Source organism: Astatotilapia calliptera, chromosome 17 (assembly GCF_900246225.1).
Source record: "Astatotilapia calliptera chromosome 17, fAstCal1.2, whole genome shotgun sequence".
Lineage (NCBI taxonomy): Eukaryota > Metazoa > Chordata > Actinopteri > Cichliformes > Cichlidae > Astatotilapia > Astatotilapia calliptera.
In genome coordinates, this window is record NC_039318.1 from 4,299,075 (window position 1) to 4,363,617 (window position 64,543).

The 64,543-nt window shown below is 39.4% G+C and overlaps 1 protein-coding gene and 1 pseudogene across 1 annotated transcript; one reads left to right on the forward strand and one right to left on the reverse strand.

The window, feature by feature from the left end:
* Positions 1-1,015: 1,015 nt before the first annotated feature.
* LOC113009425 (kinesin-associated protein 3-like) lies at positions 1,016-16,241 on the reverse strand (annotated as a pseudogene).
* Positions 16,242-22,701: 6,460 nt separating this feature from the next.
* ntmt2 (N-terminal Xaa-Pro-Lys N-methyltransferase) lies at positions 22,702-37,920 on the forward strand. The gene is made up of 4 exons (XM_026147883.1): positions 22,702-23,164; positions 32,310-32,482; positions 35,300-35,552; positions 36,654-37,920. Exons 1-4 carry the CDS (start codon positions 22,969-22,971, stop codon positions 36,908-36,910), a joined length of 879 nt encoding a protein of 292 aa, XP_026003668.1. The 5' UTR covers positions 22,702-22,968; the 3' UTR covers positions 36,911-37,920.
* The last annotated feature ends 26,623 nt before the right edge of the window (positions 37,921-64,543 follow it).

The following is a 64,543-nucleotide window of genomic DNA, read 5'->3' on the forward strand; positions in this document are numbered from 1 at the left end:
ATGTCCCAAAATAATTTTAAAAAGAAAGAGAGAAGAAGCGTCATTTCCTAAGCTACCCTCCTTCTGCTAACTAGTCTGTCTGTAAGTCTCTCCTGCACTGATTTAACATTAAACAGGAAAGGCTCTGAGCTGAGGGGTGGCAGTGGGCAGGGAGCAGATTCCTAACGCCTCACGGGGAAGTGAGGCGTTAGGAATCAGAGAGAGAGGGAGAGAAAGACTAGGGCGGGCCAGGGTTAGGTATCACATACCAGGGGCCCCAGACTCCAAATCAGCCCTGTCTAGACTCTCTGGCACCTGCATCTGCTTATTTACCACAGAGAGCCACCGGAGGCTTTGTCAGGGCCACAGCACCATGCCACAATCTGACCAACACAACTACCTCCATTCCCTCCTCCATCTCTGTAAGCACCTCTCCTTTACTTCTGGCTTCCCTGCTCTGTAAAGCTTGCATCGTACCAAATGGTGACCCCATTAAAACAGAAGACGGGGAAAAGGGCAGGTCAGTGAGCATGCTAAGAAAGTGATCAAATAGAGGGGTCTTATAAATCCAAGAAAGGTGAGAGGATAAAAAGGTGGAAAATAGGGCAAAACAGTTGGTCAGGGATCCATTTTTTACAAATGGAAGAACACGTATTCCCTGTATTGAATTGAAATTGTGTTTTGTGTGGGAAGATAAACAAGGAGGATTAAGTAGAAAGACAAAACTGGAAGTGAATCTTTGGGAATAATACAAGGACTCTAATGTTCTCAAGTCACTTTTGTTTTCATTGTGCTGATCAAAAAAGCTTCATAATAGTTTCACGAGCAGTATCCAGAAAGAACTTCACCAATTTAGAGATATCATCATTTTGCCACATATGCCAGTTTCCAGTTTGGAAACATAGGGCTAAAAATATTAAAATGCCAAAGTGCCCAAAACTGTAGTTCCCTAAGCCTCTAAAGCCTAACCTGTCGCTGGGATCAGACAGGTGCTTTTCAATGATATCAGGGTCATTACGGTAATCCAGGTACGGTGTCACAGCATGTCCACAAAGACGAAGGTTGGCTGACAGAAGGATAGCGAGTGAGTGTGATGCAAAAAAACAGACATTTTATTGTTCATAGATGTCTTGAACCAGCCAGTTATGGTAGTTTGATCTAAAACCACCTTTCATGTAAACCAAAGTAGCTCCTTGAAGTTTTCTGAAAGAATGCATCAAACAGCATTAAATCTTAAAATGTTCAAGCTTTTAGCCATGAAAATATTTTTACAGACTGGTTAAACAAAAACAAACGCTTTTGGTCTCTATGGATACTCTTCATGACATTTGTGGATTTTTATAACTCATACATTGGATGTGTTTTTTAGCCATCTCCTGAGCCTAATTTAATTCCCTGAACTCAACTCTCCACTGTGCCTGTGCCTTTGGAGAACTTTTGTTGAAATTTAAGGGCAAGGTTGAAGTTCACATCCTGGTCACACTGCAAACTGGTACTCCTTCTACCATGGGAGAACCCTGATGTTAACATTAGCTGCTAACACGGACATGATGGCAGTGATGAAAGGAATGACTGACCCGGTCAGCTCAATCTTAGCAAACCCAAATGATGTTAAAATAAAAGTTGAAAGAAATTTGTTTGAGGTTTCACCTTAATTTTCATCAGCAGCTGTATTTCGGTGTTTATGTCCCCTTTTAGTAATGGAACTTAAAAACGCTAATATGGAAAAAGATACAGAAAAATGTGAAATCGTGCCAGGTTGCTTTCAGGACTCACTGGAAAAAGAAATGAAGGAGGAAACAAAGCAATGTGCACACACTCTGACAGAAGAATGAGCAGCAATCCTCTGGTGGGTTTTGGTTCCAGATGTGGTGTGTCTCTCACTTTCGCTCTGTTTCTCATGCATTAATTCCTGTATGTCATTAGTTGCTGATGCTAATGTGTGTTTCTTGCTCTACTGGCAGTGTACATTAGCCAGTCTTACCTGCGGTATGCAGTCTGTGTCGGCAAACATGGACCTAAATTTGTGGTCCATGCTGATGTTATACAGAATGGACATGCTGAGCTGTCTCTGGCCCTCATCAGCTACAACATAAACACAAGAGAAGGAGGTAAGTCAATGGAGGAGGGGGAGGGAAGTTAATGGATGAATGACTGGTTGTGCTGTAATGTTCCACAGGATGCCAATGACCACATCTAGGAGGGCTGTGTGTTTTTCTAAAAATATTAATGGGATGAAAGGCCTCTTTAATTGAAGGTCAATTGACATTCAGTGCAGAATCAGCAACAGTCAACTGCAATTTCTCAGTTTGTTGCGTCTCTTAAGCAGTTAGTAGACAAAAACATCATGAAGGCAAGATTGTCATGCTCTAAAGGCACAGCTCACCAAACATCACCAAGGCTGTAGCTGTCACTCAGGAGGTAGAGCAGGTCATCTACTTACTGGAAGTTTGGTGCTCAGAGGCCTGGCTGCTGCAGTCTGCATGCCAAATATCCTTGGGCAAGATATTAACCCAAAGTTGTTCTCAGATGCATCTATCGGAAGGTGGGGAAAAAAATGGCCCCTTACCTGCGCAGACTCATTCGCAGAGAATTTACATTTTAAAGCATCAACTTTGCATGCGCCACCATGAGCACAGTTCAAAGAAGTATAACAGGAATGACTGCTCAGCCACTGGTCCCCTGCTGTCCCTGTCCACATCCACAGTGGGGTATAATCTAGGCTTAGGCTGTCGGTGAGCCCAGGAACTTTATGAGTTTGACCTGTGACCACAGCTGGGGGCCTGAAGGAGGAACCAGCTACAGAGAATTAATGAAGCTGAAACCAGAGTTTCACCTTGGGAGTTTTCATTAAGGGAAGTGTTAAGAGAGAGGCTTCTCACTGGAGGACAGCCACTGAGAGACACCCTGTAATGTCCACCAGCCTCCAAAGCCCCACCCTGTTCCAATTAAAACTGATCTCAGCTGTGTTCAGTCACTGGCTGTTTAGGAAGCCTTATCTCAGAAAAATTAGATCCAGATGTACTCAGTGAACCTCTGGAATCACAGAAGGGAGTGAATGCTAAGGAGAGGGAGCTTCTAGCTTTAATTGGGAAAACAGGAGGAAGCATCAATTTTACTGCCTTTAATAAGTTAAAGCCACGCTGCTCGCTGCTTTGGCCCTTCCCGTGTGCCCACCAATTGACCGGAACATGTGCTGCTCATTAGTGAGCCTTTACCTTAACCAGCACCTTGAAGTGCACAACTACCAACTGCACACACAGAGAGGCAATAAGCTTGTCCAGGCCAAGAAAATTCCCTACTTTTCTAGAATGAACATAGAGTCGAGGATTCTTTATGAGCGAAAAGAAAGACCCCATTAAATGTTCAAAACACAAGTAGGGTTAGGGCAGCAGAGAAGGAAAAAAAGGTAAAGGGGAGCTGTTAAGAATTAACTAGACTATGTTCAAGGGCAGTTAGTGGGAGAGCTAAACTTCAATTACACCCCAGGCTAATTTAAAACTGCCTAGCCTTTGTAAAATTACACCCACAAACATTAAGAAATGTCTGTGGGCTGCACCTCTCCATTGTTATTGAATTTTCTGGATAAATAAGCATGAAGGGTTGGGTATTTGAAGACATCACATACCACATAACGAGATGTTATAAAAATGCTTCACAAAGATCCCTGCCCCCACTTAAATCCTCTAATTTGTCTTGTAATGACAATCAACATGCTGCACTGTAGCTTATGATTTGAAGCGCTAGCAGTGGTAGAAATTTATTTATCAGTATTAAATACATTTCAGTAAGTGTGTTCGTGTACTTTTTCCCTCTGCCATTTCTCATTATTACACATACCTTAATTTATGCACAGTGGTTTGATTGCTTCGCATGTGCGGATTGGATTGGTTCTTACCGACATTTGGTGAGAATTTCATGTCAAAAGGGCCTTTAGGAAAATATTTACTTTAAAAATTAGTCACGTGTTCAATACTTATTTTACCTCCTATCATTTTCCAAATGACCTCATAAGATATATTTATAGATTTGACTTTTATTCCAAATCTCAGTATAATTTAGATTTGTGGAAAAGCTGTCTTCAACATATTTTCAATAAATTTTTGGTGAATGCAATTACTCTAACTGTGCTGTTTACAACATGTGAGTAAAGCTTTACAAACATTCTAACCACTTGCACTGTAGATCTTCACATTTTGGGTTGTGTGTTTGTGAAGAGCCCAAATTCTGACAATATCTAGCTCTTTTTCCAGTGGAGTCTGTATGCATTTATGATGAGTTATGTAACTAATTTAGGGGTGGGGGCATGCGTGCACAGTTAATAGTACGTAATAACATGTAGCAGTGAACAATCACGCCTGCTCATAGTACTAATGCACTAATGTAACTAATTTACAGTGGAGTCTGTATGGCTTTATGATGAGTCATGTAACTAATTTACTTACTTTCAGTTTCATGTGATAGAGTCATTTTAAATAAGCATTTTAAATAAAGTAGTTGAAAATATAACAATAACATGCTTTGTGACTTCTTGGAAATTAAGGCAATAACTTAAATTCAGTTTTATTTACTTACTATTTATTTATTTGTTTTGGTTTTGTCTTAAATTCAGAGAAAACTTATTTTTGGTTTATAAATTTGTTTTTGCCACAAGGTCCTGAGGTCCCAAGTCTTTTCTGCACTCCCGACCCCACTGATCCACTTTAATAGATGAAAAATGTAATTTACTGCACATTAAACTGTGAATTATTTTTTTTTACCAATGTTTATGCGTGAGCTGCAAAGCAGAGATGAAGAGAAATGATGTGTTCAAGCTTGATTGTCTGATGAAACAGGAAAGAGGTGATGATGTCAAGTAGAGTCTCCCTCTTCACTTTCATCTTATCAGTCAGGGTCAGGACCTCAGGTCTGGCCTGAACAGAGATCCAAAAGGCATGAAGGGAGAGGAGACCATTGCTGTGTTGTCTGTCCTTAGAGATAATTGCATTTAGTGTGTCAGCTGAAAACTGGACAGTTGGCAGAGGGAGCAGATGATTAATGGTCTCCTGGTTCACACACAGGGCACAGAACACACACACCTAGTGTCAAGACTATAAGCAGGCGTGATTGTTCACTGTTACATGTTATTACTTGTGCATGCATGCCCCCACCCCTCCACAAAGCTCTACCTAAATCTCCAAAGACATAAATATCCGTCTCTCAACCCTGATTGTATAAAACAAAATCATCTGACCAGAATCTGGCATGTTATTCGAACAAATACACTCTATTAATTATGTACTGTTACCTGAGCCTCTCCTGAGAGGTTTCAAAAGCCCCAACAGAGATGACGATGTCACACAACTCTGCAAAGACACATCCTGTGCAGCTTTGCAAAATGGTCCCAAGGGGAACTTCAAGGGATGGGCATAAAAGCTATATACATATGCCTTAATGATTGCAAATTAATAGCAGAGATCAATGCGTCTTTCTGATGTCCCGTGTCTTTCTGTTTTAGAAAACACCTTAAATGCTGGTTCCGACACATGAACCCACAATTAAACAAATCTACAGGAACAAACAAAGGGAAACATAAACACTTAATCTTTACTGGGACTGATTACCAAGCAGAGAGGAAAGTTTGGGAATGAATCCAGCCTGGTTGTGGAGAGAAGTGTCAAAAGACAGGCTGAACAGGAGGCGCAGGGTGGCGTCCAGGAGCTCCTTGTAGTCACTGGGAACTAAACGGGCCAGCTTCTCTACTGGTCACTTTGTATAGCACAGTATAAAGCACCTTGAAATGAGTTGTTGTGAACTGAAGTCAGATTGACACAGATATAGCACAGGGTTCAACTTCATCTACACTCTATGATTGTGACTATCAGCACAGCAGTGCCACTCAGTCTAGTTCTGCGTTCTAAAGTGTCTGTTTCCATCTCCTGTGATTTGCTGAAAGCCAGAAACCAGGGTGATACAATCTGCTACCAGTTAAAACACACTCATTGCTTCTGTGTGCAAAACTAGCTCCAGTCACTCCATCCCAAACCAGACACTGAGCTGCATTATCAACTGCAGCCTGTGTCACCTACCACTGACATTTCCACTGGTGACATAGGCAGAATAAAAATGTATTAGGCAGTACTGAACTCTTATCAGATTCAGTTTGCTGAGTAAATATAACCTGATGGGATCATCACTTTTTGATTCATTAAACACCCATGCCCTTAAATACTTCAATGAGTCAAAGTGTTGAAACCAACATTTCCATGCTGGACACAAGCTTGTGTGGGTATGAAAGTTTTTCTAATGTGAATTAAAGGTGTAATCAATGGTAAACAAGGAGATAAAGCAAGTTTCTGACAGGGTCTGGGCTTGATAAAGACCCACAAACTTGAACTAGACTGGAACCACATGGGACTGGATTAGGGACAGTTGAAAAGCCAGGGTTCTGTTTGAGCACTATGGCCCACCAAAGTGGACTCTGAATAATGTTTTTAAAATGAAAATCTAATCTAAGCATGGTTTTAACTGGCACTGCAGAAGGTTACAGACATTTGTGAAAATATTATCCTTTACATTTTTGTATACAGTAAAATAAATCCTCAGTCCTTTATGAGTAATTTATGTAATGTAACAAAACAATGCACTTAAACAAACCATTGATTAGACGAGGTGAAGATAAAGGTAGAAAATAGAATTTAAAAATCTAGTTTCAAACAGTTAGTCCAAGCTTTTCTAACAATGGTCATTTTGTTAAGATTTTACCTATTTTGGTAAGACTCTGTGCTCCACGGTGTCTGTAGGTTATACAGACTGTATGAAAAAGACAATATTATAATATTAATATTGTTTTACTTAATTAGAAGAATGTGAGCAAGAAGTCTGTATTAATTAGGCTGGTTTAACATTCAACATTTTTGCTGACTTGGGACACTGTCCCACAATCTTCCCTCAAATTATTAAACCCAGAGCAAACCAGATTCTGCAAGGCTAACTTCAGGTCCTTCCATAATATTTTTGTTGGATTAAGGTCATGACTTTGACTTGGCTACTAGAAAACATCTTTATTCTTCTTTAATCATCCTATAAATACTTGCGTTGTGCTGAAGGTAGCTGTTGTGCTGCATGAGATTCAGTATAGATGCCCTGATATTTTCCTTCTGAATTTTGAAATACTATACAAATATTCTGAATGCAGTTTTACAATGTTTAATAATACCTTCTCTTATAATCTAAGATCTTTTGTTTACCATTGTCAATCTTGCTCCCCAGGAAGATAGAGTGCTTCTTGAGGATGGTGATAACAACCAGCAGTAGCTCATTATCTTCACGGTCCACAATCTTCAAAAGCATATGAACAGTGTTTTTGTTCCTCATCTTCAGCTCTGTGTGTGTGTCTTCACCCAGGTTGAGCAGCAGAAACAGAGCAACTGCAGGGTCAAAGATAACAGTGCAGGTAACAGTTATTTTAGCTGTGGTTCTTGTACCTTGCTTTTAAAGACTTTTTAGAACTGCTGTTTAGAGATAAATAAACCTTTACTTAATTATAAAAAGACACAAATACAAAAACACACTAAACTAGCAAAAAAATATGACTTATATACAAGTGTACCTTAAAAACAGAATACTGTAAAAAAGTTAAATTCCCACCCGGATCCAGTAAGGGTCCTGCTAGACCCCCATGCTAAAACCAAGCCCTGGAATGGCACAGCTACGTCTGCAGCCTGTCCGTACTCTGTATGATTGTGTATGTGACAAATAAAGGTTAGTTGTTGTTGTTCTTTATTTGCAGCTGAATTTAAAAACGGTAAACTTTAATAAACTATTTTCATTACATGTGAATTGTTTTCAAGACCTTTTTGGTTAAATTTGATGATTAAAGCTTATAGCTCATATAATTCAGAAATCTAATATGAAAAAATAATAGAATATTACATCTCAAGTACGTAAATTAATATTTTAAAAGTATAATATGTGTCTTGGTCTGGTTCAGTACACTCAATCACAAACATGGGCAAAACTGATGACTTAATATTTGTCCAGATGATGATGATGATGATGGACAGCCTCCACAAGAAGGGTAATGAAGGTCACAACTGAAAAAACTTAATATCAAAGGATATGAATGGAAAAAAGTGATGGTAATTCTTTTTAGAGAACCGGCTCTTTTGGCTCGGCTCACTAAAAAGAGCCGACTCATTCGGCTCCCAACCAGCTCTTAGGGCGGTTTTGTTGCTTTAATTAATTTATTATCAACAACAATATAAAATTATGCAGAAAAGAAATTACTAATGTAAAAAAACCCTGTGTTTTATTATTTATATATGTTTATATATAAATATATACGGTGGCCCCTAGAGACAAAGCACGTATAAACTCCAAAACACGTTGCTAGCGTTAACTGAACTTCCAAAGCAGAGCTACTTAGATCACTTAAATTACACAATTGAAAGCATGTGTGTATTGTTTGTGTATTTATACACAAGCACTCATATATATTCAAATAATTTAAACAAATGTTCATTTACCTGTTACTACCATACACCAAATCCGGTCATTGGTACTTGCTGGCTTGTGTAGCCACTAGGTAACAAAAGCTCAACACTGTGCCTAGCATCCTGGAGCACTTCTGTTGTCTTTTGTATGTGTTTGGAGTTTTTACATGTTTTGGAGTTTGTACGTGCTTTGTCTCTAGGGGCCTCCGTAAATATACTTTTATTTATTCACTCCACATAAAATGTAATAATTAATTCATATAATACAAAAACCAACTATTCACATTTCAACTTTTAACTATTTAAATTTTCAGCTTTTTCCTTTTAAACAAATTTAAAGTGAAACCACAAAACACTGCAAACCACAACACAATAAAATATAAATTAAAATATGCAAAACAAAGAAGATGTACATTCTCTGTCATATAGGCCTGGGAGGATTTTTTGGGAGAGTGTTTTCCTACTTGGAATTGCATACATAGGATTCACTGCATGAATAATCTTTCTAAATCCTTTACCATCTGTAACTGAAAATAGTTGTGGATGATTACTATACCTTTCTAATGTGATGATGTTGTGTCTTGTTGTTGCCCCTGGCTCTCTTTCTCTCTCTCTCTCCCTCCAACTCTGTTCCTGTGCTACTGCAAGTGTAACTACTGCTCCTCCTCCCTCTGCTCAGTGCAAGCACAAGGCTCACGTGCGGAGTGAAGTGAAAAAAAGTGCGAGAGAGAGGGTGAGAGAAAGAAAAAAAACAAACAAACACGTCTTCTGTCGTTCACTTCAAAGAGCCCGCTCTAAGAGCCGTTTCATTCGCGACCAGCACATCACTAATGGAAAGTTGACAAGAAGGGAAACGTGTGATAGCAAAAGATTTATAAGCAATGGAGATGAAACCAGCCTTAAAGAATTATTAAATAAGAACTTGTGACAGCTGCTACAACTCTCACACAATCATAGCTGGAACACAGGTGGTGGTAGTTGATCCACTGTGCTTTCTCAAGTTCTTGATGGCAATACCAGGTAGTATGAGCTTGGTGGCATGATGATAGAGTGGGTAGCACTGTCCCCTCACAGCAAGAAGGTTCCTAGTTCAAAACCTGGCTGGAGGCTTGTGTGTGGAGTCTGTATGTTCTCCATGTGTCTCTCCAAGTACATCAGCTTCTTTCCACAATACGAAAACAGGATTAAGTGCATAGAATAAAACACTGTATGAATGGGTGGTTAAACTGTTGATTGTAGACTTAAGTTGTTTAAGCAGTCAGTAAGACTCACAATGTGCTATATAAATGCCAGTCCATTTTCATTTATAAAAGAACAGCAGAAAGTATTTATCTGTTACCTAGTTGACAGAAAGTGTAAAACCCCAAAATATACATGAGCTGAAGGCTGCTTTCAAAGCAATCTGGGCTTCAATAACAACTCAGCACTGGCACACGTGGATCACCTCCAAGTTATGCCACGCTGACAGAGTAATTCTTGGCAAAGGAGCATAAATGAGCATAAAAGATGATATTTTTCAGAATTTGGACATTTATATCTTATAAAATCTTTTTTTAAATTGAGCTCATGAAATATTCAAATAATACTACTTCCGCCAGTGGAAACCCAAACAAAACACGCATTTAGAGGCTCTAATACCTGCGTCTTAATCTCGCTGTCCATGTCACCTCTACTTGCGGCCTACATAATGACATGACTAAATATTTTTTAAAATTATTTTTCCAAAAATTAGTTAATATGAAGGCAATAGGCAGTGTTACAGGTTTAGCCCTAAAGAATGGTGACTCATGGGGAGTATAGCCCAGTTGTAAGTAAGCTATTGAGACTTGACTGTACACTGTGTTCGTGTTTTCCTCTGAAACAATAAGTTCCGTTGGAGCAGCCTTTCAACGCCTCTCTCTGTCTTTGACGAGCAAAGTTGACCCAGACAACAAAGTAAAGCTAGTTTTCAGCTACGAGCCCGACACGCAACCCGACGTATTAGCCAGAGGTCCCTTTGCTACGGTTCGGAGCCGCGGACCTGTACGAAATCGCTGCAAAAAGTGCAGCCTTACCTAATGTCCGCCCTACTGTTACTCATTTTATATTAAGATTTAAAAATCTAGTTGGTATTGGTATGGCGACTATCCTTCAGTAATAGTAATAAATCACACAGCAATAGTACATTCATGTAGTTGGAAAAAGCTTGATAGTATATTAAGTAATCCAAAGTATTCAGAATACGTTACTCTCATTGAGTAATGTAACGGAATACGTTACAAAATACATTTTAGGGCATTTATTCTGTAATCTGTAGTGGAATACATTTTAAAAGTAACCTTCCCAACACTGGTTACTGGCTCTAAGAATACTGCTGATATCTTTCTTTTGTTTTGTAGCAGTCCTCAAGCAGATTAACTGCATATGCTTCTTAAGTGTAACCAGTGATTAGGTTAATTATTGGTTAATCTTGCATTTAATTTCATGTAAAAACAGTGAAGACAAGCAACCCCAGGTATTTTTTTGTCTGATCAGCAGTATAGCACCCAAAGTATCCACCTCACTATCCATGACCAAGAAAAAGAGCACATCTTTCCTTGTGAAAAGCTGAACTTTTCATTTAGTTTCAAAAACATCATATAGAACTATGGATTCATTCATACAGATGATTCATATTAAAAGTAAAATCACAGACAAAAAATTAAGAAAGAAGGCAAAATAGACCCACAAAGGACATAAAATCCTGTTACTGAAACTAGTTTTACAGCACGGTAAGCATAATTAGGAACAACAAATAAAACCAAAGATCTATTGCATAGAGGAAAATTAAAGTGAAGAACACTCTACCTTGGAGAAACCTGGTTACAGCAGGATGATTATGTTAGTTTAAATCTACACCCAGACTCATACTAATTGCCAGAGTCCTCAAAGCACAGGCCGAGGAGGGAATCTTCCACTCCAGCTTATTAATCAACCAAAGACCGAAACAGAGTATTATTTAATTTGAAAGCCTGACGCTTAGCCTGAAAACCTCAGAAAACTGTTTTATTTTTTATTTGTTATCCATCATCTACCTGAGCCTTACTCAGAGTTTCTACCCTATTTCTATCGATCTGACTTTTTATCTGACTTCAGTGCTCAACTCAGATAAAATAATTATTCTGGCCACTTTTTAACTCACAAAAGTGCTGCAGTTATGGCCAAATGATGCAGTTTAAGTTATCATTTAATGTCTGTGAAATTAAATAAACTTAGCTGATTTAATTTTCTGGAGCAACAACGGGTCAAAGAACCAAAACAGCAGGAATCACACCTAATTTATCAACAATTATAGCTGCATACGGAGAACAAGCCACAGGACAGCTGAACTAATCACCCACTAAAATTAAGTCTACATAGACTTCTTGTGTTCTTCCTCTACTTTCTTTAGATTTTTGTCCTCAGAGAGTGCTTCATGTAGCAATAGTCAAGGAACTCAAATAAATACAAACCACAAAAAACACATAATCAAGTGTTTTTGACTCTTTATAAAGGGATATAAGCCTCCTTCTTCTGCAGCTCATCTTGCCAAAGGTCATACTTCTTCAGCTCATATTCAATGATATTCACACACAGGGACCCAATCTTGAAATGTGTGATCATTCCATGGAACTGAAGTAAAAGACTGCTATTTATCCAAAAGTGAATTTTCAAAACTATTTTTTTTTCTTTTAATCAAATTTGGGATTCCAGCTGTCATTGAAATTACCCAATCGGTCACCCCTGAAATATTTTACAAAGCAAACTGACAAAGTCAAAACACATCCAGTCAAACAGTATGTCCTTGTCTGACGCATAATCAGCCCAACCTGAGCCATTTCACAAGCCAATTAGTGTAACATGGACAGGGAGACAAGCCAAGAATGACGATCAGTTTTCAGACATACATCTTGAAGCCTAAATTCGCCCTGACAGAGGTTTATGTGTTGTTTTAGTGAGGGCTTATTTTATCGTTTCAAAACACACAGCTAAAGAGTAAAACTTTGCTGCCAAAGATGGGTGATTAATGTGAGAGAGACAGAGAGAGAGCAGATAAACATGAACATGACCCTGGAACAGGACAACTGAAATATAATAATATAAATAATCTAACAATATATTAACAAGATGCATATGGCTGGTATGTTCGGATGTCCAGATACCTTTGGCCTAACTATGGTGTTGAGGTGGGGTCTTGGGTCAGCTCCAAATGGGGGAGGTGGAGCTGGATGGCTCAGGGCCATCAACAGGTGAGGTGACTGGCACATCTCTTGTACATGAGCTAATCCCTCTGTTGCTTCCCATTTCAGCAGCATGCTGGAGCAGTATGCAGTTAAGGAGCAAACCACATCACTGTTCTCCCTGCCTCTATTGTAGATACACCAAGCTTATTCTAGAGTGACTTGAATGCCATCTCCGATTCTAAGCCCTGCTATGTTACTACTCTTGAAACAATATACTAGATTTTTTACCTGGAGAAACAGAAGAAGACAGAGATGATGGTTGTTGCCAAGTCTATACTCCACTTCCAGTCTTCTCTTAGGACTCTGGCCAAGGCTCTAAGGACAGTTTCTGGGAACACACGGGTAAACAAGAGTCATTATAGATATGTGTAATGCATATGCAGGAGACAAAATAAAGGAATGAGGAAGGAAAAGAAAGGAAAAGCAGAGTTTTTGAAAGTGCAACTGGAGGTTAATTTAAAAGAGTGTTGGGTAATGTGATCATGCTGACTGCTACTGGGGATTGTGACCTGTGGGTGCTTCACATCCAACATATGTCTCCGTGTTCATCTCTTCTTTCCACCCTGACCCCAGAGTCTCGGTTCACATAAATACTTGGCTCTTATCAGTACTGGACTGCCTGATGTGGCGTGGCAGATGGAGTGAGCAGACAATGCTTTATGACAGAAACAAATGAAGTTGTGCCATCTCACAAAGGATGGAGGCAATGATGGATACATGCTGTTACAGGGAAAAAAGGGCTTTTGGTCACGAAAGGGAGACGAGCAGGAGCTGAGCTCTGTTTTCTTCCCAAGTCAAAGAGTAGCAGAGTGAAGGAGCTATAACACTGAGATCTTAGTGAGTTCTAGCAATTTTGATCTAAATACAGTCATTAAGTAAAGGTTTGCAGTAATTCATGGTTCGTCTTCTAAAAGTCATGTGAGCTTAATTCCAATTTTGAGCATAAAGACTTTTTATAGATCTGAGTAAGGTCAAGTCAGAGAATGATCCAGGAAGAATATCTTTGAACAAACACTTAATAATCTGATCTCAGTATATGACCACCTCATTCAGACTGCGGCTTTTTAAATTATTATTATTATTTTTAAATTTTATTTATTTGAACAACTCTCCTATCTATGTACAAATACAGTTTCTTCAGAGAAATAGAATACAGAGTCACAGACTTAAGGCACAAATATAGGATCTATAGAGGGAAAAAAAGAAAAAACAATATGTAAAAAAATATAATAATAATTAGAAAAATAAATAGTAGTGCGTTACACCCAACACTGCACAAAACTATCTGTTTTTCCAAAAAAACACAAAAACTTTTCAGTAGTACTGCATAAAATCCTGTTTACTCTTTCCCTCCCAGGCTTCTAGACTTCTAATTGGCCAACATTTCTACACGGCTTGGATTTGGTTCTTCACAACGTTTGACTGTGTTTTGGCCGTTTACATGTGGACGGAGAGATTTTTCAAAACTGCACGTGTGGACAAGATTAAAAAAAAAAAAAAAAAATGGAAAATCTCTGTTTTCAAAAATACCTGTGTACGTGTGGACGTAGCCTATAACGTATCTACCTTCCTTACCCTTTATTTCTTTGCGAGATTCAAACTTAAGGGAATTAGTTATCAGAATTGCAACCCCTCTTTTCCTAGAATTTGTATGAGAGCTGTAGAAGGTTTTTTTGAACCTAAATTTCCTTAATTTTTTGTGTTCTATTTTTGATAAATGAGTTTCTTGTAAGAAAATTATCTGTGTCTTCTCCTTTTTGAGTTTAGTCATAATCTCGGCTCTTTTAACTGGGTTACCAGTGCCATCAACATTAAGGACATACACTTTATTTCTTCATGTGTAGTATGCATTATCCTTTTGTGATTTACTGGCTGTCTTTTGAGACCCCCACAGGCACCCCATTGAACCCTTGTTTAAATAAAACATTTTCATTAACAAACTGCAACTTAGTTTAACTATGTACAAATAAGAGGACTTCAATAAAGATGTACCAACCACCTTCCCCACCTGTTGTTCCTCTTTTTGTTTTTGGGGGTATGTCTCTCGTATTGAAAAGCCCCCCCTCCAGTAATGAGATATGACTCACGAAAGATTGTCACACTCATACTAGTGCTTGTTATTATGTACAGTCCATCCCTAGCCAACTTTGTGTTCCATATAGTCCTACCAGACACACCTTAGATCCATCTTGTTGTCATATGTCTCCATATTTGCCTCTCATTCATTGTTATCCCATATGGAAAAGATATATGTAAATCTTATAAAGTTTCTATCTGTCTTGTGTGAAACTTGTATGAAAAGCATACAAGAGTGAAAACAGATATAAGATCCCTTGAAAAATTATATAAATGAAACGTATGTTTTGGATACTTACTAAAACAATATATGAAAGTAATGAGACAGTGGCCACTTTCATGAGTAAATCATATAAGCCTTATATGATTAACTATATGAAGTAGGTCACATCTTATGCAAGTCTTTTATAAGTTTTCACTATTTCTTTTCCATATGGGATCCCTATGCTGAAATTCTTGAATTCTCTCTTGAGCTCACCTGCTAGCCAGGACTGGACCGGTTTCCATGTCGCTGCCTGGTTGACAGACGTCCCTCAGTGCTCTTTTTCTCTCCCTGCTGATATAATTAGTGTTTTCCTAAGGTCACTTGATATAATTAAAAGTAATCAGAAGAGCACAAAACAAGTTAAACAAGTCTTTTCCTCAATGTCCTCATAAAGCAGCTCACATATTCATCAATTCTGATGATGCCCGCTTTGTTATCCACCTGTAAGAAAATAAACACCAGTCGTCAAAGAGAATACAGTACCATATTGAAGAATAGTATATAAACATATATACTGTTTTACATATGATCCAACACTGCACTCCATTATTAACTAAAACAAGATTTTGATGGAGCCTTAAAATCAGTCCCTACTTCTAATCCAGCATAAGGAGGAAAGTCTTGAAGTGATATCTGTTTCTTCTCCTGGGTGTCTGTGAAAAGCAACATCCACAACAAAACTATTACGATAAACTAGTTCCATTATTCATAAAGAATGAGTCTTACAACAAATGCTCGCAGTCATATTAAAATAGTCCTAGAAAACTCATCTGTACCATTTGATTGCTTGCCGTTTTGCAGGTAGAAGAGCAACTGCTCCACTTCATGGAGTTTAGATGGGTGAATCAGTGGAGATTCCTCAACCACCTTCTGAGCAAGAGTGTGTGTCTGTGCTGGCATTCAGGCCTTTTAGGCAAATGCTAAAAGTGGCAAAAATGCAAAGGTAAACATTAAATTACAATGTTTTTTTTAATGTAAGGTACATAACAAAAAATCAGCTCATGTCAATAATTAGTCTCACATTTTCTGACAATCTTTTTGGACGACAACCTTGGGTTCCTCCAGCTCCCCAAGAACAGTTGCCTCCACCTTATACTGAACAACAAGAGCTGTGTCAGTCGGGTGGATATCCAGAGTACATCCCTTTAAATTCCTGTGGGTCAAGCAATTGTAAAATTTACACCAAAACCATGGTGTTGTAATCATCTGCAGAGAGCTAACTGCCAGATACTAACAGCTCTCCAGTGAGAATCACCTGTTTTGATTTCTTGGGTACATTTAAAACAATTCAGCTGTTGTTACTAAAAAAAAAAGATGCTACTGGAAATCTCAGTAAACACATCCACCATCTCATGACTACCTGACAGACTGGCTGTAGTACATGATACTGGGAAGTGATCTGTCTGGTATTGCGGGGCTGTGGTGTCTCCATTTCTAGTCACCTTGTACAACCTCAGACTTTCAATACAACTCTGGGTCATGCCACATACAGAAATACTGTCATTAGTCTCCGGTAGTTTAATTTACAGAGCATTGTGGACAATCTTTTGGAGTGGTCTGAAAGGAATCATCTGCTTTTGAATGTGAAGAAGACCAGAGAGATGGTGATCAATTTCAGAAAGGAACAGGACAGCTACACAACCCTTGTCTACCCTGAGACAGGATGTTGATGAGATGGGCATCCGCATCAACATCAGGCTGAACGGGAAGTCCAACACAGTTCAGTAAACAGGTGCAATTTCCCAAGGAAGCTGAGACCGTTTAAAGTGTGCAGCAAAATCATTTTCTAACAGTCAGCTGTGGTAAGTACAGTGTATTTTGCTGTGGTCTGCTGTTTAACAGCTGGTGACACCAACAGTGAAAATACTATACATCTGTGTGGCAGAGAGGCATCTCACATATGTAAGTACTGTAACAAAAAGATTTACCAAATAAAGGACGCATAAAGTATTTAACACCTCATCTCATTTTTTGTGTGATTTGTTTAGCTGGTTAGTGTTTTTTGTCTCACGGCTATGCAATCATATGCCTTTTTGGGAGAAATCAACTGAGCGACGAAATAATGACTGATCTATATTATGAGACGCCTCTGTGGTTAAATCAAATTCAAACTTACTTCCTCTGAGATACTTTCAAAAACGTCTAACTGCTGTTATCATGTAAACTGACAAAGCAAACCAAAATATAAAATAAAATTGAAACATTAAAGCCTTAAACTTAGGAGATGTTCAATGACTCAGCGGGGTATTTTTCCACTCCATTGAAATATTTTCACAGTTTCCAGGCGCTCCCAAAAACAAATGTCTCTGCATTACTTGAAACATTCCCAGTAAGATTTCGTTTAAATCATTGTACGTATTTTTCGGACCATAAGGCACACCAGATTAGAAGATGCACTGTCGATGAACGGGTGAACATTAACTTTTATTGAGTGGTTAGCGTTTATCCTCCAGATTCACCGTTTATATTATGCTAACATAGCTGTGTTGCTAGCAATCACGTAGCACATCATTATATACCAGCTAGCCCAACATCAGTAATCCCACAAACGTCGCTGCTGTTTAGTTTTCTGTCTTCATTTATGTTGGAAGTGATAGCAGAGCTGTACGATTTAATTTTTTCAGAAATCCCTGTCAGAACATGGTATATCATGTTTAGGTGGAAAATAGCGAGCTAACTTCCTGCTAACTTCTAATTCCGTTAAATTTAATAAATTCTGTTTTCATGGATGCCTGGATGTTAAACTTAATTGTTACACCTAGTAAAGCAGCAACACTGATCATTTTATTAAAGATGAAAGAATTTAGACAGTCTTAACTGTCAGTGATGCTGCCGTGTTCGTTTGACTTTAGGACCTGAAGCGGAGTTTGGACCCTGATTACTCCGCCGCCAGGCTTGGAACAGTAGCCGTAATGCTCTGACAATCCATCAAGTGGTGTGTTACTTTTACATTTAGTAAATGCTTACTAAAGAATTTTTGACAGATTTTTGAGTGCCATGTACCACATAAAATCGGTTCGAGGTCAGTAAGCACAACCAGAATGCATACATAAGGCACACTGTAGATTTTTGAGAAAATTAAAGGATTTTAAGTGCGCCTTATAGTGCGGAAAATATGTATATAGGGCTTTGGAATTGACGGTGCAACGTATTGTGGGAATTTGGTGCCATATTTGAAGGCCACGAATCAAAACAAACTGTGTTGGAAGGAAGATTGCTACGAACCATGCTTAAAAGCAGCTCAAAAGAAAAAAGGTTGTTATTGAGACAAATCGTGTCCGGATGCAAAGAGATGGTACTTGCAAAAAATAGCGTGCATTGGAAATGTGGACCTGTATGAAATACGGCAGTGGAGTAGAAACCTCAAAGACCAAACCGCTATTAACTTACCCTGATATATTTTCATACCTCGTCTCTGGAGTCAGTGCATACATGGCGAGCCAATTTCGCAATTATAAATCTCTGGAGCCACACAGCCAATTCACCAATGGTTAAGTACAAGATTTGCCTATTTTTAAGCCTCCACGTTGTGAGTAAGTCATCATTCAAAAAAAGGTAAGTCAACTTGAGTACTGCGAGTAAAATGCGTTTGATCCCCCGTGAACATTCAGATTGATTAGCGCAAGCATAAATTCAGTCATGAGGGCGAAATTACAGTGAGAACATATGGAGACTCTGTTAGATGGACAACATAGTGAGTTCAGTGCATTGATGTGATATTGTCCTGAAGGATTTAGTCATTCTCGATGGTTAAAGAAATTGCAATAATTTATTCATATTTACTATATATAATCCTAACTATATATCTTGCTTCCGTGTTTGTGTCCTGTGTCACTACAGTACATTTAGTTTTATACATTGATAATTGACCTGCAGAATCTCCTTATCATATTAGGTGTCCATAACTGTCACTTACAGACAAACTTTATGCTTTCTCCATCTTGAAAGTGATTACATTGATGTATTACATACTTTAGGTTTATTTTTTACAGGCAGGTTTCTAAAAAAGAACAGGCAGATTTAGAATATAACATGCAGCGTTCTATAGATGGATGCATAAAAAGATGAAAAATTACATGTATGTGCCAACTTTCTAAACACGTTCATTGTTACATTTATGATAAATGGATTAGAAAGTAGATAAAACACATTTGTGTCGGCTTTGGCTCATTAAAGATTTTGTCTTTAAATTAGTTTTGCCTTTGTATGTTTCAGGAAATCATTGTCTCTGAATTTTGTAACCACCGATAAGGGCCAGGGTTCGGTGGGAAACCGACCTCAAAGTTGAGCTTAGTGCAGAAGCATGGTCCAGAACTTTTAGATCTGCCAAGAAATTGTTTTCCTGTAACAGACTCCAGGAAAGCCATTACAGAATCTTATATAGACTGCAGCGTACCCCAGAGTTTTAAAATAAAGTTCATCCTCAGATTTCTCCTCATTGTGTAATGTGCGATATGGATGTGGGGACTTACTACCATTGCATACGGCAATGTCCTTTAATTACTAGATTTTGGAAGAATATTACTACAGGGAGTGCAGAATTATTAGGCCAATGAGTATTTTGTCCACATCATCCTCTTCATGCATGTTGTCTTACTCCAAGCTGTATTTGCTCGAAAGCCTACTACCAATTAAGCATATTAGGTGATGTGCATCTCTGTAATGAGAAGGGGTGTGGTCTAATGATATCAACACCCTATATCAGGTGTGCATAATTATTAGGCAACGTCCTTTCCTTTGGCAAAATGGGTCAAAAGAAGGACTTGACAGGCCCAGAAAAGTCAAAAATAGTGAGATATCTTGCAGAGAGATGCAGCAGTCTCAAAATTGCAAAGCTTCTGAAGCGTGATCATCGAACAATCAAGCGTTTCATTCAAAATAGTCAGCAGGGTCGCAAGAAGCGTGTGGAAAAACCAAGGCGCAAAATAACTGCCCATGAACTGAGAAAAGTCAAGCGTGCAGCTGCCAAGATGCCACTTGCCACCAGTTTGGCCATATTTCAGAGCTGCAACATCACTGGAGTGCCCAAAAGCACAAGGTGTGCAATACTCAGAGACATGGCCAAGGTAAGAAAGGCTGAAAGACGACCACCACTGAACAAGACACACAAGCTGAAACGTCAAGACTGGGCCAAGAAATATCTCAAGACTGATTTTTCTAAGGTTTTATGGACTGATGAAATGAGAGTGAGTCTTGATGGGCCAGATGGATGGGCCCATGGCTGGATTGGTAAAGGGCAGAGAGCTCCAGTCCGACTCAGACGCCAGCAAGGATGGAGGTGGAGTACTGGTTTGGGCTGGTATCATCAAAGATGAGCTTGTGGGGCCTTTTCCGGTTGACGATGGAGTCAAGCTCAACTCCCAGTCCTACTGCCAGTTTCTGGAAGACACCTTCTTCAAGCAGTGGTACAGGAAGAAGTCTGCATCCTTCAAGAAAAACATGATTTTCATGCAGGACAATGCTCCATCACACGTGTCCAAGTACTCCACAGCGTGGCTGGCAAGAAAGGGTATAAAAGAAGAAAAACTAATGACATGGCCACCTTGTTCACCTGATCTGAACCCCATTGAGAACCTGTGGTCCATCATCAAATGTGAGATTTACAAGGAGGGAAAACAGTACACCTCTCTGAACAGTGTCTGGGAGGCTGTGGTTGCTGCTGCACGCAGTGTTGATGGTGAACAGATCAAAACACTGACAGAATCCATGGATGGCAGGCTTTTGAGTGTCCTTTCAAAGAAAGGTGGCTATATTGGTCGCTGATTTGTTTTTGTTTTGTTTTTGAATGTCAGAAATGTATATTTGTGAATGTGGAGATGTTATATTGGTTTCACTGGTAAGAATAAATAATTGAAATGGGTATATATTTGTTTTTTGTTAAGTTGCCTAATAATTATGCACAGTAATCGTCACCTGCACACACAGATATCCCCCTAAAATAGCTAAAACTACAAACAAACTAAAAACTACTTCCAAAAACATTCAGCTTTGATATTAATGAGTTTTTTGGGTTCATTGAGAACATGGTTGTTGTTCAATAATAAAATTATTCCTCAAAAAAACAACTTGCCTAATAATTCTGCACTCCCTGTATAGAGCTTCGCTCAATCTTTCACCAGACAATCCCACTGAACCCTGTCCTGTTCGTTTTGGGTCTATCTATAGAAGAGCTTTCTCTGTCTTCTGTACAAATGCTTTTGTTATGTAAACTTTTACATTTAGTGAGGCGATGTGTACTGTTTCAATGGATTCAGAGACAGCACCCCACTGTTACACAATGGTACAGAGAAACGTTCAAGGTGCTGCCAATGGAGCGCCTTAGTGCCATCATAAAGGGCAATTGTGATGCATTCTGTAGGATATGGCAGCCTTAGCTTGATCACCTACCTCGTGACCTTGCTGTGCTATTGCATAAAGGGGGACCACATTTTGTTTTTAAACATAATAATTAATATCTGTATTCCCTCTTTTTTTCTTCTTTCTCTTGACTTTAAATGTGGAACACTGTACATATTTTGACCCAGACATGTACACTTGTAACTCATGTACCTGTATTTGTTTTTTTTTCTTCCTCTTCTTCTTGTTTGTATTTGGCTGTGCTGATTTGTTGCTGTTTGTATTGTTCCAAAAAAAATCAATGAATCATTGTGTAAAAAAAAGAAAAAAGATTGAGCTCTCTGGCATACCTGAAACCTCAGTGAAGCTGCTGAATATCAGCATTTCAGGTTTATTTTAAACGACACTTACTATTGTGTTTATTGTGTGAGTGTAGAAAACTCCTATGCACTCCTTGGTAATTTCACTTTCCAACTCATGGTGAAAAGAGAAATTACATTTTATTAATTCTGTTTATGATTGTTGACTATAAATAATACATTTTATGGTAGGAGCCAGGGACCATATAAAATCTGACCTAGGGCCATGATTGGCCCCCTGGCTGGACTATGGGCACGCCTGCCATAGAATCTCATGTTAAAATCCCCATCTTTACAATATCAGAAGAATGGAGCCACACTTTCAGTTTTGGGGTTTGGAACTGGAAATCCCACAGGACCTAAGCCCTGTTGTTTTCAACCACCTTTGGATGTGTTGGGGACTTGGGGACTTCTAATCTATATGCTGGACAAATTTTCCTGCACACTGCCCCAGCCACTCATTTGTGCCTCTTAGAGTATGATGTCCCAGCTTGCGTTTTACATCCTGTTACTCTGTATTGGACAGTCCCAGGGTTATTTTGCAACTTGGGTGCACAGATATACTAACACATATTTTGTTAACTTGTCTGAACTTAGATTATTCCCAATTTTTTTCAACAGTATTAAAAAAGTGGAAAACTTTATAAATTCAATTAATATTTATTCCAAGTTTTGAATAAATGACCTTGAATAAAAATGGCATTCAATTCATATTTCATAATAATGAATAATATTCCTGTCTGGTCATATTTACTCATAGAATCTTGGAGCTTTTAATAACTGCTGCCTGTTGTCTAAACTGTGGTATTTTAATTCTAGAGTATACAAACTTGATAAGACAACGCTGTTTTTAGGATCAAGTCATAAATATGGGTGTAAGGACTTGTTGGAATTTAAACCCTGCAGTTCAGTCACCTTCTGTGGGCTTATTGGTCACGAGTTCCTGTAGAAATAAGTCCTTTCATTTATGCCCTGCCCCCTTCTCACTTCTTTACAGTCAGTGTCTCTAGCAGGTGATCTGTAAATCTGGTGGCACCTCCTGTGTGCTTCCTGTGAAAAAGATCTCTGCTGGTTATTTGAAAACTGGCAGAGACTTGTTGAACACTCAGCTAGACAGATATAGCAGCAGCTGGAGAAACAGTATCCTAAACGGGCACCACAGTATTCAGTCTTTTAGACTTCTCTGCTGTACCATTGCTCTTCAAGATCTTTCTGGATAAAAAGACCAACAGGACAAAATGGAGATTACACTTGAAAATGACAAAAACAGCTCCTCAAACTTTGAGTACAAGGGTGCTCACCAGGCATTCAGGGACCGCTGGAAAGGGACAGATGACACCATGTGTCGCCACAGCATGTCCTTTCACCTACACCACACACTGAGGAGTGAGTTCTTTGCCAGCTACCTGTACCTGCTAGAGAAGGTTCCACTGGGTAAGATGGGTCATAGAAATGTACTAAAATTTTTTCTTGAATGTTGATTTCATGACAGGTGTGATGTGTTCTTCTCTTCTTTTCATACCCATGTTTTGCCAAAGTCAGGTTGCTGAAATAGCTAAAATAACAAAAGGTTGTTCTTACTGCACCTCAGGGCACATTATAGACTCCTTCGGATAATGCTGATCCTTATTCTTAGACGGTTACTCGTAAATATTGATTTGTATGATTTTAAATCCTGTATCACCACCACTGCACTTACCTAGAATGCCAGGATTTACCTCTAACTATGGCTTGTTCTCAGATTTAGTTAACTTATGTCTTTCCAATGGTTCAATGGTAACTTTATTGCCCCCAATGGGAAATTGATTTGCAGCATGTCCATACACAAAAACACACACACACACACACACACACACACACACACACACACACACACACACCAAAAAAGGATGTTGTAGTTGCTAAATGTAGCCAGCAAAACTACTTCTTAATTTTCGGAAAAACATTTAATGATTTGGACTGTGTACCCACTTCCTGTTTTATTTTGATATCACTCAGCTTAAGTTGACATCAAGTTTTTATTGAGTTGCTGCAATTTCCTGCCTTATCTGTGTCCATATATATATATATATATATATATATATATATATATATATATATATATATATATATATATATATATATATATAATTGATATGAAATTCTCACTTGATGTTGATAACAACACAATCAGTCCATGCATGCAAAGAACTCCAAAGAATGTCCATAAATCAAGTTATGTTTAATAATGTGAATGTGAATAATAGTGAACACTGAACACAAAGGACATGGAACGTCATGACACCAACTGAAATCTATCAGGAATTGGAAAGCAATCCTGTCACTTAGTGCAAATTAATATCAGCTGGTTTTGTCCCAATAGCTGGCCTATCAAATAATGTCTCATTACCAAGGTTTCGCACAAGAAACATCTCATGATGGGTAAAACTAATAAGCTCTCTCAAGACCTTTGCAACTTAAAAAACATACTGGCATTAATTAAAAAAGAATTTCTGAACTACCAAAGGTTCCAGTCAGCACTGCTGTGGCCATAACCCAGAAGTAGAAAAAACATAATTTCACCATAAACTGGGCATGACTAGGTGCTCCCCACGAGATTTCAGAGAGATGAATGAAAATAATTATTAGAATAGTTGTCACAGACCCAAGGACCTTACAAAAAGACCTGGAACCAGCAGGCACAATTGTTTAAAAAGAAAAACAATAAGTAATGAACTCTACCACCATGGCCTGTATGCACTAGTCTCCATTGCTGAAGAAAAAGCATGTTGAAGCGCATTTAAGGTTTTTTGACCAACATTTAAACAAGGCTGTGAAATACTGGGAGAATATATTCTAGTCAGATGGGACCAAAATTGAATTCTTTGGATACCATAATGGTTGGAAGTCAAACAGCACTGCATATTAGCCCAAAACACCATACTGAGATGTAGGGCTGGGCCATATTATACCGTTCACGGTAATACCGGTATAATGTTAGGCAACGATAGGAAAATGAAATATATAGAATATGAGTAAAGCGCGCATGCGCAGTGCCTTTGTTTTCATACGCACATGGCCGATTGTTGAGTGAAACAGATGAACCAGAATTGGTTTGTAAAAATGGTGCAACTTCAGTGATGTGGAACTGGTTTGGTGTTTGTCCGTCAGATACACGACAAAGCACATTTTTTTGCAGAACATGCAAGCGGCCGTCGTTATTGTCGTATTTGTCGGACTAAGATGCTCTTAAATCTGGGAGTAATCTGGGTCCTAAACGCCGTATGCTTCAGGTCAAACGAACACTGCAGCATCACCGAGAGTTAAAAACTGTCTAAATTCTTTCATCTTTAATAAAACGATCAGCATTGCTGCTTTACCAGGTGTAACTATGAAGTTTAACTTCCAGGCATCCATGAAAACAAAATGTATTACATTTAACGGAGTTAGAAGTTAGCAGGAAGCTAGCGGAAGTTAGCTCGCTAGTTTCGCTAGTTACCTAAGCATGATATAGCATGTTCTGACTGAGAGATTTCTGAAAAAAATCAAACGTACAGCTCTGCTATCACTTCCAACATAAATGAAGACAGGAAACGAAACAGCAGTGACGTTTGTAGGGTTACTGAAGTTGGGCTAGCTAGTATATAATTATATGCTACGTGCTCGCTAGCGACACAGCTATGTTAGCATAACATAAACAGTGAATCTGGAGGACGAACACTAACACTTTTCCACTTATAAAAGTTAACGTGAAGGTTCCTCATGGTTAGAGACAAATGCAATCGCATGGCAGGATGCTGTAAACGGACCAAACTTCAGTCAGGAGAACAACTGAGCTAATCCATCCACAATACGAGGTTAGTCATTAATATACTGCAACAACATGGGAATAGAGCAGCTGCCAGAGAATTCAACATTAATGAATCAATGGTACAGAAGTGGAGGAAGCAAGAAGAATGAGTTTAATAAAGTTTGATTTATCTGACTGCTTTGTTTCACTTAATGTGCCTTATAATCCTGTGCACCTTATGGTCTGAAAAATACGTACTGCACACTGCAGTTTAATGTTGCAAAGCACCTCTTTTTAACTTCAGTGGATATTATACATGGTTATGCTCAGGATATGTCAGCCCCATTTCTACTGAAAATGCCTTTTGGTTAAACTTTCAGCAAGGAATTTGCATTTGCACTGTTACATTTTTATAAAGCTTTAATGTACATAAAAACCAGCTTCTTGTTTAAGTGAAAATAAATGGAAGGTTGTCTTTTTGCGCTAGTAATGTTGTGGAGTTGTATTTTGTCTCGCATCAATTATATCGTCAGTTATATCGTTATCGCAAATTTTCAAATATATATCATGATAAATATTTTTGGCCATATCGCCCTGCTCTACTGAGATGAAAGTTTGGAGTTGGGAACATGGTGTGGGGCTGTTTTTCAGCATATGGCACTGGCATGCCTCATTTTACTGAATGAAAGATTAAAGGAAAAATGTACCGAGACATTATTGATAAAAATCTGCTGCCATCTAACAAGATGATGAAGATGAAATATGGGTAGATGTTTCAGCAAGATAATGATCTCAAACACAGAGGCATGTAAGCTCTCTATTAGCTTCAGAGAAAGAAAATAAAGCTGCTAGAATAGCGCAGCCTGCCCGGAGTACAGTTGAAAGTCTTGGAAAGAACTTGAACAGAGTTCACAGAAGGTGCCCACTGAACCTAAAGGCTTTGAAGACCGAGGAAAAATGGGCCACAATCACACCTGAGCAATACGTGCGAGTAGTTCCTCCATACGGGAGGTGTTTTGAAGTTGTCATCACCACAAAAGGCTTCTGTACAAGGTATTAAATAAATTAAAATAAGGGTGTTCAATATTTTTTTCCCTGTGCGATTTTTCATTGTTACACACAACTTGATTTATGGACATCTATGTTTTAATTTCTTTATTACTGCAGTCAAGTGTTCTAGCCATTCTCAAGATGTTTTTCTTGCTTTCTCAGATTATCTGAGATTATTGCTTTGGCATTCACCTTCATAGGCTTCTTCCTTATGTGTTTTGGACTAGTTCACCTTTTTGTTTTTGTTTCTGATAACTGTTTTGTTGACTTAGTAACTGAAAGCACGTGTCTGACTTCATAAATCTCTTATTTTGGACTGACTAACTGACTGTCTACATATGGGTCTTCTCCCTACTTAACCATTGCAGTACATCTTTTTGCAACTCTGACAATCACCTTTATGGTCAGAGATGCTTTATAGCAGGGGTCTCAAACTCACGGCACGGGGACCACTTGCTGCCCACCTCACCCCTACTTGTAGTGACGTGAAGAAATATAATGCAATTTGGCCCTTGAAGTTCCTTTTTTTTGATAGGGAGGATTTGTTTGTTGTTGAGTTCAATGTTAAAATAAATTCTTTAAAAAGCAAAAAATGATTTAATATGAAAGCAGTATGAGCAGAGAGTACAAACATGTTGAGGGATTGGCTGTGTCAGTTCATTAATGGAGATATTTGTAAAGAAAACAATTTTCACTAGCAGTCAAAAACTAATGTGTCTGATTTTTTATTTTGCTAAATACAAAAAAGGTTATAGCAGAAATGCTGCCATGTGTCTTACCAGAAAGAGAGTACCAGTTTGTTTATTTGGTAGTTCAATAAAGGGCTTCAGTTAAAGAGTGAGAAAAAAATAAATATATTTGCGCTCATGTTTGCAGTTTTGCCTTGTTATACAACATTAAAAAAAAAAAAAAGGCAAAACACTACATTTTCAGAAATATTTTCGTGTGTTTGTTTGTTTTTTGTATTACTTGAGCACTAACGTAGCCCTCCAATGAGATGACACTGCCAGCAGTGGCCCACAGCTCATTTAAGTTTGCTTTATAGGCTTCAGGCTTTATGGGAGAAACCCCTTAAAGATAAATTTCCCCTATGACTGATTAGTGCAGTTGTATAGTTTGCAGGACATGCAGTGTGCACTATAACAATAGCTCTTTTTCCTTTGTTATGTTTTTTATATAGTCTAAATAGATGTTTAGTGACTGTATAACCAGAATAGTCATTTATTTGCACTAAATTTAATTGCATTAATTGCATTACAATACAAAATGTTATATTTACTTATTTATTTAGGTCAGTGCATGTTAATGAACATAAATGTAAAAAAAAATTACATGAATGTAAACATACCAGATTATAGCCAAGGGCTAATTTCCATCTGTTGTCCTTAAGCATAAAAATAGACATAATAATTCATAAAAATTCATCATTCATTCATAATAAAAACTCCATCACCAAACTTACACATACACACCATTCTGTTCCCAAATAAAACATTAAAACTATACAACTCATACATGATCACACACTTGATTTGTCCATAACCAGTTTTTAACCTTTGCCTTAAACAAATTGAATTTCGAGCATTCTCTAATGGGTTGAGGAAGACTGTTCCACAGATGGCCTCCCTCTACAGAGAGGACGTTCTGCCCAAATGCTGTCCGTCTGTGGGGTATAAACAAGTCTCCTCGGATTGTAGCTCGAGTGGTCCTGTCTGAGCTACCAAATACTTAAACATTCTCACATGTGCATGTTCATGACATTGTGTCCCATTGTGTGAATGCAACTTAAACATGTAAAATTATATATATATATTATATAAAAGATTTTAAGTTCCCTTTATTCTATATAGATTAAGTAGCCCTTTTCCTACTTTTGCTACCTTATTTCCTAAAAGGTTGACACAGCAGATGGAATACATATGTAATTTGGCACTATTTAAATGTATTAACTTATTTATTTTATATCAGATGCCATTTGTAATGAAATAGACGAAGTTATCACAACATGTGTACATACATTGAATCCATCCTACCTTGTATCAGAAAGTTCAGTCTGGTGTGGTAATGATGTGATATGATATTTTGGGATATTTTCTTGGCACACTTTGGGCCCCTAGTATCAAGTGAGCATTGATTAAATTCTATACCTTAATATCCAAACCGGACCCATCTTCTAACAGCTGCTTTCAGCAGATTAATGCACCATGTCAAAAATCTCTGACAATCTCAGCCTGGTTTCTTGAACATAAAATTGAGTTAATTGTATTTAAATGACCTCTACAATTAACAGATTTCAATCCAAAAGGGCACCTTTGGCATGTGGCAGAATGGGAAATGCCTCATTGCTCCCTCGTGGCAGCTGACAAATGTGCAGCAACTCCGTGATGCTATCATGCCAAAATGGATCAAAAGCTCTGATATTTTCAACATCTTGTAAAATCTTCTAATTAAGGTAAAGGCATACGGGGGCAACCTAGTAAAAGCAAGGTGTGCCTAATAAAGTGGACAGAGTACAACTCTTTCCTTAGATAGAAAGGTGATGTGGATATTTTCATGTAATGGTCACACTAGAGTTGCTGCATACACCTCCAGTATATTGCACTTCGCCTTTCACTAAAAGATAAAAAGCATTTGAATCCCTTTTAAACAACAACAAACAACACCACTGTTCAATAAACTGTGGTGTTACCTGCACATTTCTGCTTCCAGCCTATCTGAAAGACTTATACTATTAGCAAACAGAAATTCCTGGTAATGTTACTTGAAATAAAAAAAAAAAATTACTCATTGACTACAAGAAAGGATCCGAGATCAACAGGGCCCTAAAAGTCTTCATCGGGAACTCAATAGGGATGTGGCAAACAACAGTGAGAACATAAAGAATTTTGATGGAGAATTTATATAAAATGCCTTCTTATCATTGTGTTAGTTTCCCAAGCAGCTACAGAAAATATATAGGCGACATTGCCTATATATGGCCAAATGTACTCCCCATCTGTCTTAGTATGCATATGAACCTGAGATCCCATTTTTAATCCACGGGATTGAATATGATGTTGGTCCAGCTACAACAGATTCAACTCTCCTAGGAAGGCTTTCCACAATGTTTAGAGGAGTGTGTTGGAAGTGTTGGAACAGGAAGGGACGGATCCACAAATGGGATCATATTATTGTCTGAATTATCTATGCTGAAGTATTAAGAGTTCCTTTCACTGCATCTAAGGAGCTTGTCTCCTGAAAAAGAACCCCACATCGTAATCCCCCCTCTACCAAACTTTAGGGTTGGCACAGTCCACCCAAGCAAGTACCGTTCTCCTAGCAACCACCAAACCCAGACTCAGCCATCAGACTGCTCTGCTCTTTTATACACCTGCGGCCATGGATGTGACTGAAAAACTTGACTTTAATGATTTGGATTGATGAGTGAATAGATATGGCAATATAGGTTGTTGCCATATCTATTGCTTAAGGGGGTTCTCCAAATTCAAATTCCAGAGGTCACTTGACTTTAAGCAGCAAATACAGCTGATATCAGTGTAACCAGACAGGAATTTTGTCCGTAATTGTGGCTTAGATGAAGACTTGATTGGATTTGATGAGCAATTGGTTGTAAGTCCTGGTAATTCCTAATGTTTTCAACAACTTAGCCTTTCTCCCAAGTGCTGAACCATATGTGTAATGAAATATTTATTAACAGAAACAAAGTAAAATTTCTTTTGTAGCTTTGTTTTTATACCATTAAACAGTTACAGGATAGCGATTTGTTAGTGTTAATGCTAGTGAGTGAATTGACATATATGAATCATTAATGGTTAGTACATTCATATAAAAAGTGTCATTGGAAGCACTGCAGTGCATTAACAGTTTAAATAATAGCTAATCATCTCCAGAGTGCACTCATGTCTATCATGAGATCATGGGCTGAACAGCAGCAACAGGAGATCTTGAGCTGTAGGTCATTCTAGCTCAAACGTGTCTTATTTTCTTACCGTCCATTTGATACAAGGACCATTAATGGAATGACATATCAAACACAAGAGCACTTACTCATGTCAGACAGTGCTATGCCGTCTGATCTACCATCAGGCGGCTGCAGTCAGGTCATTTACTAACAGCGTGACAGATTAATCCTCATACCTTGTATCATTTAAGCAAGTATTCTGTTACACAGAAAGTCCAAGATCAGCTTCTAATGAGCTGGTGCACTTTCAAGGTGTGAGGTAGATGTACAGTTTGATTGGCAGACAAGTGTGCTATCAAGCTGTCTTCAGGTCTTCTCCGTTCTTCTCGACATTTCTATACTTACACTTCCCCTGAAAGCTGTCCTGAGGGATAACATGACAAGTAAACACCAGTTGTAGGTGCTTTGATCAAAGCTGGTACTGTGAGAAAAATGTTAGGTCATAACCACATTTGTCTCCTTTTACATCTTATTTTAGTGAGCCTGGCCAGGTGCAGCATGATTAAGCCACCGTGTCATGAATCATGCTATTAGTTATCAAACTGACACATTGCCCTCAGCCTCCTCCCCGAAACAACTTGTTATGAAGTCAGTGACAAGAAATATGTTCATTTATTACAGAAATTATTTGCAGCTCAGTAGAGCTGAAGTAGTGGAAGTTTGGGATAGTTTAAAAAGCGAATTATAAAGTTTCTTGAAAGGCAATATCGAAATTTCAACACTGTATACATTTCTATTATCAGCCTCCCAGTAATAAAACTTATTCGTTTTAAACATTTGTAAATTCACAACAGTAACTTGAATCAACCACAGGGTTATCATGTACCATATAACAGCTGAGCTGAGTGTAGGAATACTACACCGCATCCCTATTTATAGTAGTGATCAAATTATCATTCTACATTTCCTATGGGACTGAAACCATCTTCATACAGAGCAGTCTGGTGTCATCTTTGTAATGCTTCGGAAAAACTCAAACCAGTCAAAAATAATCATATCAAACTAATTGATCATTATTTAAAACAGACATCATTCTTATAAATTCATATCTGGTAAACTTCTTAACACTTTCCCACTATAGCTCATTACATGCGTTGATGTAACGTGTTGTCACATTGTAATACATGGGTTATCGCTATAGCATAATTTTGCGAAATGGTGAAGTCTAAAAACTAACACAAGTTTGAAGTCTGAAGTGGTGGCAATGACATTCTCACTCACCCTCAACCAAGGGCACAAACACCTCAGAGGGTGCTTCCACAGTAACCACACGTTACATGAAAAGATTAGGTACTCTGAAAGAACTGAGTGGATATAATAGATTTTTGCAGAACACAATTTAATATTAGTGGATAAGCGTTACAATACAGAAACTAGGAATAAGCACTGGCAATGTTTATAATTTACTAGCATCAGCTCTTGTTGTGAGGTGTTGATGTTAACTATAGCGCCACTGAACTATATTTAGAGTGAAATACCATGCCTATTTTGTGCCTGATGCGGTTGTGACAGTTGCTGCTAAAAATGGGGAAAGCTGTGAGTGTAGTTCCAGAACTTTTTCTCTGTCCTGCAGCTCTGCCCTGCACCCTTATCCCAAATGTTTAAATGTTTAATCTCACATAATTCTGGTTCTCAATAATATTCGTATCTCATACAGAATACAAGACACATTAAAGGAGGAGTCTTGTGACTGTCATTGAATAGTAATAAACAGTCTGTGTAGTTGGTCAATTGTGTTCAAATGACGTTCTGGGTTTTATGATAGGTCACCCGGTATGTTTGTCCTTGTGTTCTAACAGTGAAGCTGTTCCCAGTCACCTGTGAGTACATCAAAGGAGAGAAACAGTTCTACTACAGAGCTCAGAAGTTCTACGAGGATGTTCCTGCCTCAGAGGAGGGCATGATGGGAGATTTCGTAGAAATATCCAATGTTGATCTGGAAGGTTCCCTTCAGTTTTTGAAGAGGTTCGTGGTAAGTCAAAAGTTAGTACCTCACATTCAATTAATAGAATCCAGGCAAAAACAAATCTGGGAAATTTTCACGCATGCTGGTCACTACAGTGGGCAGCTAGTCAAAGGCTGTATTCTTGTATTTGTGTGAGTGTTGTTGGTATACTTGAACATAAACCACCCCATTGGACTCTGATGTGTCACTCCATACCCTGCCACCCACTGATCGTTTAATGTTACTATGATGTGTTTCATTGTAATTATTGTTATTTAACCCTGTCATGCATGAATTATGACAACCTCTGTCAGGATTTTTTTTAAAGTATTTTTATTCATCTTTTCATACCTAAAGATGAATAAAAATAGCTTTTAAGCTTTAAAGTATATGCTTTGCATGCACTTTGTCATAGTTTCTGCATATTGTCCTGTAGTATATCAATTTGCAATGTAGCTCTTAGTGTACATGCCAGAATCTATTTTTGGTGAGAAATTTGTCATCCTTATTGTACAAAACAAATTATTGTTTCATGATGATGGCGCCTCAGTGCAAATTCTAATTATACTGGAGTCGTGATGGCAGCCTCATAAACACCCACACAGAGTGAGCTGAGCCAACAGCTGGTAATCACTTTGTACTATGGTATTTTTATTTATTTATTTTTTAAAAACAGCGCTAACTTCTGTACAGTGGACAAGGAAAGGATTTCTTTAATGTTCTGGGTTTGTCTGTGTGTGTGTTGCTGCTGTAGACAGGGGAGTCAGGCTACATGCCCTTTATTTACAAACTCCTAAGACTGCTTAAAAGGAACTACAAACAATTAGGAGGCATCCTTTCTCTAGCAGTAATATAACCATATAAAATTATAATGCTCAAAAAGCATAAAGAAAATGGGAAATTGGGATAGCAATTTAAACATTAATGTACACAGTGGACTGAAGATATTGAAAACACTGTGAATTTTCACATTCTATATCAATTTCAACTTGGCAGAGATAGGGTTAATGATTTATTCTATTTCAAACAGGCCAATGAAACTGGGAGCCAATTTTTTGGACTCCTGTTGAGCTAGTTAATAGGTATGCCCTCATTGTCATCTGTTGTGATTTTATTTTGAAAGGATGCTTCCTGTTATGCTGCGGAGTATATGCGAGAGTTCAATAAACAAAGTCACCTTTTGGTGTGAATGCTCCGGTAAAAGCCGATGCCCCACGTGTGATTATTCCTCCGTCTAGATAATAAGTATCTTCAATATTCATGCAGATTCTGCTAGAAGACCCGTCTCTGCTAACAACTCCATACAGAGCGCAATGTTCATAGGAGGGGACATCTGAGGGTACAGTGAGCTCACCTTCAGTGGCTGGGAATGAGGTGGCTCCTAGCCAAGCCATGCTTCAAAGGTTAATAGGCCCATAGCAGCAGAGGTCATGGTGTTGTGGGCGTATTCTACCCACACCAGCTTGGAGTGCCATATTGACAGGTTGGAGGAGACATTGCACTGAAGAGGGACCTCAGTCTAAAACTCCCATACACGAGAGCTGAACTGGAGCCACTAGTTAGAGATGATGTCAGAAGGAATGCTGTGGAGTCTGAATGCGTCCACCAGGCTATGGTGGACTCAGGTTTTATGCAGACCCTGCCCCACCAAACCCTGGTTTGGCCTGGGGCATTGCTGGAGGCAGAGTGGGTGGAGGTTAGATGTGTGCATGGGGACAGCCACAAATATCCCATAGTGCCGCTTCAGCCAATTCTCCTATTAGCAGCAAACTGTCGGAGTGGGAGACTAGGCACAGCACAGTATAGAAAGAGTGCCTGGTATTCCAGTGGGCAATCAACAATGCTCCTTCATTATTACCTCCTGGGCTGCCTTTTCACCCTGTGTTCGGATGGGTGATGGAACTGCAGTGTCTCCGTCGCATGAAGGATGCCAATGTCCGGATCACCTGGTGGCATATGGCTCTCCACCAGGTGGTCCATAGGCCAGGGATGGAGATGGTTGTCACTGATTTCCTCTCCTGCTCGGCTAGGCCTAGATGGCTCTCCATCGATGGGGGTATGGGTGGCTTGTGGCTTAGCTGCAGGGGGGTAGGGGGGGGATGAATGGCTTCAGGGTGTGGTGTTCGGGGAGGGCTCTCACACACATAACCTGCATCATCTGATTATGTCTCCCCATTGTGTGTGGCGTAAAGCAGGAGGATCATTATTCTCTTCCAAAGTCTCTTCCCTGGCTGTGAACAGCTTCTGTTTACACCTGACGTTTCCATTAAAAAAGAGTGTGGCAGGAAAAGATTTAGAACGCATCCAGATTAAAGAGAGCTACATAAGTGCACAGCAGTATGGCAGTAATTCACTGAAACCAAGAAGCTTCCTGTAACAGAGCTCCTGTGGGCCCCCATACTTTCCTACAATCATAAACTGGGGTCCCTGATGTGGAGGGGTTGTAGTGAGGTCAGAATACCAAATGAAGAGGAAGAAAACCAGCACAAGTCAAGTGAGGTGACTTTTTATTCCCTTGTGTTAAAGTTCATTGCTTTGTTACCCTAAGGAACTGGGGTTGATTTGTTTGGTACTTTTGAGCATGAAAGCTTGACACCTGGTAACATAAAACATAAAGTATAGAACTTTTTATGATTTAGACATGATAATAATGCACTACTAGAAGAACAAGAAAGATTTAAGCATCTTTTTGTTTTCTGTAAAATTGAAAATCTCATTTTATGACTACATTTGCTTTATAGACAGTCTGCATTTTCCTAACTTTAAACTCTAAGTATCCTTTAAAATTAATTTGATTAAAGTTATATGAGTCTATCCTTTCTTTTTCTTTCTTTTTAACAACAGGGGCCCGGTAGTGCGGGCACACAGTGTGCTCTGGATTGTGGCTGTGGGATCGGGCGGGTAGCCAAAGGTGTGCTCCTTCCCGTGTTTGAGAAACTGGAGATGGCAGACATGATGGAGCACTTCCTGCTCCATGCACATGAGGAGTACCTGGGTGACGATGCTGACCGTATTGAGACCTACTACTGCTACAATCTGCAAGAATTCACACCTCCACAAAACAAGTATGATGTCATATGGATGCAGTGGGTGGCATGTAAGTATGAAGGTTATCTATACACTCTGCTCATGAAAGATCAGGTGTATTGATATATTTGAATTTTCATCTATTGTACAATGATGCTTCAAATTGTATACTTATGAAGATACAGTATACTCTTAAGTACCTCATTATACTTATACTTTTAGACTTAGAGGTACAATGGCTTGTCACTTAACTGCTGTCCTCTAAGTTACTGCCCATGTACCCTTGACAGAAAGCACTTATACCCTCGGCACTTTATCTACCTTATCTTTGGCTGATACAAAATACAGATACAAAATGAAACTTTTCCAAATATTTTGCATGCTGTTGTAATTCTGCAAACTTGTTGATGCATTTTGCACTTTTTCAAACAGAAAATCCTAAAATTCTTTAAAAGAATGTTCCGAGGTTCTATTTTTATATTTGTGCTTATGAATTATTCTGATCTCATATTGTTTTCCTTATATATTATGTATCTCTAGTTTATTTTAGATAACTTTAGGTTTATTAGTTCCCTTTGGCATCCCCTTTCTGTCCTTTTAGTCTCATATCTGTATTTTGTAGTTTAGTGTCATTCATGTTAAGTTTGCCATGTCTCCATATTTTTTTACTTTTTGTCTGCATCAAGCTCACATTGTCCTAGTCTCTCAGTGTTTGTGCGTCCTGATTTACTTTGATAGTCCCCTGTCTCGTGTGCTTTATGTCCCCCCATCTCGTTATGTCTAATTTGTTACTGCTGTGTATCACAGTGTCTCTGCTCCCCTAATCACCCTCCTGTATGAATATATTGTGTCAGTCTCCCTTTGTCCTTGAGCGTCAGCTCATTTTGCCTAATGTGTCCGAGCTCCTCGTACCTCATAGTATGTTTCCCAGTTTATTTTGTGTAATTTGAAGTTTTCAGTTCCTTTTGTATTTCATGTCTAGCTTTTTGTTAATGAATTATCTTCTTAATAAACGACGTGACTTTTGTTAAGATTATTCTGACTCAAGGTTTTTGCATTTGGGTGAAATCACAGTCACTGGACTTCCATAGTTCTATTGGGGGACTTGATGATTTCTGCAGTGACTAATAAATCAGTTAGAAGTAACTATTTTTCCTGTCTTTCCCTTTAGGCCACCTAACAGACAAGGACCTGATGAACTTCTTGTTTCGCTGCAAAAAGAGTCTGCGTCCAAATGGTGTTATCATAATCAAGGATAATATGGCTAGGCAAGGCTGCAAGCTGGACCCCATCGATAGCAGCATTAGCCGCCACCTGGACATCATGAAGACCATCATTGCCAAGGCTGGACTGGAGGTCCTGGCTGTTGAGAGACAGGGAGGCTTCCCAGAGATCATTATGCCTGTCTGGATGATTGCTATGAAATAGAAGAGACAATTTTAGTGCAAACAGCTTAAGCTTGTGGTTTGCTTTGATAACACAAAGGAAAATTCAGCTCATAGCTGAGTTCACTTGATATTTCAGGATTTTTTTCTGCTGTTTTGCTGAAAAGCAGAACAACATAGCTAGAAATCTTAGCAGTGTAATCCATCTATAAATGTTGAAAAAGCAATGTGGACAGCATGATGGCAACCAAGGGGATTTTATGGAGACTGGGGCTTTTTTTTTCTTAAGGCCACAGTATACACACACAGTATAAGACAGCATCCTGTATGTCAGCAGATTCATACTTTTATCTCTTTATATCTTTATGACATCAATGATCTTGATCTTGTGGTTCAGACTAGTTTTGAACTAAATCAAACATCAACACCAAATATGAATCATGTAAGATTTAATAACAAAACGTTGCACAAATTTGTAATATATATCTGGATACATTGTCTCGAAAATGGCATATTATTTTTGTTAATAATATGTTATTTTTGTTGCATGCAGTGGATGGATACAGATACCATGCCATTTCAATTGGTTTTGCTAAGGTGTAAACTAACTTTTAAAAGCTTTGTTTAGAAAACTTGACAGCAAACAGCTGGGATGGTTCAGTATGTCATCATACTGTGTATTCTGGGAATGCTTAACAGTTAAGAAGTACGGTGGCCCCCTAGAGACAAAGCACGTACAAACTCCAAAACACGTACAAACTGCTCCATGATGCTAGGGGCAGTGTTTAGCTTGATTTGCAAAATAAATGGCAAGTTTGTTGCAAACACAGGGCGTTGGATACCGGCGGGAAACACCTGCAAGGATAGAACAACCACGCTTTATAAGAAAGGTAATATGCAAACTGTTGTTTGTTTAATTTGTTTTTAATTACTATGAACGCTTAGCTTAATGTGGAGTCAAATCTGACGTTAACTAACAGTCAGTGTGCTTTGCTCAGAGAGAAGCTCAACACTGCCCCTATTGTGCTGGAACTCTTCTGTTGTGTTTTGGAATTTGTACTTGCTTCTGAGTTTGTACTTGCTTTGTCTCTAGGGGCCACCATAAAGAAGCACTGGCAGAACTAGAAAATGCTGTAGAGGTCAGACACCTAGCTTGGGCAAGCCGATTCCTCAGAACAATTTTTTAACTTTTTAGCCAAGCTAACCTTATCATAGTTTCAGTCCAGTCAAAGCTAACTGTTTGCATAAAGTAATATTATAAATGTAGAGCAGTATGCCATTCAAAACAGCACCAAACTAGAATGTTTCCACAAAGTGGAAAATTACAAATGAATCACATCCCAACTGGGAGTATTTTAATTTCTCAGTTTAATTAGTCATTGTGATCTGTGTGTAAAACAGGGATGACAGATCTCTGTCTGAAATTACATAGACTCTTACAGCATATGTTGGCATGTTTATAGAGCTGATGTGGAGACAGTTTAGTCGTTTTTTGGGGAAAAATAATAATAGATATTAATTTTAAAAAAGCAAAAAAACAAGCACACCCAAAGATTGCAACTCCCCCCAAAGGGCAAGGGTAATACTAAAACTTGGATATTTCATGCTGATGTTAGCATTGGTCCCCAATAATGACATCTGTATTGGTTTCATACATCATTTGTGCTGATGTCAACATTGTTAACATGGAAATCTAGTGTAATATACTCATTTTTTCTGTTGTATTGTATTGTTGCAGACTTTCGAGAGTTCCCTCAAGTGATCCTATTTTATAGATGCTAGTTGTTTTTTCTGTATAGGAAGGGTTCATCTGTGTAGTTTCTTGACAAACAGTTTCAATGGAAGGAGGCAGAATCAGATAAGCTCTCCAAATCTCGATCATAGTTATTTATTTCTGAATATCACCACAGATCTTGTCTGGCTGGACTGACTGTAATCTGCTTGCAAACTGCAAGACATTTACAGTCCTTTTATTTTAGACCTCCTCTCTTTGTTAAAATCCTTATTAAAAATAATAAACTGAATTCATTTTTATAACCAAATCTGGGCAAACACACTAGAGTTCTCTAGGAAGTACAAAATTTATCAAACACAACCACTAAAACCATTTTTCTTCTGTTCAGTGTGCAGTCAGTTGTAAATACTTTTGCCTTTGTGTATTTTTAAAAAAATAAATTATCATGTAATATTGCAGATTAATAGATGTGTCATGTTTTCCATGCTTTTATCGAATCATACTGTATATTTGTTTTGATATGAAAACTAGTTTTAGCTGGACCATTTTTGTAAAAGAAAACATCAAATTGAAAGCTAACAGTAGCTTAGCCAACAGACTAACAGTAGAAGCAGCACATTGTTTTAAACTAATGATTTTCAGCTGGGCCCTTGAGGTGAATGTGGGGGTTATTTCCTGATTTTGACAGACAGTGCCTGTTTTCATATCTGCCCTGGCTTCATTTCAGGCCTGTCAGATGTTGTCTGCTTAAGACACATCCAGGAGTCACCACAAATATTTAATATTTGTGTGTGCAAGCGCTCAACAGGAGTGGTACAGAGCTGGGCCATCCAGAGATTTTTATGAAAGAATAGTTTGTCAGTGAGTAGGCTGGCACTGAGAAAGTACAAAATCATTAAAGCGTTCAAGGGGCAATGGCATGAGATGAACTCTGTAGCATGTTTCTCTCGTCAGAATGACTCTTTTAAGATGTGAATAGACCAAACACATTTTCCACATCCTGTATGAATTAAATATCTAAAATACCACAAAGTTAAACTTGGAGTTATTTTTTCTTTCCCCTAGCAAATAGCAGCCAAATGTGCTGTCACCTTTTCACGAGTGGTTAGCGTCGCTCACAGTCAAAGCGATCATTTCTAATACCGCTCAATGTCCTCTGTAGCCACTCGGCAGCAGTTTGAATACATTAGTTGGAGTAACACTAATTTGTCCAGTCACATCAACAGTGCAGAGCTTTGGGCTTGAATGCAGGCTGAGAGCATGTTAGGAAGACAGAGAGCACAGTTGGATGCAATAACTGCATTCAGGGCAACATAAGCTAACTTGATGGGAATGATTCAATACTGCACTGCCCAAAGAAAATATGAAATTATTGTAACGCAATTTGTAGTAACAATAAACCTGGGCTCTCGTGATTGTCCAGTGATGCACAGACAAGAGATTGTCCAGTTTTGTTAATTTAAACCTTTGTTGTTATTTAAAGCAACACGAATACATAATTCTGTCTATGGGACACACACACACACACACACACACACACACACACACACACACACACACACACACACACACACACACACACACACACACACACACACACACACAAAACAACTAAAAGATTTATTAAAACCTAGCACTAGCTTGTAGTCCAATAACCACCTTGGTGGAGTTCTTCTTAGTCTAGTCTAGACTAGTATTACTGACAGCTCAAAAACTCGAGTTCATCTATTGCACATCTAATCTAGAACATTTAGAATAACTAATTAACCTAACTAGCATCTTTTTTTTTCTTTTTTACCTGGAGGAAACCAAAACAGGCACAAACAAAACTTGCACGCTCAGAAGATTTAATCAAGAACTGTCTTTCTGTGAGGAAACAGTCCTTCCCCGCCCCACCAGAAAATAGACTTTATATAAAAGAAGACAAATGGTTTTGGACTCTTTTATTGGACCCTTTGATTTTTAAATAGGCTGATTCTTATATAGTGCTTTTCTACTCCACTTGAGCAATCAAAGCACTTTATACAACATGAACTTTTTTCCACTTAAGTTCTTGCTACCGAACATTTACACTCCAATGTATCCATCATAGAGCAACTTGTGTCTTGCTCAAGGATACTTTGACATGCAGACTGGAGCAACCACTAACCTTCTGATTAGTAGATGACCCGCTTTATCTCCCGAACTACAACCACCCACAAACCCTAAGACACATTTGTTTGTTTGTTTGTTCTAATTTATTTCGATCATGTAAACAATATGCAAAGTCCATCGAGCAGAAAAAAGAAGAGAAAAAATGCTATACAAAATAAAGCTAATACATTTCAACATTGCGTCAGCTGTGCACACTTATTTAATCCCACCCCTTTACCATAAGTTATCGATCAATATTTAATCAGCCTCCTTACTGATATAATCTGCAGTAATATTAACGAACATATGTCTGATATAATATATACATCATCATAAAATTCCTAAACAGAGGTATTCACTGAATATCAACATTTTCCCTTTCTTCATAACCCTTTTTAAACAGTTTTATGTTTGGGCATTGCTTCAACTCAACACTCTGTTCCGCAGCTTCGCACAGAAACACAAAAGCTTTTTCTGGCAGTACGTACATCCCATCCATTAAATTATAATTTCCTTCTCCCCCCAAAAAAGCCCATACTCTGAATATTACCTGGTCGTTCATTATCTTTTTCTTTGAACAGAATTTGTGCTGTTTGGAATTTCACATCAGCAAATTTAGATATTTCAGACTGCAAGAAAAGTGAGTTTGTCTGATCCCTATAACCTGCGTCGTGGATGATTCGAACCACTTTTTTTGAAGAGTAAAAAGTGAACGTAATGTAGTTTTATAGTTATTGTCCCAGACCTCTGCACAATAGCTTATGTTACGTTTCGGTGTGTCAGTGTTTTGTTTTTGCGTGACTGTTATGTATTTCCTGCTTTACTTTGAAAGTCTGTGTTATCTTAGTGTGTTCAGTTTACGTTTTCCCTGTCTCGTCAGTTCTAATTTGCCCCAGCTGTGTTTCCCTCCTGTGGTCCATTCCCTGATTGCTCCTTCTATGTATTTAAGCCCTGTGTGTCAGTTGGTCATGGTCGCGATCTCCCCCGTGTTGTAAATAGGTTGGTGTTTTGTTGTAAATAAATAGTTTGTTGTAAATAGATTTGTCGATGCTTTCGTTTCGGGATTTTGGTGGTGAGCTTTAGTGGGGGGTTTTTGTGTGTGTGTGTTTTTTTTTTTCCTTTATTTTTACTTTTTTCGTGTTGCACTCCGGTTGCCTAGGCCGGGGTGTAACACTTAAGTAAGGTGAAACCAGTGAACAGTAGAGAGTATGAAGTGAACCTGCTTTGTCTTGTTTAGGATTGCAATGCTTCTTTATACTTTGGAATGAATATATCTTATGTGAGCTCTCCAGTTAAGTTTTTCATCTATTATCACCCCACGAAATTTATTTTCACTGAAATGATAAATTACAGATGTATGTAAATAGTTTTTAAATTACCTCAATAGCTTTTTTTTTAACCACTATCATATCAATATCATTACAGTCCAATGATTTCTGATGTTTACTTTGTTTGACAATTTCAATAACTTCCTTTTCATCAATGGCTGTGAGAAACATTGAATAAGGATTTCATAAAGCCTTTATGTTAAAGATTTGGCTGCTGCCCAACTGTTTTTCTTTTCTTTCTTTCTTTTTGTATTTAGTTATTAGCTAATGCTAGCAAAAGAAATGTATATGGTCACACATCTAGTTCTAAGTAAAAGATTAATATGATACTAGAATCTCACTCACCAAAACTGAAGCACAAACATGTCCACATAGAAGCCCTAAAATGTATCATATCATTTATTTAAAATGCTCTAAAAGTTGCTGAAGGCACAAAGAGTGCCTTTTTAGTGACTTAAATTAGCAGAGAAGACCTAGCCAACGGGTGCCGATTACAGTGATCTGTGTTGGTACACTTTCACTGACAATAAGAATCCTCTCTTTGGGCCATTTTATTTAATATTTTCATTTTACCAGAACAAAGTTATTTGGTTACTATGATTTCTCACTTTGTGGGAGGGTCAAAGTAAATTAACCAACAACACAGCAACACAATGTCACTGCTTCTGTTCTACTTCTGCACAGTCCTAAGCGTGTAATATCTCATCAACAAATGTAGGTTTGGAGCTTAGATCATATGCTGCTGATCATAATAGTTAATTCTCCAAACTGAAGAAAGAATGAAAAATTACAATATCCTGCCTGTTTTAAAACACATACAAAATGTCCTAACTTCTGCTTAATACACCCAAAGATTGCTGCAACTGTGTTGACTGAAAAAGAATAATTTCTCTTCCCAAAAAATGACCTTCCTGCTGAGCCTGATGGAAAACATTACTCATAACAACAAAATAAGGAGGAATTTCTTCCCATCTGGAACTGGCATGAACGGCATGGAATATATGTGTTTGATTCACTGTGATTATAATGGAGCAATGCAGGGTCATGTTCTTGGCATTAAACGAGACACTGAGATTTAGATTTCAGCAACCTACTTTCAAATGTATTTTAGTATAACAAAATGAGTATAACAGTTAAAATAACAGCATATATGTTACGTACAAACCCTTGCCTTTCTTCTATTTTTTAAGTGGGTTAAATGGCTTCTGAAGGACTCTTCCTTAAATGTCTAGTTTTTCTTTGGCCATTGGCTGCATTTTCATGTATTTCCAGTCCAGGTCTCTGTGACATTAGCCTTGATCTGGACCCTTAATACACACACGGGATGCGGCATTCCCAGCTCAGGATAACTCTTTATTATTCACTTTATGCAATGCTTGTGCCATTGCCTGCCTAGCTCCAGTCTATGTCCTCAGCTCCTCACTGTCATCTGCTGCCACACAAATCAGTCCCAGGATACTACTGTGTAAAATGGTAGAGGCAGAATTGGCTGATGTCTGCCAGCAGTGTTAGTCAGCTTCCCCTGGCACTGCTCCCTGAACCCACTGTGCCACCCATCCCCTGCAGCTGAGCTACAAATCACACCCTGAAGTCCGGCCCAACATGCTTACCTGTGGTAGTACCCAGCCCGCCCCCAAAACCATCTCACCTCTTTTGTTGTCTTGGAACATGGGCAGGATGCACTAGCTCCTGCTTTTTCTATATGAGAGTGCAGCTGCTCACCCTTTAAGTGGTACCCCAGACACTGTACCTCCCTCCATCCAACCGTAATCTTTTTCGGGTTGGTTATGAACAGTGGCGGTCCTAGCCTCCTTCTGCCCCCCCCCCCCCCCCCCCCCAACAAACACACACATAAAACATATTAAGGATTGTACATTAACATAAAACGGCTAGCAGACAGCCATCATAATTCGTCATACAATAAGAACAGGACAAATCAACAACTGACAATGACTAATTAATATTAAAATCTGTAACATAATGTATTGTTTGGAGTTTAGTCTGTTACTGTTGCTATTTTTACCATTTCTTCTTGGAGCAACTGTAACCCACATAATTTCCTGAGCGATTAATAAAGTATTCCGATTCTGATTGTTTCAGGATGACCTGCCATTATCCAATGACACATCTGCTTACCTGTATCTTTTGCTCGTTTCTCCTCCTCTTCTTTTCTCTAAACTCAAACTGATGGCTTTGAACTTTTCTTGTCCATCTTCCATTGGTTTTAATTTTGCACTCCAGTATGAACACCCATCCCCTACAACCTACACCTTAGTTCACATATTCACTTTGTGTAGGGTTTATTTCTAGGATTTCGCGCAACCCAGGGTTCAAATCATGAATACATAATGGGCTTGGATTTACATCATTATGGTAAATGGTCTGTATTTGTATAGGGCTTTACTAGTCCCTAAGGACCTCAAAGCGCTTTACACATCCAGTCATGCACACATTCACACACTGGTGATGGCAAGCTACATTGTAGCCACAGCCGCCCTGGGGCGCACTGACAGAGGCGAGGCTGCCAGACACTGGCGCCACCGGGCCCTCTGACCACCACCAGTAGGCAACGGATGAAGTGTCTTGCCCAAGGACACAACGACCGACGCTGTCCAAGCCGGGGCTCGAACCGGCAACCTTCCGATTACAAGGCGAATGCCCAACTCTTGAGCCACGATTATGAATGAAATGTGCTCTATTTGGAAGCAGCCGGCCCCCCTCCCCTTTCAACAAGTTGTGTGTGAGACTTTAAATCATCAAACTGTAAATTATGAATTTTAAATATTGTATTGATCCCTTTACCTCGAGTCCTAAAGTGTATATTTATTTTCTTACTCTTCTTATATTTATTGTTTGTTTACTTGCACTGCTGTAACTGGAGCTTCGTCGTCTCGTCTCTCTATATACTGGACTGTATTTAGCGGAGATGTCAATAAAGTTTACTTTGACTTCAGCAGCGAGCAGGCGCACCGAGGAAAAACATCGGTGCAAATTATAAGTCTTTATCATAATGTCTGGTGTTTTTGTGTTTGTTGGTTTGTTTTTATTTTGCTTTATTTTGCGAGTTGGTTATTAGATGCTGCTCCATCCGGTCAGAGAATCCCCCGCCGCCCCACCCTCTCCTCCCTGTACCGCAAGCAGCAGGCGCACCTCGCAAATGGAGGGCGCCCTTACTCCCAGCAAATGGGTGATAGAAAACCGATCGGTGCCTATGCCATTCCCGATATGCGCTGGCATGACGTCGGGGCAGCATGAGTATGTGCATTTTCTTTTGATGCCACACCCCACCACGATGCCGCCCCGGGCAACCGCCCGTGTCACCCGTATCAAAAACCACTACTGGTTATGAACCCCGCCTGGCTCAAGGATTCTAGCACTTCAGTAACTTTCTGCCAGATGTCACTGTGGATGATGACATTATCCCGGTAGGTTGTATCATATGCAGTGTATGTAGTAGAGAAAGCCATCTTTTCTTTAGACTTGAAGACAAGGGAATCTGCCAGTAGCCCCTGGTCAAATCCAGTGTGAAAAAAATGAGCAGTGCATGCATGGGACAAACATCAAACTGTGACACTTCATTTACCTTGTGGTCCACACAGAAACCTATACACCCATCTTTCTTTAACAAAAGAACTATGGAGCCACACCAAGCATTGTACTTCCAACACTCCCATCTCCAACATAGCAGCCAATTCCTTCCAAACTATTTGCCTTTTATTTTCAGGTAACCTATAGGTCTGTGAATGCATCGTTTTGTTGGGGCAGTTTTAAAAATCGGGCTTTATGAGTTGGGTGTAACCGGGCGGAGGGAAGAACGCATCTGCAAAATACTGTTGCACTGCAGCAAGATCTGTTCTCTGGGGTGGTGTGAGAGGGTTACAGTAATGGGGTGAGGCGGGAATGGTAGAAATTGGCATTACAGGCGCCAGCTCATCTTGATTCGACCTCTTTCCATGCAAGAGTTTGAGGTGGTAAACCTGTATGGCTTTTCCCCGGTCCTACCACACCACTTCATAATCAAAGTGCACATTTGTCGTGTGACCACAAAGGGTCCTTACCACTTGGTGAGTAATTGAGCTGGACAAAAGAAGCAGTACAAGTATTTGATCTCCTGTTGTAAATTGTCTGTGCCTAGTGACTGTTGTACAGGCACTGCTGACGTTCCTGGGCCTGGAACAAATTTTCCTGTGATAACCTACCCTGCATCCTTCAAAGTGTTATTCCGGAGCTCCACAAGCCCATCGGTCAGGAGGATTGTCTGCCAGTAAAATCTGTAAGGTGCAGAGGATTTAGAGAGTTGGGCACAGCTTCATCAGTGACAGTCAGCACCCACAATAAACCACTGGCCTTCCTAATGCCGAACACCTCTTTGAAAACAAACAGAAACCTCAGGTGTTCAGTCATTAAACAACTGTTTACTGTGGTATTAGTACTTTTCCTTTATCAATAGACAGAGATCACTGTGGATGTTCACACACAGTTCATGCAACAGATTTGATTTTTTGGAGAACTTTAAGTGTCTCTTTTTTCTGCATATGTTATTGCTAGAAAATACCTGATTGTGGCGAACTCAGTCCCACATGTACATTTCTAAAAGTACACTAAGGAAGTTATGTAACGTCAACGGCACTATATCTGTCTGAGAATGTTCGATGACCTCTGACTCACAGTAACAAAGGGACTGACATCGATCTGTACTAATCTGTGAATTGGTGATTAATTTGCTGTGTCCGAATAAAATAGTGCTCAACTTTTTCAAGAAGAAACATGTCGCCATGCAATAATGTGATTCATTAATGTGTTTATTTATAATTTTTGGAGAACAATATAATTTTGACAATATTATTTATCTGGTTCTCACTCCCAGATAATACTGAAACTAGTCTAAAGCTAGACTGGGTATGGTTAGATTTTGGTTAGGGTTGGGCAGGTGGCGGTAAGGGTTAGGAGAAGATGAGGAACTGAAAGTTAGCTACAGTGCTGTGCTCTACAGTGATGGAATCATGACTGCGTGTGTTTGTAAAGTACAAGTGTATACATTAATTCAGAGTGATGTGGTACAACAAACACCTCATTTTATTGCTCTGACTGAGGTTTGAAAGCAGCGTCACCCAATTAGGTTTTCCCACAGTACACGCAGCTGTCCCCCTCCTCCGCATTGCTGTGGTATTGTGCTGTCTGGCAACATGTGGAGCCGCTCTCGAGGCCTAGTGCTCTAGGTGCCCTTGGAAGCTCCAGCCTCATGCTGGTTTCAATTCTATAACCTTTCAGATCACAGCATAATGACTCAAAATGGCTCACACATGCACATTATGCCCGACGAATCATTTTTCCAACGAGCCAATTTACTCCAATGATTAAACCTTTTTTTCCTATGTGAGTCAGAGCAGAGAGCCAGGCGAGGCAGAAGTTTGGAGCATGTTTGTATGTGTGTGTGTGTATGTGTCATATGTGTTTGGAGGGAATCAAATACCGTGGGTTAAATAATTATATTGTGGCTAACATCGTAAGACATTTCTTGTAGTTGGTGAAAAAGGTTTAAACACATCTCAGGAAGAATTTTGTCCCACTGCAATTTACAGAAAGACTTTAAATTCTTTAGATTTCTTGGTTGCTGCTTGGGAACTTGACGTTTGAGTTCCCTCCACAGATTTTCTATAGGGCTGAGGGCTTCTCCACGACCATATTGCACTTCTTCTTTAGCTCACAAAGTTGTTGCCTGTGTCGTATGTTTTGAGATACTGTCAGAATGTCAATGCCTCAAAACCTCCTTCCCTCAACCAGAACCAGTTTTCTGGTTGAGAGTTCTCATCAGAATTAGAATCAGAATCAGAATCAGAAAGGGTTTTATTGCCAAATGTTGAGCAGGTTTACAACATTAGGAAATTGCTGCGGTGCTTCAGCGCAAACATACTGTCATAAATTACGCTTAAATAGACATGAAAATAAAAATAAGAATAAGAATTAAAAGTGCCAAGTAGATAGATATATACATGATATATACATGAGTGCAGGTGGTGATCAGTGCCAAAAATGGAATGATGCAGTGAACACAGCGTAGGGTCATGTGTTAGTGGTGGGAACAGTCATACGGTTATTGTTCATGTGTCCAACAGCAGAGGGGAAGAAACTGTTCTTATGGCGAGAGGTTCTGGTGCGAATGGACCGGAGCCTCCTGCCTGAGGGGAGCAGGTCAAACACATTCAACATTCAACACTGTATAGGGCTTTGGAGTTGACGTCACGCCGCAATGCATTGTGGGAGCGCAGCTCCATTTTCGGGGTCTACGAATCAAAACAAACACACTGTGTTGGAACGACGACGACAAGAAACATGCTTAAAAGCAGCTCAAAAGAAAACGGACGGTATAGAGACCGAGTGCGTCCAGAGGCGAAGCAGCGGTACTTGAAAAAAAAAAAAAATAGAGTGCATCGCAAATCTGGACCCATTTGAAATTATATCTATGGGGCGATCGTGGCTCAAGAGTTGGGAGTTCGCCTTGTAATCGGAAGGTTGCCAGTTCGAGCCCCGGCTTGGACAGTCTCGGTCGTTGTGTCCTTGGGCAAGACACTTCACCCGGTGGCGCCAGTGTCCGGCAGCCTCGCCTCTGTCAGTGCGCCCTAGGGTGGCTGTGGCTACAATGTAGCTGCCATCACCAGTGTGTGAATGGGTGGATGACTGGATATGTAAAGCGCTTTGGGGTCCTTAGGGACTAGCAAAGCGCTATATAAATACAGGCCATTTACCATTTATAAAAAGAAAACAATGCATTGCATCTGAGACAGACAAGGCAAGTGCCGATAATAAGCCAAAAAGGAAATATGATGAACCGCATCTTGCTGTTGTTTTCACAGTGATTATAGGAGATGAGGAGAGACTGGTGTGTATTTTATGTTTGAAAACTCTGGCAGCTGACAGTATGAGGGTCAACAAATGAATCAGAATCAGAATCAGTATGCTTTATTAATCCCTAAGGAAATTATGTGGGCTATAGTTGCTCCAATACAGTAACAGTAACAGAGTAAACTAATTAAACAATACAATATGTTACAGATTTACAAATTAAAAAATAGCACTAATATATACAAGGATTAACAGAGGTGATTTAAAATAAATATCAAGAATATTGACAGGAATATTACAGAGTAGAAAAGAGCGTGTGCAAAAGGGTGTAACTACTTCAGTGTTTACATTGTATTAGATGGAGGAGTTGCACAGGGAGATGGCCACGTGCAGGAATGATTTCCTGTGTCGTTCAGTGGTGCTTTTTGGTAATCTCACTGAACGTGCTCCTGTGGCTAGCCAACACGTCATGGAGTGGGTGGGAGGTATTATCCAGCATTGTCTTTATCTTGGACAACATCTGGCTCTCCGACACCACCCAAATGGAGTCCAGCTCCATAACCACAACATTACTGGCCTTGCAGATCAGTTTATTTAATCTGTTGGCACCTGCGACCCTCAATCTGCTGCCCCAGCATGCAACAGCATAGAGGATAACACTGGCCACAACAGACTCTTAGAAAATCCTGAGCATTGCCTGACAGATGTTGAAGGACCTCCGCATCCATCGGAAAATAGAGACGACTCCGGCTCCAAGGTATTTATAGTCCTCCACAATGTCCACACTGACCCCCTGGAATGAAACAGGGGTCAAGGGTTAGTTGGTCTTCCTAAAATCCACAATCAGTTCCTTGGTCTTTGCCACGTTGAGCTGGAGATGATTCTGCTTGCACCACGTGACAAAGGAGTCGACCACAGCCCGGTACTCTGACTCATCACCAGTGTTGATGTGAGTCATCATAAAACTTCTGATGATGGCGGGTCTCTGTGCAGGTTCTGAAGTCTTTGGTGTAGGGGGTGAAGAGGAAGGGGGAGAGGACAGTCCCTGTGGTGCCCCTGTGTGGCTGATCACGTGACGTCTTTGGTACAGGGATGAGGCATGGTGTCTTCCACAGCACTGGGACCCTCTGCAGACTCAGACTCAACATGAAGAGTCTATGAAAGACTCCTCACGCTGTGAGGCAAGGTGGCTTTCACGAGGTAAAGTGCTGACACGAGTCTTTGAGCTCAGAGGAGAAAGTCTGATGTTTTTCCAAGAGGAAGGCATGCATAAAGTTGCAAGCAAGTTTAATGGTGAAGACTTGTTCTTGAATTGCTGGTTGTCTGAGTGATGTCCAAAAAATGCTGTGGGCTTTATAAATAAATGGGAAACTTTTGTGAGAAAAAGTAGCCCGTTTTGGATGGAGCAGCTCTCGTTTCTAGAAATCTGGCCAAATTTATTAAGCCACCCAAAACGTGACCATAATGAGGACCAGGGACCAGAGGTGGAGTCTTAAACGCCTCTCTGCACCTTATCTCCTCCTGTTACTCCGTCAAAGCCCCATCTCCTTAGAGACATTGTCTGATCCCTAAATGAATGTATGTAGTGTTAATTTACTGGACTATACAGTGGTTGCTGCATTGTTCTCCAGTTGTATATATTATCATTTTCTTCTTCCTGATGCAAGTATTTAAGGGTTGTTCTTTACCACAAACTGTGTTTTGAGCCTCATGCTGATGCCACTACCAAAAAGGTTCAGCAAAGACTGTTCTTTAGAAGGAAAATGAAATCTTTTAATGTCTCATCTGAAATTTTGTCCTTGTTTTACAGAAGTTTTATTGAACATAACTCTGAAAAACAAGAAACAGTTGGGACTTTTGGTAAAAACTGCCATCAAAATCTCAGGGAGTTGGTAAGATGGGCTTTTAGCCATTTATAACAAGCATGTGCTGAGGAAGGCTCATTTTATTGTTAATTGTTTTAATCATCCGCTTCACAGTGAGTTTGACTTGTTGCCCTCTGGGCTGTCGTTTTAGAGTACCTGTGAGGAAGAGCAAAAGACTCCAGGTTTCTTTTATTCCTACTGCAATCCGTCTCCTTAACAGTGAATAACTGTCTTAGGACTTTTTATCATTGTTTTGTTTATTCTTATTGTTGCCCTTGCTGCTAAACTAATTTCCCCTTGTGGGACAATGAAGTATTGAATTGAATTGAATTATTTTTGTTGCTTTTCTCCATTTTTGCCATTTTGTAAAGTTTAAAAAAAAAAAACCCTCACATATTATTTTTGTTTTTGAATTTATTTATTTATTTATTTGCTCTGCATTAGGCCTACAAACGTCTTTCAAGAGTTGGTAAGGTTTTGAGAAATAAAGATCAGGGAGTGGTGATGGGCAGACTATTTATGTTTTAACAAATATGAGAAAGGTTTTGATTGTTGTAGTGCCTTCTGCAAAGGTGACTCTGTGTAAAACCATTTTGAGATCTGCATTTAGTGCGGTAAGAGTGACTTTGATGAAATGGAGAAAAGCAAAAATAATATTTGTAAACCTATAAGCATCAGAAAACAAACCAAAAATATATTGATACAATGTGAGAAAATTGCACCAACTATTTTAATCCAGTAAAGTCACACTACATACATTCAGCGGCCACTTTATTAGATATGCCTGAGCCAATGCTCATTACAGTAATTCTAATATCTAATCATCCTTTCGCATCGCAACTCAAAGCATTTAGTCATGCAGACATGGTCAAGACTGCCTGCTGAAGTTCACACCTCAGAATAAGGAAGAAAGATGATTGAATGGGAAATGTGGATGAGCAGCTGTGACACTAAACTGAAAGTATGTATTTCTATTTGTTGCAAGTCAGCCTCTAACAGTGTGTTACTGTATTTGCTCTTTCATACATATTTGAAAAAAGTTTGAAGTAATTTGATTGAAAAAACTGATGCAATGCTGGAAAACATTTAGGAAAGTGAGCAATCTATACCTGGGACCGACAAAAGTACAAACGGTTCTGATAAGTTGTCAGTTTCAAGTGAGAAGTGCATCAACACCTTAACAAAGGACTTTAGTTGTGATTTGTATGTAGAAACAATAGCAGCGTGTGTCTAAAAACCACGAGAACGCACTAGGGATTTGAGAACTGCTTTAGAATAATGAGAATGACTTTTCCTTACAGTATTACTGGATGACATTTGTTTTAAATAAAATTGCAGGAAATGATGAAAAGTATTGCTTATAGCTATAAGGCTGAGTTTAAGAAAATCATCAAGAAACTAGAGGTGGCAAATTGGCTGGACCCTCACCAGAAAGGATACTCATGCTGTCTCTCTCTCTCTCTCTCTCTCTCTCTCTCTCTCTCTCTCTCTCTCTCTCTCTCTCACACACACACACACACACACACACACACACACACACACACACACACACACACACACACACACACACACACGTAACTGTCCTCAAAATGAAACTGAATAATAAACTGTTGGCATCAAACCACAACTTATTATGAAAGCTGAACCCCCACCAGCAGAAATGAGCACTGCCTTCCTAGATCAAGAGGCAGGAAATACCTGCTGAAGGACTGACTTTCAGGTACCAGCAGATTGACTGGAGCAACTAATGGCTCCAGCAGTGGGCCTGTTTCTCTGCCCTCATTCTCATGAATTATCACAACTCAACCAGAACAAGGCCAAACACACACGTGTACATGGATATATAATGTGCTTAAGAAGTATTTCAGTGCCAAAACCCACTCATTTTTAGCACACATACAACATGCAATGCAAATAACTTTATGTTTAAACACAACTCTCATCCCTTCAAACGTTAATGGTGTTTTTTTCCCTGTATCAATGACACTTGAACATGTGACACAGTTCCTGTTTTTCTTGATTGCTTTGATGCAATTCTCACATCTTAATGTAGTTCTCAAAACAGCTGAGGCATACTTGTCTTTGTAAAAGATATTAAAACAGCTAAAACCTTCTTCACATGTCAAATCCATTCAATTCACCACTGTTTTATCACTTAGCCAAAACAGTGGTTTTGCCTCTTATAGTTACAAGAAGCTATGACTTTGAAAAGAGTACCTCAGATATGTAGCCCTAATGCAGAGTAAAAAGCTTTCAGACAAAAATAAAATAATGAAACAGAAAATAAAGAAAACTAAAACAATACAGGAGAAACTATGTGCATCTGCAAAGGCACAAATAAAAAATGCAACTTTAAGACCAAGAACTGTGTACTAAAGTGTAGTCATAACGCATTCATTACATGTACCACGTATACTGGTGTGTAAGTAACAGTGCCCTGACATGCACCTGTGATACAAGACGGCCATTGTGTGTTCCTTTTTGTTTCAACCAAGCCTCTTCTGAGAACGTAAGTTTCTATTTGCTTTTAGTTGAAGGACAGTTTCAGTTCTACCATTTGGTTGAAAAGACTAATGCAGCGCTAGACAGCATTAAGAGATCTGTAACGCTGACAAATATACTGCTTTGGTTAGTCGTCAGATTCAGATCAGAACATAGTACCAAAATGTTTTTAGTAGTAAAGTTTGTGTAGAAAAAACTGCAATGTGTACAAACACAGGACATGTCAGGGCATGTAGCAGAAAGAGGATGCAAATATAGGACTCCTGAGGCAGGCTCAGAGAAAAAAATTATTTAAGTCAAAAACATAAGGTAAACAGTAGAATTCAACTCTTCAACTAAAACAAGATAAAACACAACACTGGGCAGTAGGAAAAAAGGTTAAAAGACACACTCTCTGTGTGAAACTGGAGCGCCAGGTTTATATTTGTAAAAATCAATCACAATATGCAAACTCTAAAGCAGGGGTGGGGAACTCCAGGACTCAAGGGCTGGTGTCCTGCAGGTTTTAGATATCATCCTGGGTCATCATCTGAATCAAATGATTAGTTCATTACCAGGTCTCTGGAGAACTTCAAGACATGTCGAGGAGGTCATTCAGCCATTTGAATCAGCTGTGTTGAATCAAGGACACATCTAAGACCTGCAGGACACCGGCCCTTGAGGCCTGGAGTTCTCCCACCCCTGCTCTGATGGATGCATCAGAGAGCAACTTGGGTGAGTCTCCTGACAAAGAAATTTGGCATGGAGACTGGGGCAGCCAGGGATTGAACCACCAACCTTCAAATTAGCAGATGACCTATTCTACTTCATGAGCTGCGCTTCAAAAATGAGTGATGCATTTCCTCACTCACATTAGATATTCTCATTGTTTTTAAACTGCTATTGTTTCTGCACATACTTCACTACTAAAAATTGCAACATTGCATCAGTGTTTTTAGTCAAATTCATTTTTTCTAAAGTGGATCAAAGAGCAAACACAATAGCACATTGTCAGAGGTTTACTTTTAACAAATAAGAAATAGATACTTTCAGTCTCCTGTCACAGCTGCACATCCAATTTTCCTGTTCAAGCACATGCCAGGGATGCTCTACTGGACTGAGATCTGGTGACTGTGGAGTACAGCTTTTTTCAATCTTTGGTTTACAAATTTTGGTGAGTGCATACTCAGTTTCTTCTTTCTAGGTGACAGGTGTGGCCCCCAGTGTGGTGTTGTTGTAGCCCATCTGCTTCAAAATCAGATGTGTTTAGCTTTCTGGTCTACCTTCCTTGTTTGTAATGAGTGGTTATTTGAGTTAGTGGTGCAGCTTAAAGTAATCCACAATAAACAGGACAGTAAGTGTTGTCTTCTCTGACATTAAGGTATTTACATCCAGAAACTGCTGCTCACTGGATAGTTTCTGGTTGGGTGGAAAAATCCCAGTACGTCAACACTGTTTGAAATACTCACACCTGCTTGTCTGGCCACATTAAGTCAACTTTCTCTCTTATTGAGATGCTTGACTTGAACTGTTGCCACACAGCAAGAAGGTTCTGAGTTCAATTCCACCATCAGGCTGGTATTTTTCTGTGTGGAGTTTTTATGTTCTGGGTTCTTTCTGGGTGCGCCAGCTTCCTCCCACAGTCCAAAGACATGGATAGGTTAAGTGGAAACTCTAAATTGCCCTTGGTTGTCTGTGTCTATATGGCAGCCCTGTGACAGACTGGCGACCTATCCAGGGTGTACTCTCGACAGATAGCTGGCATAGGCTCCAGTCCCTCGTGACCCTGAAAAGGATGTTTTGAGCTGCTGTTGATGTGAAAGGCTGATTAGATATTTGGGCTGGCTGTAGAGGAGGTCATCTAATAATCGGAAGGTTGGTCTGGGTGTTGGTGTATGCTAAATGGGCAAGATTGTAACCCCAGGATGCTCCCTGATGATGAAGAGTATGAATGTGTGTGACTGTTAGAAAAGCACTTTCATGTGTTTCAAGTTTTTGTGTGAAGGAGACAAATTACGTTGTATCAGCACTTGTTGTGTTTATGTAGAGAGAAAACTGCTGTATAAGAATGAGTGGATTACTGTAGCGAGCAGTGTGGAACAGGCATACATAATAAAGTGGTTGATGAATGTTTATAGCATGACTATGCAGCAGTTGAGTTTTTTTTACTGGCACTTGTAATGGCTCAAAGTTGTTACTGCAGTGCCAAAACTGTATCTCTGTTCTAAAACTTCTCTCAATCCTCATGTTGAGTGTTTAAAAAGAAGCCCCACCTATTACTTTCTGAAATGCATTTTTCTGGATTTGTTGTTGTTGTTGTTCTGTCTCTCACAGTTCAAATAAACCTACAATTAAAATTATAGACTGATCGTTTATTTGTTAGTGGGCAAAATTACAAAATCAGCAGGGGTTCAAAAATTTTTTTCCGTGACTGTATAACTGTTTTAATGAAATAAAGCAGAAATTAACTGAAATGAGCTTACTTTGCCCAGCTTTGTGCACACAGTGAATAACTTCTCTCTCCTCAATCTCTCCTCAAAGTAAAAGTGCCACTTTCTTAGATTAATGCCTGAATGTTGCAATGGGCTATTAAAACTTAAAAGTGATGAATACATACATGTATGTGACGCAGTAACATAGTATGTAGGATAGCTCATGATCTGATGGTACATAAAGTTTTGTGTTCTTCTGCAGATTGTATAGGTCAGCTGTTCCACAGTGATGTCAGGTTTATGTGGTTGAGAAGTTTGTAATTATGCAGCTCTCCTCAGGATAAATCTTGAGCTGCACCTGAATCCTAATCCTCAGAACCCAGTCCACAGTCCTCTGCGCTTTCTATCAGAAATGTTATTTCTTAGATCAAAAGAATATTGATTTCCGTTTTTCCTCCACTCTTTTATCTAAATTACCTCACGGTTTTCAGAGAGAAACACTTGAAACCTGAGCTTACACTGGATCACTTTGGTTAGCATCCCTGCAGCACTTTCTCCTAGGCTCTCTCCTCGAGATCTTTGCACCACCGCTTTGCATTCTTTTGACAAAACAGGAGGAGTTTTCAGCTCTCACTCTGTCTGTTCTGTAGTTTTTCTACTTCATGTTAATTACAGCTGATTTATTTCTTAACAATTGCACTAAAAAAATGAAATTGGCTTGCAATAACATATAAATTTATGTATAACATACATGCTTATGTGTTATTGTAGGGTCTAACTTGTAACATAAAGCTGTTGTCATGATTTGGTGCTGTATAAGTAAAATTGAATTGAATAGTTGTTATGTTTACAAAAGTCTAACTTGTATTTCGAACAAAATGATTTTATGTTTCTATGATGAAATCATATATATTATTTGCATAAAATTCAACAACTTAACACTTTTTAAATGTATTCTTGTTGAGATGACACGATAAAAGCTTGCAGGAGTGGTTGCCTGGACTCTGGGGTGATAAGAGGCAGAAAAGCACACACACACACACCACGTTTATGATATTGCTATTTATTGTGGTTCAACCTGTCAAGGACAAAAATATAAAGAAATTCTGTATCAAGCCTTGTAATCATAGCTTTTCTACTTTTTTAAAGTATGGAGTGAAAGCTTGATGGCTTGGTGTGCAGCATTGTTGCCTCACAGAAAAGTCCTGAGTTTGAATCCACCAACTGCCTGTGGCCTTCCTGTGTGAAGTTTGGTGGGTTCTCTCCAGTTACTCTTCCTGCTCCCAAAATAATGTTAGTGTGATTAGGTTAGCTGACGATTCTAAATTGCCCCAAAGTCTGAATATGAGTATGTATTGTTGTCTTCTCTGTGTGTTAGGCCTGTGACAGACTGGCAACCTGTCCAGGGTGTACCCCGCCTCTTGCCCTATGTCAGTTGGGATAGGTTCCAGTAAACCCCCCAACCCCGTGACCCTGGCAGTGGCAGCTATGTGAAAGTTTTTTATAAATCCACTAAAGTTTATGTTAAACAAACTCTAGACTTTGTTGAACACAAAAAACAACTCTTTAAATGAACTTAAAATAATCATAGGAAGAATTTGCACATTAATAAATGACTTTCTATTAGCATTAAGCATGTTTGTTGGACTAACTTAATTTGCATGGGTTGGATCAACTCAGATAAATTAAGTTGGACTTAACTGCGCTATATAAGTTGATTCATCATTAAGTTGGAATAACTAAATTGTATAACGATAAAATGAAGCAATAAAATCACGTGGAAATCCTTTGCATGGCTTTTTTATGTTCATTCAAATAGTTATTTTTCACGACCCCTCAAAAAAATTCTGTGATTAAATTGCTTTATTTATATTTATAATAGCATTATGCAATTCTGGTTAGGAGGCCTAGGAGGCCTAGGAGGTAGCGCTGCTCTGTACCCTGTCCGGGTCTTGACAGATTATATCAGGCACACCCAGACCATTAGGAAAACACACCAGTTTTTTGTCTGTTTTAACCATGGGGTTGTGGGCAGACCCTTGTAAAAGCCCAGACTGTCCCAATTGCACGTGTGGAGCTGCAATGTGGTCACGCAAGTCACCCTCACCAGATTATACTATCTTAATGTGGTTGTCAGCTCCTCTTTTGGAGAGCATCTCAGTCGTGGCCAACTGAAAAGGGCATAGTCTCCATGGTTGGCCTGGTATCTTAAATGCTGAACACAGCAGACGCTTCGTTATAGCTTTTCCCCTGTATCTTGCAGGACATTCTTGTTGACAGTCTTTTGTCTTAAAGACTGATAGCCCGTCTTTCTCTCTGGCTTGGTCTTCACATGAAGACCACATAAACATGAACATGTTTTTAAGGTTCAAGTTTATTTTTTTTAAGTTTGAAGCAACAGTCATTTCCTTGAGGTTTCCTTTTTCTAACCGATCACTTAAACAAAAAGAGGGAAAGGAGACGAAGAGGGATTTATCGTCTCCTTTCCCTCTTTTTGTTTAAGTGATCGAATCCCTCTTTCAGTCTGCAATGATTCCTGTGTCTGTTCCTCCCACCCAGAAAAGCAGAGCAGAATTTTTCTTAACACTTCAACCTTACGTGAAGCGTTTGCATTTTAAGGAAGACATGGTGTGAACTTTCAAGAGCCCACTAAAGAAGTTCATGATGAAGGGATATAATGAGGGATACATTATTCAGTCATGTTCTTGGCTTTGTAAACAATATCTTCACCACAACACTCAAGTGGTTGAGATGTGAGGGTGAATATATCACATGAGTGACATATTTAATCAGACCTAATTGTATGTTGAACCGCATTTGGAAACCATTCCAGGGTGGAGGAAATGTTACAAGAAATTTTTAGTATAGCTAACATAATATGTGACACTAAGTGTAAAGCTAATTATTAAGAAAGAAAGATGCTGTAATCCTCTTCTTTTTTCAGGTGCTGCCTTTAGGCATTGCAACAGTGCATCATCCTCATCTCATCCTTCAACCCTCAGCATGTTCTCCATCACTACATCCATAAACCTAATGGGAGGACAGCCTTTTTTCTTCCTGCCTAACAGCTCCACGTCCCTTTGTCCATTATATCCATTATATCCATTATCGCTCCTCTGCACCTATCCAAACCATCTCAGCCTTGCCTATTAATGCCTCCAAATTGCTCAAATGGTTTACCAATTTCTAATCCTGTCCATCCTGGTCACTTCAAATGAAAATCTTTTTTTTAGCACTGCCAGCTCTAGCTCGGCCTCATGTCTTTTTGTCAGTGTCAGATGCCAATGCGTTTCGGCTTGTGGCCTTCATCAGGGTCCAATGAAGGCCACAAGCCGAAATGTGTTAGTCAGTCAATAAAGTTGTTCTTCTTCCATTTAAGTGTTGCAGAAGTTCCTGCATTGAGAAAGAAGACAAGTCATTACGGCCCTGCATTGACCATAGGGGGCTCAATCAGATTACTATTGAGAACAAATACCTGCTGCTATTGTTGTCATTTGTCTTTGAGTTATTGCAGGGAGCCACCATCTTCTAAAAACTAGTTCACAAGAATGCTTGCCATTGATTCAGAACTCAGGAGGGCAAAAGTGGGCCACTTTGAGGATCTGGTAATGCCTTTTGGCCTCACTAACTTCCTGGACGGTCTTTCAGACATTGGCTAATGGCATCCTCCAGGATTTCAGGAACATCTTTGCCTTCGTCTATCTCAACGACATCTTGGTTCACATCCAAAGTGTGGACGAAGTTCTGCACAGGTTAGTCTTTCCCCCTCTTCCCATCTAAAGAGACAGAATTGAACTGTCAATCCAGCACTATTTGAACTGCTGCAGATGCTTCTGGAGGGCCACCTGGTCAACTTAAGATGTCATTGGAAGACAAACAGCGGCAGACTGCCTTCGTGTTCCCGTACCTAAATACACACCAGGTCAGAAAGAGAGGAGTTCAGTCCAGAAGAGAGTGGGTGCTTCTGTCCTCTGGACCCTGCCATGACGAGAGTAATCCATCAATTATGACAATGCATGTTTTTTATCCTGTTGAGATTTGATGTGTTTTCCAAGTTTTCCTTTAATTTTTTTGAGTAGTATATCTGAACAGTGGGACATGTTCAGCATATGCACAGGATTCAAGAGTTAAACCTAAACTGAGCTGAGTAATCCCAAACTTTAATGGCTTAATACATAAGGTCAGTTTAAAAACTTTGAAGAGTTTTCTGTGTGAATTCCAAGTGATGGTTTAGCTGTGTAAAATCCACTGCAAGCCCATCACTTTCTGACGTTTGGTAAGGGTAACCAATGGGAAACAGAGGCTGAGGGTGGAGTGGGCTTTGGTGGTGGCGGCAAAGCTAGCCTACTAATTTGAAGCAAGTTGGGTAATTTTTATGGACTAAGCTGTGAAATATGACTTTAATAATGGTTGCAAATGGCAGCACGGGTGTCTGGGAGCATGGGAGGGAGAGAACTATGGCGGGACTTAAAGAGTGGAAAATAAAGAAGTCAAAATTCTTATGTTGGGATCAGCACCAGTTTACCACCACCTCCTTGTGCATCTGCCCCCACCCTGGCAAAGCCTGCAAACTAATGAAATGTGAAAACACAGCAACCGCAGCCTCAGTGAAATCTAGCTCTATAAACGGACAACTAAATTGATGTCCCTGCAGCAGGGACTTAATTGTGCTTAGGCACACTTTACTTCAGAGGTTTTCGGGATGACGTTCCACCCTTGATGAGCAAGAGTGGAATGAGACAACCAATGCCTGAAAAGAAGTTTAACAGGTACTGTGGTATGGTTTAATGGGACAGCTCCCACTCCAACAGGCCCCACTCCTACCAAAATGTTAATGATTTTTACAGCCTATTCAGTTCAACTAAAAATAATCCTTCTACAAAATGTACTAATAAGCACTGAATCAAGTTAGACAGGTTTTTTATTTGGAGTTTGAATGTTGCAGTAATTTGCATTTATTAATATCAAAAACACCTCCTTGACAGCATAAAAAGCACATGTTGGGAAATTCCCTCTTTTGGTTCAACCCCATGATCCTTCTCTTCCCATAGACTCTGTGTCTGTATACAAACACACGATGCCTGCCACATTTAGCACTCGATAAAAAACGTGTACGCTTTTCCCTATGAGAAGTAGAATTTAATGACTGCACCACCAAGAGCTGTTCTGATCTACCAGGCAATCCTGGGAAAGAGTTAAGGGATGTTGTTCATTGTCACATGACATTGGGAGCCCGGATTGAAACTCTCCGCCTCCTCCCCTGAATTCCCCATACCCCAAGCCCTGGACGCACATCTTGCCTGCAGATGTGGCGAAACCGCAAACACTTCAAAGTGCCTCCCTTCAGACCAACAGCGTACCCTGACGCCAACTGTAAATGTCCTGGACACAGTGCATGGAAAATATTAAACCCCCTAACTCACAATGAACAACCAGGCTGAACCAGAGAGGCACGAGGGCTGGGGAGGAAAGCAGACATTTGAAAAGGCCCCTAAAAACACTTAATGACTCATCATTCTGCTGTGCAACAACAAGGGCGAGTCATCTGTGCTGTCAGCCAGAAATGCAGAAACATTGTGGCTTCTGCTGCGACTGTTGCTAACAGTGGACACATCTGCAGCACATTCATGTCCATATCAGATGCTTACCTGGCATTACGTTGAAATTTATCATCAAAACATCTCCGCTGAGTCAAAAGAAAAGAGTGCAGCAAAAAGAGGAAGGAGAACAGAAAATGGCTTTTTGCTGTGATGAATGTTCCTCTGATTAGATTTAGTGAAAAGGGTCTTGGTAAAGATAATGAAAAGATAATGATATAATTACACACACACACACACACACACACACACACACACACACACACACACACACACACACACACACACACACACACACACACACACACACACACACCTGTTTTTGTAACATTGTTTGCTGTAGTTTCAGTCATTCTTATTGGCTATGATAACGGCAGCTTAACTACAGAGACGCAGGAACACACCTTTTTCAGTTATCTGCCACATGATTGATTTCAAATAATTTTTGCATTTAAATATCAGTTCATTTACACATCTCAACAGTTCAGAATAGTTTGGAAATGCATCTGTTGATGTTCATGCTCCTAAAAAGAGAGCTTTGGATAAATGATTAAAGTTATCATGAGCAACTGTAGACTAGACTTTGCAGAAAACATGCATGTGTAAGCCCACAGTGAGTAACTGTGGGTGAACTGTGGGCACCAACTGGGTGTGCCCACATGGAGCCCACAGCAGTTTTACCCCTTGGAGCCCCATATGTTTTCTATGGGCAAGGGCACAATTTGCCCTGTCAGGCCATAGACTAACTTGTTTGACAGATACGAAAAAAGAAATACGTGTGACACTCACTGTCATTCCTGGTACAAGAATAAAATGTGACACATGTGGACACTACACATTAGCGCTTGGGTGGACAGCCCACTATTCAATGTGGGTCTACTACGCAATGTGGTGCATTTCTGGGCCCTGCACTGTGGGGGATTATCTCCTGGGTTCATCCTTTCTTTCCTTACTCTGAAGCTGATGATTATACAGTAAATGCTTCCATAATTGATAGAAATATTCAGCACTGGAGAATATTCAAGTATGTATAAAGTCATCTGCAGGAGCTTGTGTGCTAACATGCATATACACATTATACATCGGACTGCGCACTTTTACAGACTTTAGCACATTGCGTGATCACACAGATCAGTGCCGCCTCATCTGCACAGGCTGCTGCTGTTTCTCATGGAAGATGACATGTGTTGCTCTCGATCCCAGAGGAGCTGCTGGGAAGGTTGAAGAATGAGCAAGGGGAAACATGGCAATGTCTCCTCTGATTCCACATCCCAGGGAACTTTGACCTCCAGCAGAGAAACCATAATAAAAATCCCCTTCTTGCTGCCAAGCCAGCACAACAGGAAGATGGGGTCCTGGAGGAGAGATGGAGAGAGGCAGAACAATGAAGCCTCTCTCTTTGGCTCCAGATGGGTGCTTTTCTGACAGTGCAAAGCTTTTGTTCTGTTATAATAGGAGGCACTGCTGTGCTTTGCATGGCTGCCAGACATTTTAGGTTTTCTGTGATGATGCACCACATCAGGGTTTAATATTGCTGAGTGGCGGATCTACCAACACCAAGGAGATTTGGTGAGGAACAATCTCCCACCACTCTTCTGTGGTTTTACTTCAGCTTACATGCAATGCACATGGATACATATGCACACACACACACACACACACACACACACACACACACACACACACACACACACACACACACACACACACACACACACACACACAAAAACATTATGTTTACTCGTATACACGTTAAGACAATACACCTCCAACATGTCACATATGGAGGCTTGACCATCTGCAACATACCTTACTGTTAAGTAAGCAGGAGAGAACCCAAGAACCCAAGCAAACAACGACTGAAAATGAAACTAAACTGTATTTCTGGCTGTCGGGTTGTCAGTCTGACAGTCTTCATGCTGCGTCATTATATGGGCTTTGTCATTCTTTCAAACTGAAGCATATACTTTGCTTGTCAGTTTTGATAAAACAGCAGCAACACTGTAGTGCAAAAAAGTTGCACGAGTGCTAAGAGAACAACGTAACTTCTTAGATCACCAAGACACCCAAAGAAATGAAAAATGTTTTTCTTCATTAAATTTGGAGATTATAGCACTGTAACAATTCTTGTACAAAAATTTGTTTAAATAAAAAATGTTTGTTTAAATATGTTTAAATGTTTTTGTGTTAACTTTCAACCTGACTAACACTATCGCAGTATTCTCTTTCATTTCAGTTAGTTTCTGCACATTTGCAAGTTTGGAGTGGATGGACATATTCCTAATGACTTGGGTCAGGTCTGTGCACTGTTGTCGGTAAATGTGTAGATGCTTGTGTGTGTTTTTATGTGTGGCAGTTGTTCAGAAGTCGAAAATATGGATGAAGTGTGATGTTAGCTTTATTCTCCCATGACAGAGGGCCTGCCAAGATGTCGGGCAAAGACTCGCATGTCTCTGGCTCACATGATTTCTCACTCTGACTGGCAGGGTGGAGAGGCAAATAATGACTTAACCTCATTATAGCTCCAAAAAGCTTTGTGGACCCTCCTCTAGTCCCAAAACACACACACACACACACACGCACGCACGCACGCACGCACGCACGCACGCACGCACACAGTAATCCACATCATTTTCATAATAAGATAAGAAGTTGTAGCACATTCTTTTCTTTTTTAAACTGAGAATAGAGTGTGTGTGTATGTGTGTGTTTGTGTATGTGTTATTACCTAGAACGCTGCTAAGCTAATAGGTCCTCAATTTATAAATCAAAGTGGACCCATATGTTTTTGTTTTCCTTCATCCTCACGAAGCATATCACACATTTGACTCATGGAGGATGCTGTAATTTCAATTGCAAGTCATTCTTACTGTGATGGCTTAATATGTGTCTGCTTTCATTAAAGTAAATTCTTGTAATTATCTGCTTCCTGCAGACCAGAAGTTAGTCAACTTGTACAAACCTCAGCAGCAGAGGGGGTAATGGATTGAAATGGTTTCTTTTCATGAGATTTCGGGCCATGGAAAAGAACACTAACCAATGTGAATGTTAACAGGTTTTGTATTTGGGTGTAATTACTTCAGTGAAAAAAAACCTTGTGTGTGCCTGTGTATTTATATTTTTGTGATTATCAGAGGGAGCAATATTCAGACCACAGTTACAAAAATTGCCTTTTGTTTTCTAAGGAGTTAAAGCAGGAATTACAAGCCTGCTTTCACTGCACAGATGTGAGTTTTTTTTTAAGCTGCAGCTGCTTGCCTAA

Excerpts from the sequence above, each read along its gene's own strand:
- ntmt2 (XM_026147883.1), top strand. The coding sequence starts at position 22,969 with ATGGAGATTACACTTGAAAATGACAAAAACAGCTCCTCAAACTTTGAG. Across the intron at positions 23,165-32,309 it reads GCTAGAGAAGGTTCCACTGG|TGAAGCTGTTCCCAGTCACC; the intron begins GTAAGATGGGTC and ends GTGTTCTAACAG. Across the intron at positions 32,483-35,299 it reads AGTTTTTGAAGAGGTTCGTG|GGGCCCGGTAGTGCGGGCAC; the intron begins GTAAGTCAAAAG and ends TTTTAACAACAG.